This window comes from Notothenia rossii, assembly GCF_949606895.1.
Source record: "Notothenia rossii genome assembly, chromosome: 8".
NCBI classification, from domain to species: Eukaryota; Metazoa; Chordata; class Actinopteri; order Perciformes; family Nototheniidae; genus Notothenia; species Notothenia rossii.
In genome coordinates, this window is record NC_136906.1 from 63411800 (window position 1) to 63483888 (window position 72089).

Below are 72089 nucleotides of genomic sequence, written 5' to 3' on the forward strand. Positions count from 1 at the left end.
ATTTTCGTACCAACGCAGTTTGTGTTGCTTGTTTTTAGTTTACATCTGCCTTTGATTCTACTGCACTCCTCTCTTGGCACACAGGGCACAGAGAGTTTGTAGGTGGCATCAAACTGATCATGTGTCTTTAGCGATGGAAAGCATGACCTAATGTGTTTTAAAAACATTTGTCACATTAGTTTGGACACATACGATAATTATTACAAACAAGTTGGGCTTCCAGTGTTAATTTCGTGTAATTTTAATCAAATGACTTAAAGTTGGGGTAGGTAATTTTGGAGAAACCATCTCGAGTGCGCTGGAATTTGAAAATACACAACCGGCAAAAATCGGCCACTTCCTTACAGAGCCCCTCCTCCAACACACAGGAACGCACACATGACCAATGAGGGCACGAGATAAGTTTGTGCACAGATGGAAGGCTGACAGGCAGGTAGGCCATCCAGTTACTTTACAGTTACTAAAATGATTGGTCGTGCTTTTTACAGTACTACGGCTTCCACAGATGACATTTGTTCATGGATTTTTTTGTCAAAGCACTTAAGATATTCATTGCTATCGGGATGTTAAGAGCATTCCATGGAATATAACAAAAAGTGTATCTCGACCCGGTTTCTCAAACTTACCTACCCCACTTTTAATATATCATCTTAATTTCCATCATCAGTCCCTTTTTTACCTGTCAGACTGGAAAAGACAAATTCCCAAAATAAGAATCTTAAACAGTTGGCGGAGTGGTTATTATTCTCACCGCCTATTCAAAGAAAAATGTGCTGCATCTATTTGCATTATTTTTCTCATGGCTGACTTGGATAAAGCAGCTCAGTTATATATACAAAAATGTAGGTAGGATTTTTTTTCTTTCTTAAAATAATGCCACTAACCGCTCAGATTGCTCGTCCTAACACAAACCAAATAAGACGCAGAAAGTTGAGTAAATGAATTTTATTACATTTTTGGACTGTTCATGTACAGAATAGCAGTGAAATACAGATTTAGCAAATGCATACCCATCTTAAAACTGAAAAAAAAACTATCCCCTTTGTCTCCACTTCATGTTGCAATCTGTCAGGGTATGAAAACAACTTGTGAATTTCAAGGACTTTGTCATGCAGAGAATCCACATTCAACAATAACCCTTTTTTATATTTACTTTGTTGATCTGAGCTGTGAAATATGAGCAAGGGATGCATAAAGCACTCGAGATGATGAGGATTGTGTTCCTCAGTCTGTGTTCATGGAATGCAAACAGCCTTATTATGTACAGTAGATTCACAGTAACGGCACAGAGACACACGGAGAGGGAGGGGCACAGAAATATATCATTCTGGAACTCAAACTCACTCGTAAAACACAAAGTGATTATTTCTTATTATATGGGAACCCACGTTTAGTTGGTCTAATGTTATGATTAACCACAAACAAGTTCCTAATGTTAGTAATTTTACATACATACTGGAATACAGTAAATCCAATTAGATGTATACAATTTGGACATTAAATGAAAAGCCAAATTTCATTTTAAAACATTTAAAGTAGTTTTTTTTTTTTATCATCACAAAAGAACAGCTGTGTGTTTTCTCTCTTTATAATAGTTTACAATGTGAACAATAACATATTCATCCATTTTCAATCAACAATCCACTCACAGCTCAATAACCTGTGAAATGCTTAATACGTTACAAATGATGACAGTGATACATATGGTCATTCAATAGTCACTCAGGATGTGCCCACACAGAACCAAGAACGCCTTCACATTCAACATTCAAAGTCCTTACAATAACATTTTACTGAGTATGTCTGAATACTTGAAACAATACTCATTATATAGATCCATGTTATAGTCACAGTATTCCAAACATGTTCATATTTAGATCTAAAATCATAAAAGAAACAAACTAACGGTTATCCTTAGTTTTTGTCCCCATTGGAAGAAAAAAAAAATCTATGTGCTACAGTAAAATGGTTTACACAAATATCAATATCTGCATATCACATTTAAAATAACAAAACAAATGTTTGTAGGTAATTTTCCCTGCTCTGGACACAATTCATGAGAATTGTGTTATTTTTCCTTGTGTGTGTGTGTGTGTGCTTCTACACATTTTTGTATCTCAAGCAATTGCCAGATATTCCTTGGAGCCTTTTTAATCCGCGCCATGAAATAAAAGCCAGAAAACTCAGCCGCGCCTCAAGACTGAACAATACCATGAGATAAGGGAACTTTGCACTCAAACATGAGATATCTGTATTCATTACCATACATACAATAATAATTTGCATTTTTACATGCCGTGGAATGATCCTTCCAACTCTCTTTTCGTCTTCACATTGTTGCGTATTTCTCCCATTTTCCTCCAGTAGTTTGGATTACCTTACATTAAGTTGTATTCCAGTGTTTCTTACTTTAGACTTTTAATATCCTTTCATATATTTTTCAAACTTTGCTCTCACTCTAACACCTGTCCTGCCTATCAGTTCCAGATATCTCACCCTTAAAAGCCAAATACTTAAATGGGAGAACTCATTACGATCCAGATTTTCTACCATGGTAAAAGCTATTGCAACACTGCAGACATGTAGCATTTGAATTCACATGCTAATAGCTGATTGGCATTCATGTTCATTATTTGAATGTAACTGAATATTTAGCTTTATTATTTGCCTCTTGAAGCTAATGAAAGTCTGCCCATGTGGGGAGGGCAGCAGCAGAGCAACATTGTGAGTTGGAAACGTGGTTTAATTTTGTTAAAACATTTTTGCTATAATGCTACAGGAATATTTCTATTCTACTTTGATACTTTTCTCCGGGTGGAGGGGATGGGTCTACTTACAGGTCATTGGTGCAGGGAATGATGTAATCGTACATTTACTCAGATATTTTCCTCTTGGAGGGCGGCACCAGGTGTGCGGGCAGGTCCGATGGCAGTTCGTGTCCCTCCAGTTTCACTTTGATCAGGTGATTGGCCAACGCAAACTCCTCATCGTCAAGCATCCCGTCCTTATCGATGTCTGCCAGCTTCCAGATCTTTCCCAGCACCGTGTTGGGCAGTTTTGACTTCACCATCTCCCTCTTGGCGTTGGCACCCGTCACCTTTCCGTTGACGGGAGACAACGTGTAGAAGATCTCGTCGTAGGCGGGTTTGTCTCGTACGACCACCCACTCTGCGTCGTCGATGCCTTCGCCGGCTCCTTCTCCGTACCCGTGGCCAAACGGGCCGTCCAAAGTGCCGTCAAACGCTCCACCTTTCACAACGGGTTTGGGACGCTGGTTTTCTTCCTGGCGGACCAGAACCATTAAGCCGGCGATGTCGTGGCTCAGCATGTCGTCAACTGCCTCCAGGAGTTTGGGTTTCAGAGGCTGGAATTTGTTGAGATCCTGAGATTGGAGTAGGTCCTGGCAAAACAAAAGACAAACCACAAGTTTAGATCCAAATCTATCCAAACCAACATTTATAAATCTGCATTCCTTTGTCTCTTTACCTGCATCTTCTTCAGATTAGGGAAATCTCCCGGTGATATCTGATGCTCTCTTTCAATGCGTTTGTAAATATCTCCCAGACTGCCAATCAGTTCCTTCTTCTTGTTCTCCTTTCCGAACACAGCGGGCATGTCTTTCTTCAGAGCGCTGATGATGTAGGCATGGACCTTTATTGTAAAAGGGATAGATGATCATTTACTTAACAACAACAGTTACTAAGACAACAAGTTTGCCTCTTAGATTTAGAATATTTAAAGTTTAAAAACCTCAAGATTTCAGTTACTTTGGCCTGATTAAATAAAACTCTTTAGGATGATAACCAAAGAAAACAAACATAGCAAAATGAATGGAGAAACCCATATGTGTTATGTTGCTGTGGTGACAGGGGTGTGTTTCCTTGAATCCACCTTGTGTCCTTGAAGCAAATCCCAAAAACATGCACGCACCCTATCAGCTGTCAAACAGGAAAGCTGCGCTGCACTGTCAGTTAGATACATCTGTTTCAGTGTGTGTTTCAGTGTGTGCACGCATACATCCTCTGCGTTTTCCTTGAACTACAACAGGCAGCGAACTGTCGCCTCTTATACCTGACTTCCTGTCCGGTGAGGAAACAGGAAACAATTTACTCAGAGAGGAGAGAAGCCAAATAAGTCTGGTTCTGTGACAGCAACACACTTTTTCTGTCAAGGTTAACAGCTGGACTGGGCGGGGACTGAGTGATGGGAAGAAGACGAGGCACACACACACACACACACACACACACACACACACACACACACACACACACACACACACACACACACACACACACACACACACACACACACACACACACACACACACACACACACACACACACACACACACACACACACACACACACACACACACACACACACACACACACACACACACACACACACACACACACACACACACACACACACACACACACACACACTCTTAACTTCTGCCTTACCTTGGCTAGTCTTGCCCTCTTGATCAGATCGTTGAGTTTTCTAAGCGCTGCATTTCTCGGTAAAGACTGAATGTCTTTAAATAAGTCCTGCTCTTCTGCTTCGAACAGCTTCCTGTTGTCCGGGATCAACAGAGGATGGGACCAAAATGACCCGATGTAGACGCGGATCACCTGTTGTTGAGGGAGAAACAAGAGGTAAAAAGGCCCAATCAAACAGATATCACCATATATAGCAACAAAAACACATTGATCTTTAGATAACAAATAGACTTCACCAACTCAAAATAAAACCAGCTAAGCTCATTATGTTTGCCACAAGGGAACTCACGACTGAAACAATATCAGAAGACAAACTTTGATGCTGATATAATGGAGTTTAAGATGATGGGGGTTGTTGTTATTTTTACACAATTTAACGCGGAAATGTTACATATATGCCATTAAAAGGGTTAAACCAGATTTCTCTCTGATGACAACACCAGAAAAGATAACTGAGCACTTTAAACTTCTGGAAAACTTGAAATCCATTGATTCATTTTTACAGTTCCTGCTTTGATTACCTCAGGGGTGTTGACTATTTTCCCCAGTGACCACATTAGGGCTCCATACACTCTCATCAACTGCTGTGTCTCTATCTGGTCGGCCTTGTTCAGCACGACCCTGGCAAAAGAAAAGGTAAGAGAGCACAGTGTTCAAGTTAACCAAACAGTAACATTGCATAGATGACCTATAATGTTGATATTCATTTACAATGAGAGCTGCTATGTGCATATATCTGCACTAGAATGAGATATATCTGTAAGTTAAGCCATCCTTCAGTACCTGATCTTGTCCTCATGGTTCTTCAGGGCCTTTATCACGTCTGAGAACTCGTCAGAGATGTCCAGTTTGTGGGCGTCAAACAGCAAAATGATCCTGTCCACTCGCTCTGCAAACCACTCCAAGACAGCCGCAAAGTCATAGCCTGCAGGGATAAGGAGGATGAGGACCCAAAACAAGGGTTAAATAAAGATTTGGGGGAAAAAAGAATGTGAAAAAGAGAGGTGATTAATGGTGTTTTCTTCTACTTCCTGTTTCTTTGCTCCAATCCCATAACAGTGTCCAAATAGCATTAAGAGAGTCATTTGAATTCATTTTGCGGTACACAAGTTTGTGATGTTGCAATAATAAGTAAACCATTACAATGGCTTCAGGTCATAGAGGAGGCATTACAAAGAACGCCCATATTACAACATGCTGAGAAAAGACTGTTTACAGATGGATGCAGTTCTGCCAAAGATCAACTAAGAGGCTCCTTGAAACCAAACAAAATGAAAGAAGAAACTAAAACAACAATATGTCACGGTCTCTTCTGGCTCTGTTTTTTTAATGGGAAATGTAATAGTGAGAGTAATGAGGGAATGAATAAGTGAATGCCTCCGTTATGCAGGAGTAAATAATGATAATAAATGATTAAGTCTGTCAGCAGGAGTACATCATTTCCTCCTTTAAATGTGTGTCCTACTCAAGGACACAACAGACTTGAACCTGGAGAAATTCCACAGTATATGAGAGGAGAACAAAGAACAAGGGGCAGAACGAAGGATTAGTGAGCTAAAGTTTTCCAACCAAACGCTGAAGGACACGTCAATGTGAACCAGCTGAGGTTATGGGACAGCAACGAAGGCGCATTTGCTGTCCAATGATAGTAGGAAGAAGCTTTATGTTAATACAGGGAATGAGAAATTGGTTTTCTGAAGAACAGGTTCTCCATTTGAAATAACAGACTAAATCTTCAAGCTTTGTGTTTGTTATCGCTTTGAATCTAAATCACCTTCACAAGGAGGCAGTCTCGCTAAACAGAGATGATACAAATCCCACATTATACATACTCTACTGCTGCTATTGCTGCTCCTCCCAGTAAAGGAATCATTTAAACTCCATTTGAATGATTTCTAATGTGTATTTATTCCAGTGTTAAATGGTATTGCTGACATGATGCCTCAAAGGCTCTTTTACCAGTGATCTTTCAGAACAAATTAATGTTGAGTGTTTGATATTTCCTCCCTGGGATGTGAGCAAACATTTGGCAGCTGTAGCAATAAGTATTTAAAACATGTAAATGTGTTTGAGCTGTGTCTTTCTGTCCTGTATAAACACAGCTGAGATTAGATAGAGGACACACTGCTGCTTGAGCAAAGATACGCAGGGTTAAGAATGTGAGATAGTTTCTCGATATTTTGAATTATAGTGGAATTGTTTTTCACAGGAAGCACTTTTCACATGATGTGGGGAACAATATTAGGTTCCACGATTGATCGCAATGTTCGTCACAGTGTGAAAGATAAAGATTGTCCTTCTTAACGCCTTAACAGTGGTGGTAGAGTTATGTACAGGGGATCACAATTAAACAATTTACTTTATTTTTGGGGGGCTTGTGCATACCTACAACACATTTGATCAGTTTGGGATAACTTTTGTACAAAGCTAATATTTGGGCCTGAGGATAGCACTAGAGTCATGGTATGGGAATATCAATTTGATCAAATTGTAAGGACTTACGAGGAACATTTGTCACCAAAAAATGTATTCTTTTGAATGTAAATGTTGTTTTTATTCACAAGGGGCCAGCAACGTAAGGATTCCTCCTGTGCAGTTTACAATTATTCAAAAAAAGTCAAAAAAATAGATTGTTTCGATATTAAGATATTCCAAGAACAAAAAAATAACTATGATTCGTTCTCTGTTGAAAATACCTTACTCTGGGAAAACATTAAGGAAACAGGCACTGGCTGAGCGGGGACATTGGACAAATCTGACTAAAGTATTCAATTTATAACTAACAAGCTAAACATATACGTCATATTTATATATTTTTTTCCCCAAATCATGTGACAAGTTTCTGTTGAAGAACATGTAACAGTCTATTAATTCTTCAAAGTATCACTTTAGCCTATAGCCTTTTTACAGCTGGCTGTTGCCCAGGTTTATCATCTACAATACCTCCATAAGGACATCTATACAGGCAGCTATAGCCTGACTCGTCATCTGGACACACACACACACACACACACACACACACACACACACACACACACACACACACACACACACACACACACACACACACACACACACACACACACACACACACACACACACACACACACACACACACACACACACACACACACACACACACACACACACACACACACACACACACACACACACACACACACACACACACACACACACACACACGAAATAAAAAAACAGGGTGGGAAAGTAATAATAGCATGAAGAAAAATGAGACACAGATAAAACATGAAAACATACACAAGACATGGAATAAACACATGATGGAATTGTATGAAAGGAAAATGAACACACACACACACACACACACACACACACACACACACACACACACACACACACACACACACACACACACACACACACACACACACACACACACACACACACACACACACACACACACACACACACACACACACACACACACACACACAGTGTCACCAGAGATCACACAGCTGTGCTGACTCAGCAGTATTTTTTTTTGTTTATATCCAACGGACAACAGCGGGGTCACACCTCACTGTGCCGTTTATTTAGTTTGACAACACACTCACGGGACGCTTTGACCAAACAAAGAAGAAGTAAATAGAACTGAGCTGATCTGATTCAATGAAACCACTTCAAACTGGAAATATCATCTGAAACCCTTAGTCGTATTTTCTTTCCAGTAGACAAGCCGGAGAACGAAGTGTTCTTGTGATAAACATTAATCCAGACCCCATTGGCCTCAAAGAGCTGTTCATTATTCTTACTTGATTATTGGAACTTTACAAGTATGTTTACATATTTTATCATGTCAACACCCTCTGAGCAAAGTGAAAGTAGGGTTTTTATAGAATCAGAATCTGCTGTAAATGCAAACGGGCCCAACATGGACCGAATACGTTTCTATTGACACTGCTAACAGTATTGTGTATTAACAAAAGCATCATTACAACACGGCTTATTTAGAGCTCAGCGGTAGAATGGAGCATGAAGCACACCTTCATTATGTCTAGTTTGTAAAGTTAAATCTTTCGCTATACAAAGATTCTTTGTTACACTGCCTGCATCAATAATTAATGTACTGTGTTCAAAGCCAATATAAAACAAACATGGGATCTACTTGGCATAGGAGACTTTTTAACAGTGCAAAATTAACAAGGGGAAAGAATAGAAGAACCGGAATTCAAAGATGCCCAGTGCAAGAGTGAATGTGGGTAACAGTAAATTGTAGCTGTGTTTCATTATGCCAGCTCTTTTGTTAATGTTAGCTGTTGGTAGGGCAATGCCTGTATTTAGCTCCAGGAATGCCAGCCAAGCCGGACACTTCTCAAACTGAGAGAAAGCCGGAGGAATTCTTTTGAGCCTTTCACCTCTAAACTTCAATTCACACCGAGGTCCAGTTAAACCTCACGTCTGGGATCTGTCCACTGCTGGTTCACTCGTTTAAAACATAGATACATAATAATATCATTAGGAACGATATAGCTTTATTTGTTTGTTTCATCCTCAAATGTTGTTTTGGCGTGTTGTATTAGAAACTGAGATGGTTTTTGTGTAAATAGATGGAATGGATTAATGACAAAGTGTTATGAAACTAAATGACCAGGTGACACTTTCTTATACTTTGATTTCAATCTCAACACAATAAAACCAAGAAAGGAGTGAAGTGTAAACAAATGATTAGAATGGTTTTATGCTTCTCTAATTGCCTTTTGTGTTCTGCATTAACTTTAAAAATAGTTTCCCGCACATACTGAGTTTTCTTTCTGAGCGAATGCTAGCACATACAGCTCTGGAAAAAAATGAAGACACCTATTTATAGGTATTTGTTCGAGTACAATTATCTTTTATTTATTTTATTCTATAAACTAATGACAACATTTATTTTGGAATTCAACAGACACTGGAATGGAAAGGCTGCCATACATGTAGAGAGGTCTCTTAATGTTTTCCAGAGCGGTGTGTTACTACTTTGAGTAAACTGCAAGTCATCTAAAATGTGCCACTCTGAAATATTTTATGCATTAACAAGCACATAAAAAAAAATGTATTTAGAGTTTAGAGTCACTACTGAGCGGATTGGTGTTATACATCTGCATTTGGTGCGTGCATACATGTGTGTGTGTGTGTTTCCGAGAGTGTGTGTAGAGCAAATTCAAAGCTCATCTTTTTGTCGCCACTTCCTGTTCTTTGAAATGAATGAAGCATAATCCTCATGATAGCTAAAAGCTAAAATAAACACACACGTCCAAAGGAAACGCTGACATTGTAGTCCAGAGTTCAGAAGACTAGAGGGTTGCAGCTGAATGGGTCCAGTGAACACACACACACACACACACACACACACACACACACACACACACACACACACACACACACACACACACACACACACACACACACACACACACACACACACACACACACACACACACACACACACACACACACACACACACACACACACACACACACACACACACACACACACACACACACACACACACACACACACACACACACTAACATAAACTAAGGGGGATAAGAGAGTGTGTGTCTTACCTCGACTGATTCTCTGTTTCTCTCCTGACAAAATCCCTGGGGTGTCAATCACACTGATGCTTTCCAGCACTGGGTTAGGCAGCTGGGCACACACAAACCTAGAAAAGCCAGAGGAGAGGAAAACAAGTTGAGTGGAAAAGAACACGAGAGGAAAAGAGATGAAGAAAGGAATGTGAGGAGCTCATAAGAATGGAAGAAAATCAAATGAGAACAGTGAGTTGAGGAACAGAAGATACGAAGAGGAAATCAAGAAAAGGAGATGAGAAGAAAAGAGAGAAGAAGAGGAAAAAGGGAGGAGGGAAAAATAAATGATGAGAGGAAAGGAAGAGGAGGTGAAAAGAAAAGGCGAGAGAATGACAGGAGATATTAGAGGAACAAAAGAGGAGAGGAAAAGAGGAGAGGAAAAGAGATGGATTAGGAGAGGAAAAGAGAGCAGATGGGAAGAGAAGGAAATGAGAGGAAGGTTTAAACAAAAATGGACAGAAGTGTAAGACGCTTTAAAAACAAACATGGCCCTACACCAGACCTCTACCTCTCCGTCTTCAGCTGTATAAACACTAACAAGTTAGAGGTCGTCCTCACTGGGACCCCCCCCCCCACCTAACACCACCGCAAGACCTGTTGGCATCTTTCCTTTACCTGAAGGATGACTCTGCATCACACACACACACACACACACACACACACACACACACACACACACACACACACACACACACACACACACACACACACACACACACACACACACACACACACACACACACACACACACACACACACACACACACACACACACACACACACACACACACACACACACACACACACACACACACACACAGCCATTAAAGACTTGACCAGTGAGCAGAGAGAAATTCAATCACCCAGGAATGTAGAGCAGTGGTGTGGATTCTCAGCAGGGCTCTCACTCTCCCTTTCTTTTTCTACCCCCCCCCCCCTCCCCACCCCTACAGCCACATACTTCACCTTGGTATACAACTTTGTGTTTCCAGTACACACAAACACACACCCATAGAAATCTGACAGCATGTCATCTTGCACTTTGTGAAAGGGTGTTTACCTGTTGAGGAATGCGTTTCCAAATGCGTTGAGCTTTCTGAAGGGCTTCTTGGGGTCAACCACCAAAGCGTTTCCCGGGATGACTCCTTCGTTGTCGCCGTGCATCACCGCGATGAAGGAATCTGTGGTGGGTTCTGGGCCGATACGCATACCGGGGAAATCCTGCTCCAACAGGTAGCTGTGGGTGAGATATTATATGACATAGCGTTACACAAAACAAGGGAGAGAAGAGATGTTATTTTTTTCTATAAAACCATTTTTACAGAAGATGCCATCTGAGACCATGAGTAGAGGGCATTGTGCAGCTAGCATAGCTTAGCGCCAATCTTCAGGTAATCTCTATACACGGATATCTGTGTATGAATGCTGAATCTGTAGGCAACGGGACGGGATTTTGATAACAGAAGCCTTCTGGTTCTCATTCATAACACTCCGTTCGATGTCTCACTATGGGATGCGCCTCATCGCGGAGCAAACAGAAGCATTAATCTCATTACGCCAATCCTGATTGGCTGGTGATCTTGACGTCAGCGTCAGGGAATCCACCCCCTATAAGTAGCTTGCGCTACGCCGCATGCGTCATTCAAACACCTCTTCTCGCTTCAGAGCACATCTCGAAAAAGATCAGTAGCTAGCTAGCTTAACGGTCCACAGACTGATTTACGAAGCTAACCTTCGGTCGACGGGCGCTCGCCGGCTACTTCTATATATACTTCTGCAAGAAGACTGTTAATACCAACACACCAGTTAGTATTGCAAATCGACCTCGCCGTTTTCTCCTCGGGAATAAAGGTAAGGTTTTGATTTTTTCAAGCTAGCAACACACGTGTTGCTAGCTTGTCTTCCCTCACTACCGACACCACGGTAGCGAGGACGTTTTTTCTTTTTCTCTCTCACACCAGAGGAGGGGAAGATAAAAAGGGTATTAACACACCAGTTAATATTCTTTGAGAATAAAATTCTACACCGTCGTTTTTTCTCCGGATTAACGACAGTTGGGGAAGTATTTTTTCTCAGCAACGTACCTGTTACGAGCGGGTCCTCTCCACGCCGTCACCACGGCGACCGAGATGGACGCTTCTCTCCCTCACACCAGAGGAGTCAGGGACTCGGAGGCTCGGCTCTGTGGCTGCGGGTTGAAGATATCAGGCACAGACTCACACCAGGTCTGCTCGTCCTGTCTCGGGCTGGAACACGCCCAGGAGGCTATCGACAACCCCGGCTCGTGCGGACATTGTGCCCGCTTCACCATCAAGAGCCTCCGCCGACGGCTAGCACGCCAAGCTAGCTTGTCGGGTCAGGACTCCCTCATGTCCTCTGATTTACCGGACGGAAATCAGGACACGGGGGCGTCCACCACAGAGATGGAGCCCCGCACTGTGTCGGTCTGGGGCTCATCAGTAGTGGCAGCTGCAGAACCGGAGTCCCGCGCCGTGTCAGGCTGGGACTCGGTGGCAGCGAGGGACGTGCGAGCGGAGCCCCGCGCTGTGTCAAGCTGGGGCTCCCAACTGGACCTCACCATGGTCTCGCCCGCGGATGATGTCCCGGAGTTGGACTACATGGAGGACGAAGAGGATGAAACCTCTGGATTCCTCCTGTCCGACTCTGATGAGCAAGACGATGATGTCTTCGTGTCATCAGCTCAGGCTGCAAAGCCGGGAGCGATGGCTGCTCTCCCGGGCGATAGCACACCAGCTTTGCCCTGTCTGAGTATAGACCTGCAGGCCGTGTGTCAGCGTGCCGCAGCCAGCCTAGACATCCCATGGCCCGAAATGGCCAAGGAGACCTACAGGTCCCGTTACGAGGGGAAAAATTTGCCCCAAGCAACGAGGACAAAGAGGCAACTCCTGCCGGTCTTCCCGGAGATGTTGGATGAGGTGTCGATCTCGTGGAGAGACCGGCCCTTCAGCAACAAGGCCCCAATCCAGGGTGCCTCCTCCCCTAGACTGCGACGGTATGGAGAGGCTCGGCCTGCTCCGCATACCGCCGATGGAACCGCTGGTGGCAGCTCACCTCCTCCCGAGGATGGCGACTACACCGAGCAGGAACCCCACGCTGCCGGCAAAGGCGGACCGGTTCCAGTCAACCATGACTGAACGGTCCTACAGAGCCGCAGCATTGTCTGCCAGGGCTTTGAACATTTCCTCGCTGCTAACCGCTTACCAAGCGGAGCTCTGCGAGGATCTATCGAGTAATCCTGGACCGGCAGTACTGGACGAGATAGCCGCGATCACGGACATCTGTCTCCGCGTTCAACGCTGCGCCGTCCAGGCCACGGGAAAGGCAATGGGAATTATGGTGGTGCAGGAAAGAGCTAGATGGCTCAACCTCACCAACCTCCCAAAACCGGGAAAGAGAGGATGTGCTGGACATGCCCATCGTTCCCGAGGGGATTTTCGGATCTGCGCTCGCTTCTATGCAGAAGAGATGCGAGTCCAAGAAGAAGGAAGACGAGGCCCTCCACCTCTGTCTTCCTCGATGGGTCGAGCCGCTGCCTTCACAGCGGCAGTCCCTCGCCCAAGCTACCTCAGCTGCTCGGTTTAAAGTACCGAAACAGCAGAGGTCACGGCCCGCCCCGAGTCCCCAGCCCAGGCAGGAGACGAGGGCGAATTGGCCCAGAAAGTCTCCGGTTCCGGCTGCAGCCCAGGCGCAGCCAACCCGGAATTTCGGCCAGCAGGCGAGGAAGAAGAAGCTGGCGGCCTGACAGCCTCCTCTTCTTCCCTCGGTGACGGAGCTGGAAGGTTCCCCAGCTCCAGATGTGTTCCCGCTGCCTCGAGAGATGCCTCAAAGCCATCCTCAAGTGCACCAAAACACATGTCACAATATTGCTCTGTTTTCTCGGATAAAGCATTTTCCGCTGACGCATCCAGGCCTCAGGCTGAGGGCGCAGCTCAGAAAAATGAAAGAGAAAACAATAAAACCAATAAACAGCCCCACATTTGTTCCCCTTTTGAGAGCAGCTACGGCCTCTCTCAAAAGGCGGATGATGAACGGGTCTGTGAAGGCACCGCCGCCACGCGCATGCGCAGTAACGACTGGGGCTGTGAGGCTACCACCGTCACGTGCAGGCACAGTGCCGGCTGGGGTTGTGAAGGCACCTCCGTCACGCGCATGCGCAGTGTCGGTGGGGACTGTCAAATCGGGGTACCACCGTGTTCAGACACTAGAGGGCCCCATAACACAACAAATAGAGACTCAGAGGGCAAAAGACGTGACATCTCCGCTGGCTCTAAGGAGCGAACAGTGGAAGATGCTCACAACGTCTGCTTGGGTGTTCAAGACAGTTACACGGGGTTACAGACTCCAATTCGCTGTCACCCCCCCTTGCTTCTCGGGCGTTCTGTATTCACAGGCCCGAGGGGAGTCAGCCCACATTATAGAAAGAGAGATTCTCTCACTTCTAGAAAAGGAGGCTATATCTATAATACCCGCCGAGCAGAGTCAGAGCGGCTTTTATTCCAAGTATTTCCTCGTTCCCAAACGGGGAGGGAACGGAATTCGGCCAATACTAGATTTGAGGGCTCTGAACAATATCTAAGAAGATACAAATTCAGAATGCTCACTCACACATCTCTGCTGCGTCTCGTGCGACAAAACGACTGGTTTACATCAGTCAACCTGAAAGATGCGTATTTCCACATCCCAGTATATTACCCACACAGGAAATATCTGAGGTTCGCATTTCAGGGGATCTGTTACGAATACAGAGTACTTCCCTTCGGTCTGTCTCTCAGTCCAAGAGTGTTTGTACGATGTACGGAAGCCGCGATAGCCCGTTAAGACAACAGGGTATTCGCCTGGCAACCTACCTAGACGACTGGCTGCTTCTCGCACAGTCGGAACAGGAGACTATTACGCAGACAAATGTCCTCGTAAAGCAACTGCTCAACCTGGGTTTCATAATAAACACAGAAAAGAGCATGTTGTGCCCGGCACAGACTGTACTCTTCCTGGGTTTACACCTGAACTCGGTGCCCAGCCCGCCTGTCAGCGGAAAGAGTGAAAGCTTTCAGAGCTTGCCTCGCTCATTTCCAGCTGCGCAAACATGTTCTTTTCAGATCATGCCTGCGGTTACTGGGGCTCATGGCGTCAGCCATCCTGGTTGTACGGCTGGGACGGTTACACATGAGGGAGTTTCAGCGCTGGGTAGCCGCTCTAAAACTAAACCCCGCGCGTCATGGAGCACGGAGAGTGATGGTTACTGTGAAATGCGTAATGGCACTGCGCCACTGGCTGCACCCGACTTTTCTGGTACGGGGCGTGCCTATGGGTGCTGTCCTTTCACGGAAGGTGGTCACCACAGACGCATGTCTGACAGGCTGGGGAGGTATTTACGAAGGTCGTCCGGTGAGGGGTCTCTGGAGCAGAGACCTCCAGCGGTCGCACATAAATTACCTGGAGCTTTTAGCGGTGTTCCTCACCCTAAAACGCTTTCTGCCTTTTCTCAGAGGACACCATGTCCTTGTGAGGACGGACAATACGACCACAATATCGTATATAAACCGACAAGGGGGTTTGCGCTCTCTCCAGTTACACATGCTGGCACGCAAACTGATCTTGTGGAGCTGCGGCCGTCTCCTCTCTCTGAGAGCGACGCACGTACCGGGTGTGATGAACCTCGGTGCAGACCTGCTGTCCAGAGGTGTACCACTATATGCAGACTGGACTCTACATCCAATGATTGTGAGCCAGCTGTGGGTGCGTTACGGCCGAGCCGCGGTAGATCTGTTCGCATCAAAAGAAAATGCTCACTGTCAGCTTTTCTTTTCAATGCGCGATCAAAACGCACCATTAGGCGTGGACGCGCTCGCGCACATTTGGCCTCCGGTCCTCCTGCTTCCTCCACTAGGTCTCTTTATGACTGTAAGTGGAGGGTGTTTGAGGACTAGTGCCTTCAAAAAGGGCACACCTCTTTTCAATGCCCTGTGGGAGTGATTTTATCATTTCTACAGGACCTAATTGATCAACACAGAGCTTTCTCCACGATCGAAGTCTACCTGGCTGCTATTGCTGCATGCCATGTGGGTTTTGAGGGTAAGACGGCTGGCCAGCATCCTCTGGTCTGCCGTTTTATGAAGGGAGCTTGCAGGCTCCTTCCTGTTTCCAGGTCACTGGTGCCCTTATGGGACTTGACAGTGGTTTTAGATGGGCTCACTCGAGCCCCATTTGAACCCCTGGAAGAAGCTGACATGAAGCACCTGTCACTCAAGACAGTGCTGTTACTGACCCTGGCATCCGCCAAGCGAGTCAGTGACATTCATGCGCTATCTGTACATCCTTCATGCACTCAGTTCGCCCGAGGGTTAACGAGAGTGTTGCTGAAGCCCAACCCTGCCTTTATACCTAAGGTGGTTGGTTCATGTACCCCCTTTGACATTGAGGTATTTCCTCCGCCGCTGTGTCCCTCCGGGGAACAGCAGCCGAATTTGCTATGTCCAGTCCGTGCTTTACGCACTTATATGGACAGATCAAAAGAGTTTCGTCATAATGACCAACTCTTTGTGTCCTGGGCTAACCCTCAGAAGGGCAAGCCTGTTACTAAGCAACGGCTCTCTCACTGGATTGTGGAGGCAATTGCTTTGGCTTACACGAGTCAGGGTCTGCAGGCACCTTCGGGTTTGCGTGCTCATTCGACTCGTGGTCTGGCTACATCCTGGGCTTTGTTCAAGGGTGTTTCCATCCAAGACATTTGTGCAGCAGCGAGCTGGTCCTCGCCGCTCACTTTTGTCCGCTTTTACAGATTAGACGTCTTTGCTCCCAGTGTGGCCCATGCAGTGCTGGGCCCCCTGCTGAGTTAGAGCTCTAACTGTTAAGTTCTGGTTGGTCTTGGTGACTTTTGAGATTAGCTCGTCTGGCAATTCGGGAGCTACAATATCCCATAGTGAGACATCGAACGGAGTGTTATGAATGAGAACTATAGGTTACTTACGTAACCCCAGTTCTCAGAGTAACATGAAGTGAGATGTCTCACCAGACGGCCCTCCTTGCTATGGTGAAGCGAGAAGAGGTGCTTATTTTGAATGACGCATGCGGCGTAGCGCAAGCTACTTATAGGGGGTGGATTCCCTGACGCTGACGTCAAGATCACCAGCCAATCAGGATTGGCGTAATGAGATTAATGCTTCTGTTTGCTCCGCGATGAGGCGCATCCCATAGTGAGACATCTCACTTCATGTTACTCTGAGAACTGGGGTTACGTAAGTAACCTATAGTTTTTGTTTGTAGTCCAAATAGTATTGACCAATCATGAACGCATTTGGCTAAAAAGGCAGTCTCTAAACCAGGGTTGTCCAAACTACGGCCCGGGGGCCAAATGCGGCCCACGGGCCATTTTGAATCGGCCCTCAGCAAATCCAAAAAGTACAATGGAATATGGTCCACAAATGAAACTTGTGTTTGTCTTATATTGCACTTCTTAAATATAAATGTAAAAATATATATTCATGTGCTAATAAGCCCACTTTTAAAATAAATTCAGTTAATTAAAGTTGGAAAATGTTCTAACATATCTTAGTTGATAAGAAAAAAGCCCAATGACTTATTTACATAACAAGCTTGAAATACACCTTTCCTATTTCTCCTTATTATAATCAATCTGAGGCTTCTGTTTTAAGGGATGAGCTACCAACATGATAAATGAAACCCTATAGAGAGCTGTGATGGAGGCTGTTTTTTTCTTAAAGCATATTCATGTATCGAGCCTAATTTACCTACATTTTGCTAACTTATAACTTCACTTACGAGGCAATATACCTCACCGCTATAAGTTGCCCAGCCCTTCGTATATTTTTCTGTATGTGGCCCTTGTGAAAAAAGTTTGGACACCCCTGCTCTAAACCAATCAGCTATTGTCTGACAATAATTAAGCTTTTTGTCAGCTACAAAAAAAGATTGCATACATGTAATAAAGTGATGTCCTAGGTGCCCACTCTCAACTCTTTTGTCTTAAAGTTGCTAATCGGACTGTTAACAAAGACAGACGAAGAGGAAGTCTTGCCCAGGATATATTAGCCGTTGCCCCAGAAACTAAATCTTCGTTAGACCAATAACCGATTCTGAGAATGAGTTACAAGAGATTGATACCACTTCATAAGACATTACTGTCAACGGGTTTCTCCAACCAAGGGGTAGTTTTCCACTTCCACCATTTTTAACTGGCCTTACAGTGAACTGTAGGCAGCTGATGTGTGATAGACAATAGATAATTTGAAAGAAGTTCTGCAAGGCTTTTTAGTCTGTATGGTCAAAGAAAAAACTCAAAATTCACCAGGACACAGGTCTGCCTTGAATTAGAATCTGCTGGAACAAGCATTAGGGGAATTTTACATCATTATGAGCTGGAAAGCTGCGGAGCACGAAAGGAGACACTGCTCGAACTCAGCAGCATGACGTTTGATCTGAGTTTGTTGCTATTTAGTTCATTGAGACACAGATAGAAGGTATTGGGCCAAAAATAGATAAGTACATTTGCAGGTGAGCATGAGGACTACTCTCATCACACGTTGGGACAGACATACTGCTAACAGATCAAAGTTGACATAATAATGAAGAAACAAGCATAGCCATCAGGCAGAGCTGTACATCTTGGACTCATTTAAAGATTTCCTAAAAGGACGATTACCTTGAAAATGTCAAACTAGTTTTGCAGTTGCTAAATAATGCAAGTTCTAGAACATTAAGACTGGTGTAGGAAGACACATCTGAACAAGAATTTGGTTGCGCATTACCAGGCACTTAGCAAAACAGCTGACTTAGGTCAAAAGGGTAAGGGACAGACAATTAAACATAGAGTTTATGTATGTATGATTTTGACCAGACACATTTTTCAGGAGACCATTACAACAACAACAACAAAAACTCAAAATTGTGAATATGTTTATGTTGCAAACAAGGTTTATGTTCAACTGTTTGAAAACTGCTGCAAACTTTTGACCTCATCTGTAAGTGTTCCTATGGCACAGCTTACTTGCATCTCATGTGTTTTAGGTGTGAAAGGTTGCATGCTCATCTGTTAATTCAGTGTCATCACACATGTTACAAATGAAGATTAGTGTGTTTTCTGCTGAGTTTCACAACCCCAACATTGTGAGCAAACGCCATAAAGAGATTTAGGAAAAAGATTTATGGCTAAAAACAGACTATACATTTAAAGTGCGAGTGTGGGATGTGTGTGCATCTTAACAGCTACCAGATGTAAGGATGGTTCCCCTTACACATCTCATTCTCCACAAATACACTCACACACACCTTGTCAGAGCAGTCGGCACAGTGCCTGGTAGAGCCATCTCTCTGCACTCTTGTCTGTTTAATGTGTCTGTGGGGAGGCTGTGCAGTTGGATGTTCCATTTCATGTATACAGTACGTACTGTGTGTGCATTACATTTCTCACATTCATTGCAGCAAGCTGTCAGTGAGATAAAACTGAAGATTCACAGGTGCTGGTTTCACAACCCTAATGTATTAGACTATGAGGTTAAAAAAGCATTGATGCACTTTGGAAATCAGCTTAAAGGAAAACTTGGAATCCTCGAAAGACTCAAAGTAACATTTGGGAAACAAGTGGAAAATCAATAAATCTCATTCCTAAAATTAAGACAGGCTCAGATTAATGGCCTCTGAATTACCACAGAAGAAGAGAGACTATATTCTCTCTTGTCCCTCCATCCATTCACATTTATTAACTACATCAAGCTGTAACTGACATAACTAAACATTATTCTAAACGTTACGGTTCAAAGACCTGCAGTGCTCCAACATCCAGAGTGTGACACCCGGAGATGCTGCTGAGCGAGGGTTACTCAACAGCTTTACATTCTGCATGTTACTGTTACAATGGCGGGGGCGTGGGGTTAGGCTGCTGACTGTTGGCGGTTGTAATTGGTGAAAAGAGGGAGAGAGACATCAGTGAGAGACAGGAGAGGAAGAAGAGAGAGCAGCCTGCACTGTCTTATAACAGGAAGTCACTAAAAGCATCCTCTTTCTGGCGTTCAAAGGCTAACCCCACTAATTACCCACTATGCTCTGCAAGAGAGAGAGAATGTGTGTGTGTGTGTGTGTGTGTGTGTGTGTGCGTGTGTGTGTGTGTCAAGTCATTAGTAGCGGTCCTGCAGTTCAAAAAGAGGCCCAACACCCAGCTGCTAACATCTCCTGCTGTCACACATAAACCAACACCGGACTATTTAAGTCATGAGTTCTCACACAACTCTGAATATATAACATTATTTTAAAGAAGAGTATACTTCATCTGAATTTAAGTTAAATTAGGCTTGTATTTGATGGGGCAGTGTACTAGCGTGAATCTTGCAATTGTATACAGGGTGTAAAATCACATTTTAGAGAAACTGTCCTGGAGAAAACATACAATCTGAACATTGGTATTTAGATTTGCATTTCTTAACGTCCCTGTAACATTCAACATCACAGCACTAATTTGACAGGGCACGTACGATAAGAGGGTGGATATAATTACAAATGAAATAATGTATTAAATGATTTCATCTTTGCATGTAAACTAAAAAGAAATGTCAAAATCATACATTTCTTGAAAAAATCAATACAGTATCACAAGTCATATTACAACACAATAGTGTGTCAATATATATTACCCCTAGTCTTTGAAATCCTTCTTGAAATGACTGACAATGACATGTTGTCGTACATCAGTTAGTAATAACCAAGAAAACATCTGCTTATAGCTTGATTCTTGACTAAGCAACAAGCTTTATTTGGCTACAGGGCTTTTAATGTCCACCAGATGATGTTTTTTTGAGAAACCATGTACAAGGAATACACCGTGATGTGATAGATGTCCTTGTGTGGTGTAATCATACACATATAACACATATATATACACACACCTCATGAGAGAGGCTCCAGTGCCAGGCAGCGCTGCCTCCATATGTATTAGCTGTCATATCAAAGTTATGGTTTCAATTACTCTTGCAGAGGTGTGGCTCTTTAGGCTGTTAGAGCGTTTGTGTGTGAGGACTGATCTTTTCTATTGTTCCTTGTGTTTTTGATTATTTTTTTCCTTCCCCTTCTTTCTCACTTTTTGACAAACTGACAGAAAAAAGTCAGTTAGGGTGTGTCAACCTCTATCTTTCTGGTGACCTTATGTGTTTTGTGTGATTCCTGTATGGGTGTTTGTGCTGTTTATCTCACCGTATGAAGCTTGTCTTGCCGGTGGAGTACTGTCCCACCAGTAGGACCATAGGCTTGTTGTCAAAGTCTGCATCCTCCAGGGCCGGGGAGTGGAACTCGTGAAACTTGTAAGCCTCCTCCAGCGGCAGGAGTTTGGTTCTGTAGAGCTTCTTCAGTCCATCACCCACGGTCTGAAAGACTTCTGGATCCTTCTTCCTCCTGTCGTCGCTCCCAAGCCAGCTGAACATGGCTGCTGAACTGGTCAAAGATGCTGTTGGTCACTCGTGTCAGATTATTTTCTTGTTGACTGACAGGTTATAGGTTTAACCTGACAGATCTACAAATGTCCTTGAGGGATCAAACACTCTTCTTAAGAGCGGGTAGAGATTTCCTTACAAATAACACAAAAAGAAAGTGAAGCTAAGATCTAACCTAGTTGAGAGTCAAAAAATAAACAAAAATAATTAATCGTGACATAAACACAAAAAATTATTTATTTACTTTTTTTCCTGGTTATATTCAACAGGAAATGTCCCCAAAAAGAAGAAAAATAAATGTATAGATGAAATAATGGGTGGTGACTGTTGTTATTGATAATATTGAGCCACCCCAGTTGAAGGTTATTTATTTCAGGCCTGTATTTTCTACGGGTAAATGTCTTCAACTGATAAGAAAATATCCAAATTGTAGGATATTTTTCAGAATTTAAACCTTAATCATCAAATGCACTCTCATCATCAGGTCCATGGGTCATCCAAGTCCAAGCCACTTTTGCTCCTGGGCCAAAAAAAAACACTGCATTCAATAACTTTGTTTACCAATCTCTTTTAGAAAACAAACACTGCTCAAAAAAGCCTAAATAATTCCGCTCAAGCATAGCATCCCGTTACCGCTATTCAATTTCGTCCAACAGCTAGCAAAGGAATCCCAAAAATGATGCACCGAGCTGCTGTCAGAGCACAGCCTCCGTTATTGTTTAACCTCTCCCGCTCTTCTTCACACAAAACACCCCAAACCTCCTCAGACCATCAGGTATTTCTGTCTATTTCGTGTAAAAAAATAAGAGTAGCCTGTTTTGCTACTGCTGCGGATTATTTTCTGTCACAGCACGGCGCTGAATGTAGCCGCAGCTGATGTCCTGCAGCTCAATTTAAATGCCGAGTCGAAGGAAACCCGAGCCCGGCGGAAGTGCCCAACGCCTGGCAGTCCGACCCTCCATGGCCCCGCCCAGTGATGCAGAGCTGAAGCCGGGCATGGAGACGCCATGACAGATGAGGAGAGATGGAGGAGCCGTAGTTTAACAACAGCGCGCCACCTAAAGGTACATCTATATACTGTTAATACATTTATATTTTTTTTTATGTGATATCTTTTTTGTTTCATATATCTTACAGATAAGAACATTATTAAGTGACCACAAGACACTTTACTTTAGTGTTGACCATCTCCCAAAACTACATCAAGTTTGAACCAAAACTAGCAGCAGTGCTGGAATAAATAAAAGTACATTTTAGAAAAATATTATTCTAAAAGTATGCATACTTTTATTTTCAAAACTGCAGTGATTGAATAAATAAAAGTACATTTTAGAAAAGTATTATTCTAAAAGGTATGCTAAGGTTTTTTTCTTTTTTTTCTTGATGCCAATACGTGATTTTTTACACCTCTGCATTTGCAGATTTAGATTAATATAAAATACAGTATATCTAAACAGTTTAAGATTTGACTAGCAGATGTCTCTATTCATTCTCTTGTTGAATCTTATAAAAGGCAGGTGTCAGGAATATACTGTAATATAAAAGAGGCATTTCATGCTAAAAACAAAGCAGAGCAGAACTTGTTCACTTTAATATAATTTATTTTAATATACAATAATTCTGTCTGGCGACATACAATTCTATGAAAAACATTGTACGTATACAATTCATGCACAGCATCAAACTTGTCATCACATTGCAGAAAAACCTGAGTTGTGAAACTAAATGTAGGGTTTTAAAATTCCTGCTTACTGTGGCTTTGAAAACATGCAGGTTTGTAGAGATGACCAACCCAAAGCTTCCTTAATTTAACATCTTGAGTAAAAACAGTTACAACAATTAGGAGAAAGAGGAACAACATTATAAAAGGAGCGTAAGGTTACCCACACTATGACAAGGGAAACAAGCAATGTAGCATTCTTCTGGTTATCAAAGTGAAAGTATGCACCGTGCTTTAATCATAGCTTGTTGATGGAATGCAGAAGAGCCAGTAGTGTAAGGAAATATGATCACTTGCAGGCAAGACAGCATAACATATTCCACAAAGCTTCTTAAAACCTCAGCTCCAAACAAACATACAAATTGTTGCATATAAAAAAAACAAGATGACAAAGTGATACCGCTGTAATATTGCACAGCAGACAGTATGTTGTTTAAAGACATAAAGACACTGATGATTTCAAAATTATGTTGACTTCTTTTACAAATAATATTGGCACATACTCTAGTTCAGGTAGAGACTCTTTCTTAAATGAAACCATCTCTACATTCGAAAACAAAACATCAGGAGTAAAGTGCTCTCTTTGACTTCATCATAAACGATATGAACACATTATTCATAGAGGTAGATAATGTCTTCTTCCTCTGAACATCAGTATTTCCTTCATATAACATTATTCAGTACTAGTGGATTTATATTAAAAGGAATACCGCAATCCCAGACAGAGAAAATTAGAAATTAATCACATTATGATTCGGCCCAATTGAGCAGAAATTAACAGTACAAACAACTACTGTTCCAAAGTGTCTAGTTTAAGTGCTGCTCCAGGAACTTAAAAAGGTACATACCTGAAACATGAAACTAAACACACCTACTACTGCTAGACAGCGATGATAAGTAAACAAGGATATGTATAATCATGGATTATCCGCAGTAAACTGTGTCACAGTATCCAAACATCCAACATCTACTTGTGAAGCATGTAGTCTCACAAAGAATTTGCGATCTGTTCACAAAAACATCTGAAATGTGGTCGTTCTGCAAAATCTTGTAATATTTGTATTACAAGAAGACCTCGACTTTGTACATGCATCAAGCCCAAGTGTAATTCTTTCATAAGTATTCACATTGATCAGTATCATTCGTTAATCTGATAAAGTTCAAATCATGAAGTAAATTTAATAAAGCAACATTAACGTTAACAGGTATACAAGTAACACGACTACAGTACTAAGTGTTCCTAAGAATTCGATTTTGTAGTTTTCTTAATAAAACCCATAGGTTATGCTATTTAAGTGCACATAATAGGTGCAGAAGAAAAACATATATTTCTTTATAGTAATGGAGTAAATCAATTGATGAATATCATCTACTCGTCCATCGAGATGACCAAACCCCATTCGGTCAGAAAATCATCCCCGCCTGCCTCCAACACCCTCTGTGCCTCGGCCTTTTCCTCAGACCCTTGTCTCACAAACACATTTTCCAACCTCAGCTCGCCATTACTAAAATTCAGAGTCTCCACCTCTCCCTCTCCTCCAATCATGTTCTCCCTCACTTTTTCTCCCTGCATCATTCCATCCCACACTCCCTCTTTGTTAAACTCCATCGCTATCTCGGGCAACACAAGTTTCCTGGTATGGGGATCCCAATCAATACAAAGATGTCCCTCCTCCTCCTCCTCCTCCTCTTCTTCTATATTGTGTGCTGTATTCATCATCAGAACACCATAGTCATCTGGTAAGTCATCTGATTGGTCAGATTGGGAGATCTGCATAGATTTCTGAGAGGCATAAGCAGAAAGAAGGGGTAATACCTCACTTTCATCCATCTCTCCATCCGTTCCCACTCTCATATTTCCATTAATCTCCTCCCCCATCCCTCCCTCCTTCTTTGCCAATAGATTCAAAGGAATATGGAAGAAGCCTATTCGTGGGATTGTGCTTATTAATAAACCTGGGAACTCTCTTTCCTCCTCCTTTCCCTTCACCTCTCCCATAGACGCTCCCTGACCAGACACTAATGGTGTTAACACTGGCAGTGACCATGCATGCGCTTGTATTAGTGGGCTCATCTCTGTCTGGGCATTAGTCAGAGGGTGGTCATCTTCAACGTCGCACTCTTTCTTCTCATAACTGCCTCTTACTGGGCAGTTCAGATCATTCCAATCCCCTCCTCTGATCTCAATTTTAGGAGCTGCGGCAAGAAACCCATAGTCGACAGACAAATCGTCCCAGGGTTCCTCGGGTGCCGGTGGTGTTTGGGGCCTCTGGGAGGCGTATCCTGGTGTCGGCTTCTTTGGGCATGCAGAGTGTGGTGTGCCGCTCTCTGGTTGTTGATCTTTGATGATGGTGATGATGGTGATGATGATGGGTTTGGGATTCTCAGGGGGGAACGTCAGAGGGGGCTGATGAAAGGTAGGCAGGTTCTGGAGGTTGAATGATAATGTCATCTCATTGCCACCCAATTGTCACAACTGTATATTTAAAACCAATAACAGACTCAAATGAGTTTGGTAATCACATTTCAAAACATCATGGCGCTACCTTAAAAGTGTCGCCAAAGCCAAGCTGATCTTTTTTAAGACTAAACAAAGCCATACAAGACTTTATATAGTATAGCTGTAATCATGACAAGTAAACTTGTCATCATGTGTAAAATCAATGTTCCCTTTTACCCTTTAACAAATCACATTTTAAATCGCCAATAAGTGTAAAAGTGTGAATGTGTGTGTTTTCATTACCAGTATATACGGGCTCTGCTGTCCTTTCCCCGACAGGTAGTTATAGAGAAGGTAGCCAACCACAACCAGCATACCCATGCACAAAAATGGAACAACAATACCCACAACTACCCTCTGCAGATGGCCAATCACTGGGTCTGGAGTGAGATGGGAAACAGAAACGTGTCACAATAATACACACACACTAAAAACTACATATAGGTAATATTATATCAACACCATGCAATATTAAAACATATTGTATACAATGTAAAACTCATTATTACCAAGCAAAAGCAAGACTAATCATATCAGACTATAATCAAAAAGGCTTTTCAGGCACACACAATGATTTCTGCTTCACTTGTGTATCATGTTTAGTCACATTCCTTTCTACCTGTCAAATAGGGCGTAAAATATTATCTCACACACACACACACAGGCTGTCGTACCTTTAGGTGTGGTAATGCAGTACCGTGCTGAGAGCAGACATCGGGCTGGCATGGAAGATAAACTTGCCCTGGCTGAAAAGCAGTACTTTGTGTCGTACTCCATCTTGCGAAATGTGTACGAACTTGAGACCACTTGAGAATGGTGCTAAAAACAAACAGAAAAAGACAATTCAGTGCAATACAATTTAAGGTGTGCTTGATTTAACAAGCTGTCGGTGCCAGAAAGGCGGGGAAAGCTGTATATTTTAACTCACTATCTGTACGTGATGGTTATCTTCGATGAAGAGTTCGTAAGTCATGTCGGGGTAGACTGATGCCATGGAAACCATTGGGGCGTTGGGCTGATATCTCATGGGTCCCTTCAAATTGATGGTGGCATTGTTGTCCTTGATTTCCACAGAAACCATAGGGGGGCCAAAAGTAGCTAAACAGATAGAGCAACATATTACCTTTTGGGAAGATGTAGAAATATCAGCTAAGTTATCAGCCCTTCACTTTTTAGTTTTAAGTATTTATGTCTTGCTTTTTTTTTTAACATGTTGACACTTAAACTTACTGTCCGACCATGGATCAAATCTCCTCGTTGTCCGGACCCATGTTGAGGATGCTCTCCGGCTCACAGCACGAACTCTGGCATAGTATCCCTGCTCCAGATCCCCCGTCTCATTGCTCAGGTCACACCGCCTCCGCAGCACGATGCCCGTACACCGCGGCACCGCCCTCCAGTGAGCCCGTCCACTGCCCTCAACACTGTCCCCATAGCTGGGAAACACAGAGGAGACCCTCACAGTTAGAGGATATCCCGCACAAACTGGGTCAATAAGAATGGCGGAAAGAGCTAAAAAAAGAAATCTCACTCAAGCAAGAAACTTAAGCTTACACAAGCTGTTTGTTGGATACAGTTACATGTTTCTTATCTCTCCGTCTTATAATAATAAAGCTTTATTTATATAAAGCACTTTTCATACAACTCATGCAGCTCAAAGTGCTATACAAAATGACACATCACAAGTTAAAAACAAACAACAAGAAATCCCCCTCAGATTATTTGTTAAGAACTTAAAAAAGGTAAATGCAGCAAAATATAACATTTAATCAGATAGACACAAGGAGGTAAAATGTATGATAATACAAATATAATAAAATAAAATAAATAATGGTTTCTCTCTGACAGATAGGAGACAAGACAACTGAGTCGATGCAGCAATATAAAATATAAAACCCCATAAAACAAAGTGAACGTATAGGTACAACAGAAATGAAAAATACCTATAAAATAGATAAAACAATATTAAGGATAGATAAATAATACAAACTAAAAGAACATTTAAAGTGTTGGGTTGTTAATAAAAAGCTAATCTAAAAAGATGTGTTTTTAACTGGTAGGGTGTTCCACAGTTTGGGTGCGTAGTGGATAAAAGTGGCCTCACCCATTTTATTTTGGGGTACTTGGGGATATTTAAAAAGCCAGCTTTTTACCTCTTTTGAAACGTTAAATAATACATTAACTTCAGCTTAAACCAGGTAAAGTCCAACATTGATACATTATGACCAATGTCCCAAAAAGGAAAGAAATTATGCAACCTAAATACAATATATATGCAACTAAAATACAATTACTGCTGTCATATAAATGCGTTTTTAAATTTAATCTCTAAATTCTTTACTCACATGGCATACTGCACTGTAAACTGTGTGTCATCCAGTGTGCCACTTCCTGGGAGCCATTCCAGCACATTTCTCAGATCGACTGAGGAGAAGGTCACATTGATAGGGCTGGGGGGAGAGGAGGAGACTGAGGAGAAAGAGATTAGGAATTATAAGAGATACAATTAACATGAGCTCCTGCCCCCCCTCCCTCCCTGTGAGCCCAGTGTGCTCTGATTGGTCGGGACGTTGCGAGGCTCGTTGCTGCGAGGAGCGGACAGGTTTCTGGGTCGGCGACACAGCGAGAACAAGCTAAACTCATCCTGAGCACACACAAACACTCACAGCCGAAGTAAAAACAATAAGTGTGGCTTGATATTGAGTAAGAAAAAGGTTTATAACGCTTTGAGAATGGGTCTGCGGAGATTATTTCTCCGCGATCACAACTCGCCTACTACTAGCGTTCAGGGAGCTCTATATGCAAGTCAATGGGGACTCCCTGTTAGTTAGCCAAGGGATCCTGGTGTGTGAGGTGCTCCGCGGATTGGACCAATCCGGTCATTTGTTGTTGATTTGGGTATTCACATGTCACAGAACCCAGGAAGCAAACAATAGAAAATGAGAAATCTCCAACGAGGCGTTTTGGGGCAGCATAGACAGGTCTTTTCTTTGTTAGAGTTTTACTCGCTACAGGGTGTACTTTGAGGGTTTTTGACTCTGCAGACCGTTTACATGCAGAAAAACCTTCATAACACACCCCTTGTGTGCTATGAAGGTTTTTATAACTTACGGGTAATAACCGGAAAAGCATGACCTGGGCCCTTTAAATATAGCTGAGGTGTTAGAATTGAACCAATTTAACTTGTTGTGTACTTCACATATTATGAAAAAAAAGAAGGAAAACCCAAATTCATAAAACTATCTGTGCATTTGCAACAGATTGTTGTAAATTAGTTTCTGATGACAGTTAATCCGTTCCCAGATTTGTAGGTTACAGACACCTGAACCTATGAACCATTAATCTTTAACTACACACATTACTCATTTGTATGCCATGTACAGGCCTTATTTCACTGAGGCACATAATCACACAAACAACAAGCCGTGTACAGGAGGAGTAAGTTAATCAAACCTGTGTGCATATTATCAGTTTCTATTTTAATACTTGATATTTCCTAATATGAATGAATGATTGTGTCATTCATCAAACTATACCCATGCTGCTGGGCATATAAAATATAGATTTAATTTGGGCAAACATCATAAAACTACCTGGACTTCTGACACATAACAGAGCCATATCAAATCAAATCTGCTCCACAGTAACTCAGGTCAGTCAATGATTAAATGCATCTGCACATTTCACCTAATGCCATATATCCAAAGCCTAACAGTAGCCAAATAACAGTTTCATGAATAATTAGCAGAGGTGGAAAAAGTAGTAAAGAAGAAAAACTGATTATGCAGATTGGCCCATTTTAGAATAATATATGTTATATGTTTTGATTATAATTATTAATGCACTAAAGTGTTTATAAAGCTGATAAAGGTGCAGCTAGTTTGAATTACTTTGTATACTGCAGGAGCTTACTTTTACTCCAGTTGAAACTAAAGTCTGATTTAAGTTTTGATTATATTTCACATCATTAATCCAAATCTGTAAAGCAACTAAAGGTATTAAATAATTGTAGTGGAGTAAAAGTAGCCTAAATGGTTTACCTCTGAATTGTAGTGGAGTAGAAGTGCAGTGCAAAGTAGCAAACAATTGAAATACTAAAGTAAAGTACAAGTCTCTCAAAATGGTACTTAAGTACAGTACTCGTCTCGAGTACATCTACTTAATTACTTTACAAGACTGATAATTAGTATGTTATGTGGAATACGTAAAGACAGAAAAACAAACAAAAAAGAGCTAGTAATCGTAATGTGGTTATTTTCAAGTCTTACCTGTGAAGTGCAGAGCTCCCAGGAGGTTCAGAAAAAATACCACTGTCCACATATCTGTATGCAGCGATCATGTTTTACAAATTCACAAGAAACACCAACATTTTTGTCCGGAAGGTGCTCAGACCCTCCGCCGGCTTGTGGGCTCCGTAGGCTGCGTTACCTGCTCCGAATGAACACCTGTGGTTCGATATGTTTCCACTCAATTAAAATAAATCACTTAAAAACATGTCCGAGGAAGAATGACCTTAGAGCCGCTTTAGTCGGAATGGAATGGATATACTTGAGCGACTACCGATACCTTAACGATTTACAAACAACCCCAGGTTTCCGTGTAGGAGGAAGGAATGCGATCTAACTTGTTTGTTCACATTACACCTGTGCAAGTGTCCGTGTGTTTGTGTGCGCACGCGTGTGTTTGTGAATGAGTAATCTGATGCGTAAGCAAAAGCAAACTAAACATGTATAACTCCTGCAAAAGTAAAAAATACTTGTTATTCAAAATGGGCCATGCGTAATTTAATTTTTTCATTGATGAATCAACACGTCAGCATGTTAGTTACATCGTTACATTGAGACATTGCTATAGTCTGTTTTATATTGGCTTAGAGAGTGTTGTTTAAATATAAAACTATGCGATACGATTGAGAAGCTCATCATATGATTGGTTTATTGGTTTTAATTTATGTAACATATTGTATTGGCTTTTATAATGCCTTCAGCTTTTAGAATAAGTATTAAGCTTAAACCTTCTACCACTCGTGCACTTATTAAGCTTAAACCTTCTACCACTCGTGCACTTAAAGTACTTTGTTTACTTTAAGTTTATGTAGGCCTATATCTGTGTAAATATAGATACAATGGCTTGCGAATCTATGTGAAAGCCTTTGTATAAATATAGATCATATTTTTAACAATTGTAAACTAGAACTACATTAGATTAAATAGGCGAGACTGAACTAAATATTGTTTTATAAAAATACGTTCCCAGTGTAAGCGGTACATATTTATGAAAACTGCCAATAAAATATTAAATGTATTTTATAATTCCAAATAAGAGTTACACACTTGTATATGCAGTTTATTCTACACATAATGAAGACAAAGTGAAGCGGAACTATGCAGCTCGTGTCGCTGATGTGTCTCCGGATTGTTTTTGAAGTTGCACGTCGCGCGGCGCATTCATCCCAGTGCCTCTTTGCATTTAGCTCGCAGATAGCATTGTCTGCGACTAACCTTATTCATTAGTGTGATGGTTCGTTAAAGAAAATAAACTGTTGGATGCAAACATGGCGCTTTCGATGGAAACGCAGCTCCAGAGCATCTTTGAGGATGTTGTGGTAATTTGCATCTTTATTTACTGCTTTTACAGCTAAAACACATGTTAGCATTTCAGACAACGTTAGCTTCTTCCATGATATGTTCACTCATGAAGCTGCTGCAAATGAATCATTCAAACTATAAAGCTAACGCTAGATATAATTTGCCTTTCAATACAGTTACGTTTTTACTAGCCGTAAATATATGAACTAACAGCTAAGATTGATACATACAGTTAACATAATTGGATGTCAAAGACGTTTTGAATACAAGTACCTAAGTGTACTTTCATGTTTACCTTTACAATTGACCTGCCAGTGACTGGTGACCGCATTGAAAAGTAGATTTTAATGTCAAAACACATGCAAAATGTGTTGTGATATAATTAGCAACATTGCTTTAACATATGTTGTTTCTGGGGGGTTTATTTCCAGTGGACGTTGATACAAAGCATTTAGAGGGTCATTGCACTAATGTAAGATGAAGGAAGTGGGATTTACCTGTAGCTTTAATTCAGTAACATATACTTTAATCTCTACCAACATCTCAATTGTACTGTAGAAAATATGACACATGACTTTCCTGTTAACTAAGGCACCAGAGCAGACGGTTATTATTATGACTACTATTATTAAGAGAGATGTGAATAGCATAAGAGAGATCAAAATGGTTTATATAAAATGTCCTTCTACATAATATGTTCTCAATGTCTTCTTTCACAGAAAACTGAGATGATAGAAGAGGCCTTTGCTGGGTAAGATACCTCCAAACACAATAGCACACATTATGTCTAGAAGAAACAACAACAAAAAAGAACATCTTAAAATAAACAGTGTGAAAATCAATGATGTTGTGTTTTAGGATGTTTATGGTCACTCCAGAGGACGAGAGGACTAAACTGACCAGTTGTCTTGGAGCCTTCAGGCAATACTGGGGGACCCTACCACAGGTGTCTGAACACACAGACACACACACTTACACACAGAATAATGAATGAATAATTAGCTGGATTTTCTCAATGCCCTCCATGTCTTTCTGCAGGAGTCTCATGATCAGTGTGTGCAGTGGATTGTGCGCTTTATACACAGCCAGCACAGTCCCAAAAGGATCTCCTTCCTCCACGACTGTCTAGCAATGGCTGTGGAGACGAGTCTGTTACCGCCAAAGTAAATATACACACTTATAAAGGCCTGAAGCATGCTGGGGGTTGAAAGTTTTTTGGTTACTCTTTTTTTTGTTGCTTAATTGATTAGGCTTTATATCACTGTAAGCAAGGACTGATCTTCATGGTTTATAATGCCACTATAATTCAAGAATTGTATTTTAAGCAATGTCATCATGCTTAAAATGTCATTAACAACATGTATCCTGCAGTTGATCTGTTTAAAGACTGGATATAACACAAACATAATGTGCCCCCTTATCTTATGTGCTTGTTATTTTTGTGTTAACCGTGCTTCTAAGGAGTCTCTTTGTGTCTCTGAAGGATGGTGTGTGGAGCTCTGATCAGCTCGGACAGTTTGGAGTGGGAGAGGACTCAGCTGTGGGCGTTAACTTTCAAACTGATCCGCAAGATCATTGGAGGGGTGGACTACAAGGTCTCACACACATGAAACAATGATGTTGTGATCTATTGAATGCAGACTTATTGAGACCTGTGTTTTAAGATGCTACAAGTTGATCTCAAAGTTCACTAATGTAAACTCTAGATTAAGTTATCGAGCATCTCTCGGCTTCTCATCTCTTCTTAACAGACTCAATTTGAAAACCTTCCGTCATCGGCCATATTTATAACCTGTGGTTTTTTCAGGGAGTTCGAGACCTGTTGAAAGCGGTACTGGATAAAATTCAAACCATTCCTACCACTGTCAGCTCAGCTATAGTCCAACAGCTTCTGGCCGCCAGAGAGGTATCCTTCTTTCATTTATTGGATACAATGATTTATGATATCTTTTTTTGAATAATTATCTGTAAGCATATCACATCCTTCACCTAAATTGCTTTCTCTTTCTTTACTCCAGGTGGTAGAGTACATCCTAGACAGAAATGCTTGCCTCCTGCCAGCCTACTTTGCCGTCACAGAAATCCGAAAACTGTATCCAGAGGGACAGCTGTCTCACTGGGTAAGAGTCCGTTTCTGGTGTGCATGTTTGCAGCAACGTCATATTTTTCTAACAAATACTTTTGTTTTATTATCATTCTGTCTCTGTGTGTAGCTCCTAGGCAGTTTGATATCAGACTTTGTGGACAGTTTCAGACCCACAGCCAGAATCAACTCTATCTGTGGTAAGAGAGACAAAAACACACTGACGCTGGACGCTTTCAGAATATTGTATTTAGAGTTTGATTGTTTATATATTTTAGTTTGCTCAAGGGTTCTTGGTTTTGGCAATACTCTTTTTCATGCTTTGCCAGAGCTCTAATGAATTCCATTCCATTTTGAAACAAAAATATAAACAATAATGGAAATCTGAACTAAAGGGGTGCAAAGCTGAAAAAGCTGCACAAATATAAATCTTATCTGTAGCTAACTCGTCACTCATGTATGCCAAAAATATATGCCTTAAAGCTATGAGAAAAGAACATAATGCAACTTGTATATTGAACAATCAGTGTGCCTGTTTAGTCATTCTGTGTGAATCTCCCCTCAGGTCGGTGCAGCTTGTTACCGGTGGTGAATAACAGCGGGGCCATCTGTAACTCCTGGAAATTAGACCCCACTACTCTCCGCTTCCCCCTGAGGGGCATGCTCCCGTTTGACAAGGTAATATATTCTCATGTACAGAAAAACGAGCATTAACACCAATGAACAAATCCCTAATACATGGTATGTTTTTCTGTGTGTGTGTAGGACCTGTTTGAGCCACAGACGGGCTTGCTGCGCTATGTGTTAGAACAGCCATACTCACGAGAAATGGTGTGCAACATGTTAGGACTCAACAAGCAGGTATGACAACCTTTTTGTTATACCAGGCCCCTCCACCTGCCCTCACTTTTCCTGTCCCTTTAAATCTATTAGAATGTGTTCCCACCCATCTCTCCTTCCCTCTACCTGCTCCTGAATTTTCCCCCCCGTTCCTCTTCATATTCAGCTCTTTTTTTTGTTTGTTTTTATCTGGTTCTTTTCTTATATTTCTTGTTTCACCTCCCCACCCTTTTTTCCGTTTGACACTTCCCTTGTTGCCACAGCTATATAATATGTAGAGCAATCCAATGCTGTGCGCTTGACCCATAATGCACTGGTGTTAGTTTTCCCTGTTGGGTTCATGCAGTTTCAACTCAGCCAAGCTCACTGAGCACCATAAACACAGTTGGACCAGCTTTGATGATCAACACTGGCCAGAGCTCTGATTTCAATTTTTTTCTCCCATTTCAAATACGAACAAATAACCCAGAATGCAGTTTTTCTCTTTGAACTGGCTGAGATAATGCTAACTGTGCTGAACGGACAGTGAACGGCCTAGCTCCTTAGTCACCACTTTTTCTGTCTCTCCTTTTCCCCCCTCTCCGTTTCTTTCTCCTTCTTTCTTTGTTTCTCTCTCTATTGTCCTCTGGTTGTGTGTTGTGTTTTGTCTGTCTCTCCGCCATGCGCTCTCTAGACTCTGAACATTGCCCAGGTATGTCGTTGTTCCTCCTCCTGGTCACCCGACCTACTAACTAACCAGCCCATTGGACGCATAGCTTTCTGTTTTTTTTACCACATTGATGTCATAGAAATGGGAAACTGGACAATAAAAAAAAGAAAGAGAACTTGAGATGGAGTGAAGACAAATGCCACAGGGCTTGAAATGGTCTCATCAGGGATTTAAAGAGAAATACCGAGTAGAAAAACACAGATGTGTCCAAACACTTGGTAAATAAATACACAGACTGACAAGCACGGACATAAAATAGGATAAGACATGCGGCAGCTGGTTGATCGATGTTTACGGATCATTAACCATGCATGGTGTGTTAACCTTAATGGGCTGAGTGTAAATTAAATAGTTTTCGATGACATCGATTATTCCGTCATGTGATACCTTATCTTTGCTTTTAATATAGCAGCGGCGAGACAATCAAATGTATTGATTGCATCCAAAGATGGCCAGATGAATCAGTATCTATTTATTGGAGATAATACAACACCTAATCTCTCTATAAACAGAATTCCTGTCTTATACTCCAGAGTTTTATAAAGGAAAACAAACCATTTCTAATTGGTGACCACACATACTCGTAGAGAGTACTAAGTCTGCTCCGTTGAGTTTTACTGCTTACTTTTATAGTTATGTCTTTGCCAGATTTGAATAGCTTGTTATGTAAATGTTAAATCTTCTCTAAACTCTCTTCTATTATTTGAATATACACTCTGGACAGTAGTTTTGTTTAATGTTTTAGACCCAGCCATGTTTGGTTTTATATAAGAAGCTACCATAATCATCCTGATTTAAACCCTGCTGGTGACATTTCAAGTCCTGCTGCACTGCATGTTTGAATGTAGTCTGGTCCTTGCTTGTTGTTAGCGAGGTCTTCTCGTTTCTGACCCCGCTGCTTTTCCTTTGTGCTGACCTGGGCAAAACTACTCTAATCAGGACTGAATGGTGCTCTTGATTTAAACTGCAATACGGTTTGATATGCTTTACAACTCAAGTACACTGCAATAGTTAGGCAGTAATCACAGGAAGACCCTCCCTCCTTCTATATCATTAAGTCTACAAGAACATTGTACGGTATTTGTTGTTAGGTAGGCGTTGGCGTGAATGACTGGATCCCATAGATTTTGAGAATTAATGATTTTCTGATTGTCATGTCTTCTACTTCAAGTTCTGTTTCTGCTACAATACCTGCATTTCCCTATGGGGATCACTAAAGGTCCATCTTATCTTAAACTAGCTCTCAATGAACTGGCTTTAACTTCTTTATACGTGTATCATTCTCCTAGGAGTCCCTCTTTCCAGCTTAGTGATGCAGTAACATTTATGTAACTTCAGAAATGTACTGCATGTGTATGGGCAAATTCCAAAATATAAGATATGGCAAAGCGTGGACAACTAAGCCAAATGCTCCTTACCGTTATTTCTAGTGTTTTGAACTGTGTTTTTGCCCAGATCGGCATTGTCAGAGTGAACTCTGACCCGTGTCGTGTGATGTTCATTGGTTGACGTGTGGTGAACTTTTTTACTTTCAGTTTGTAACTATTGCATTGTAGATCATTGTGATCTCATTGTGAAATATAAGTTACAAACTACCTGCCCCATTTATAAAAAAATATATATATATGTCGATGACTGAATGATTATGATTGGGCGGGCCTAAATGTAGAAAAAAATGTTAGTAGAAGGATTTAAGAAGTTAAAATAACATTATAATTTAACTCCAGTTTTATTCATTTTCAGTTTGATATTTCCTTAAAGGGACCCAATAATGCTCTTTGGGGTGTTCCCTTTCTTGTAGTTCATTATATCGGTTTTGGTGCATGTAAAGGTTAAACTCCAAAATGTCCCTCCCATAGGGAGTTTCTCTCCGACACACCCGCCCTGCCTGAAAGCCTTGATTGGATTAGTTTGTTTACTTTAGTAGCATATTGACATCACTATGTAACACCAGCGCTTCAACACATTGTACCTGAAAGGCTCAGGGGTGGGACATCTCTAAGCCAGCTAACCAATCAGAGCAGACAGATCAGATTAAAGCATGATAACACGCCACAATAGGGGCACAAAATACTAATATGAAGCCAAAAATTAGCATAATAGGGCCCCTTAAAAGCATTATACGGTTCTAATCGCCCAAAACAATTGGGTTTCATTATTTTGTCAAAATCTACCGAATTGTTACAGAGAGAGGCATTTCAAGCCGCACTAGTCAGTCATCCCTTTAGCAAACAGTATGAGACTTTGTTCTGTCACTTACATTTTATGTTGCACTTCACTGACTAATTTGCGGAAGTAATGCAGATTAAGTTTCAGCTTCCCTAAAATGTGTTTGATTTAAATACACATCCGTTGGAATGTTTGTAGAGGAGGTGGATTATAAACCGGCTTCTGGTATGGTTTCACTGTTGCTAGGATACCTGTTTTGGGTTGTAACTTGGTAAGCCATGGGCTGATTTCTTTAGATGGCAGAGGGAAGAAATGCTCATGGATCCTTCTCTTTTTCTCTCACCTTTTCTTTATTTTTTCCTGCCCTCTCTTTTTCTGTGTGTGTTTGGAGGCGGAGGAAGAGGAGTGACGGTCAGTCTCGTAGCTCCTCTTCCTTTTCTCTCCGTTCACATCACCTGACTGCCTTCCCGCATGCAGAAACGTGTTGCACTCTTTGGTTTGGTGTTGTGTGCTGTGCTGTGTCATTTGGTGATGCTCTGTGGTGTGCTGTTAAATTCTGTGCTGTGTTGTTTTTATGAAAAGTGTTCCACACTCCTTCTGTCTGAAGTTACGTTTCCCACCCTGGGTTAATAGCAAAATGTCAATATTGGAATTTTATATTCTTCCATGGAAGATTTAAAAGAAGGTCAGGGTTAAAAAAAAAAAAAACAGCTAAGCTTACCCTTAATTTAGGGGCTTCAAGATTTGGTTAACCTGCCTTCTGTCAATATTCACCTCCCTGTCTCCCCCTTTTCTCCCAGTCTTTTTTCAAATGTTCTCTTGATTCCCTTCCCTCCTTCCCTCTCTTCTCCCCTCTCTCATTGAAAGTCCCCTCACATATGGAAGTCTTAACTTGTTGCTTACGAAAATGAAATAACCATTTCAGAAAAATAGTTAGTACTTGCATAAGACTTATTTCTAGCTCAGCATTGTTGAATCAATGTTATATATGGCGTTAACAGTATTAACTTTTTTTTTTTTATATGGGCAATGCACTTTAAGCAACATGTAATTGTGGTGGTGTTAGCAAACAGGCTAATTATAAACTGCAGTCTTTGGGTAGGAAGCTCCAAAACCACTTATCTTGTAGTAATCATGTCCATTTGAATTTACTTTCTAGAATTTGCTTGCGAGTAAACTGCTTATTAGCCGTCTCATGTTTTTTCCCAAATACCATAAACACCCCCTACCACATCAACTTTCTTTTTGGATTTGTTCACTTTCCCCAAAACCTAAGTACTGTCACCTTTCTCGCGTAGTGAAGCTGCAGCACAACATTTGACATAAATCTTACTACAGTGAGTTTACTAACGCTTTGTGACGCACCTACATAACAATAATCACTGGGAAATAACCAGGAACTATTCGTATGAATGTAAATGTGAAAAAGGGGCCACAGAAAGGTTTACTCAGCTGACAGAGGCAGGATGGAGATGCCGTACTGCATGCAAGGGATGGGAACATAGCTACAAGTGTTACAGCATCAATATCATTAAAATGTGTATGTGAAGTCAATTTAACAAATGGTTTCTTCCACATTCTCTCCCTCCCTCTGTCTGTCTTTCCACTCCCTTCCATCTCTCCTGTCTTTCAATGTTTCCCTCACCCCCTCTTCTTCCTGTCTCTTTCTGTCCTCGGGCGTCTTTCCCTCCCTATTTAACTTCCTCTCTCCTGCCCACTATTCCCTTTCTCCTGTAACTCCCCCGTCCTCCCCCGTCAGCACAAGCAGCGCTGCCCGGTGCTGGAGGAGCAGCTGGTGGACCTGGTGGTGTACGCCATGGAGCGCTCGGAGACCGAGGAGCACTTTGACGCCGACATCGGGGGGACCAGCCAGCTGCTGTGGCAGCACCTCTCCTCCCAGCTCATCTTCTTTGTGTTGTTTCAGTTTGCCAGCTTCCCTCACATGGTGCTGTCGTTACATCAGAAGGTGAGAGGAGGGGGATAGCAGAGGGAGAGAGGCCTAAACTATCCATAATGGGAAACAGACTTCAGCTTGATTTGGTTTCTTGGCAATTTTCTTAATAATGTTCATAAAAATCAACAATTTCTTTTGTCAGAAAACAAACAAGATAAATCATAGGAACCTAAAAGGGACATCATAGAAGACTCCAATATCAAATGTATTGTTGGACAGGGAAGTGTGTCTTGCTGTTAGAAGTTTATTATACATTTTAAAAACTGTTAATAGCTAGATGTATTTATTTTTATATATAAATAATTATAAACTGCATTTTATGTTTCTTTAAATAAATATAGAATAGTAAAAAATGTATATATTTATACAAATAATTACTTATATGTTATTTATTATCTTGAGTGTAGTTCATTGCCAAAAAACAAACAACAAGGTGCATTTGATGGACTGATCCATTCTATAGAACATTTATCTGTAGGCCATACAAGGGTGTTTAAATGATAAAGCCTAGAATCAACCGGTGATGCTTGTGTTGTTAAGTGTGTCTCTCTCTACAGCTTGCAGGTAGAGGTCTCATTAAAGGCAGAGACCACCTGATGTGGGTCTTGCTGCAGTTCATTTCAGGAAGCATTCAGAAGAACGCCTTGGCTGACTTCCTGCCCGTCATGAAGCTCTTTGACCTGCTTTACCCAGAAAAAGAGGTACACAAATCTGCCAAGAAATTAGTATGGTTTACAACAATCTACGTTTGACTGTTCTTATTGGCTGTAGTGTGGTAGTACGTTTGTGTAGGAATAGCATTGGTAGAAGTGGCGGTGCTAGTGATTGCAAGTATCAACTCTATAGGTTACTATCAGATTTATCCGTGTTTTCTTTCCCCCTCCAGTGTATTCCAGTTTCGGACATTAACAAGCCGCAGTCCACTCATTCCTTTGCCATGACCTGCATCTGGATCCACCTGAACCGCAAGGCTCAGAACGACAACTCCAAACTACAGATACCCATACCTCACTCTCTGAAACTACACCATGAGTACGTATCTTTAAAATACTGGAGCCTGATATATGTACTTTCGTTAAATACCCTAGTGTGCACCAAAATACGCTAACCAGTTACTTGTTTAAAACATCCCAAACAAACAGTCAACGTTCTGTTCCCCCCCCCACCTGTACGATAGGTTCCTCCAGCAGTCGCTTCGTAACAAGAACCTGGGCATGTCCGACTACAAGATCGCCCTGCTGTGTAACGCCTACAGCACCAACTCTGAGTGCTTCACCCTGCCCATGGGCGTCCTGGTGGAGACCATCTACGGGAACGGATCTATGAGGATCAACCTCCCCGGAACCAACTGTATGGCGTCAGGGTCCGTCACCCCGCTGCCCATGAACCTGCTGGATTCACTCACAGTGCACGCCAAGATGAGGTGAGGAAAAGCAAGTGATGTAAAGAAGAACTAACGCTAAGACAAGGCTCCTCCCGCTGGAGATCATTGTTTGCATGATCCTTCAAATCTAAATAGAAACCGTACATAAAGCATACATTATTTTCAGTGGAAAGCGAAGGCTTCTGTCTTTCATGTCATAATGCTGTTTTTTCATGATGACATCATCATCTCGAGTGCGGTCCTAAACTGTGAACACGCCTGAGACGGCTCATAAAAAAGATTTCAAAAACAAAGAAAATCAACATAGTTTAAATAACTTACTGCTTTGTTTGTGGATTTTTGTATTTATTTAAAACGTTTATGAGACAATTGCAAAACGTAATCAATTAATATGGTTTATTGAGTTGCATATCCTAGCTTAGGCTGTACAGATTTATGGGATGTGAAGCGTTTGAAGATATTCTTGCAACATAACTATTAAGTTCGAAGAGGTAAAAAAACTCATTTATGGATGAATTTGATGAAGTATTGACAATGTATTACAGATACAAATAAAGAGAGCAACTCAGATAACGGCAAAGCATCTAACTGTGTCATCGGCCCTCTCTGCCTCTCCTGTCTGCAGTCTGATCCACAGTATTGCCACGAGGGTGATAAAGTTGGCCCACGCCAAATCCAGCATCGCCCTGGCCCCCGCACTGGTAGAAACCTACAGCAGACTGTTGGTCTACATGGAGATCGAGTCACTGGGCATCAAGGGATTCATCAGTGAGTTACAGAAACATTTGAATTCCCCGCTGTGTTAAAACATTCTGATACAGATTGAACAGATGTAATAATGTAACTCTGTCTGATCAGGCCAGCTGCTGCCTAACGTGTTTAAGTCTCACGCGTGGGGAATCCTCCACACGCTGCTGGAGATGTTCAGCTACAGGATGCACCACATCCAGCCGCACTACAGAGTCCAGCTGCTCAGTCATCTGCACAGTCTGGCTGCTGTGCCCCAGACCAACCAGAACCAGCTGCATCTGTGGTAAGGCACACTCATTGTACTTACTTTACTGAACGTCATTGAACCAGACCAAGCCAGCACAATGATGCCCCTGTTAGGATCTTTAGATGTAACACAAGAGTGTAGGCGCCTGATGTGTGAGTGTAGCAGCAGAGCAACTATGCTCCAATTATTCCATTTCCGTATCTTTTATACAGAACACCAAAGCTAGTCGTGAACATGCTCTGTAAAAGTGGGTTTAGAGACATAACTCTCAACTCCGGTGGAGCAGCTCAAACAGAAGTTGTCCCAATTGTTCATGTAATTTGATCCCCTCTTCTGATTTGACCCACAAATCAAACTATTTGCCCACTGATCTGAGTGCCCTGAATACCCTAAATACAATGTGCAGTATAAGGTGGTACATGACTGAACCTTGAAGTAACACCTGACCCAAAATCTGACTCAAAACATTATTTCATTTATGCAATGCTAATATAAAACATTGTGCATTTGTTTTTTGATGGTGCCGACCTCTACTGAAGTCCTTTAGGGTGTTAATGGTTTCTCTTTGTCTGTATCGACGTCGCTGTGTCTCTGTCCCCAGTGTTGAGAGCACGGCTCTGCGGCTGATCACAGCCTTGGGGAGTTCGGAGGTTCAGCCCCAGTTCACTCGCTTCCTCAACGACCCAAAGACGGTTCTGTCACAGGAGTCTGAAGAGCTGAACCGAGCCTTGATCCTCACCCTGGCCCGAGCCACGCACGTTACAGGTAGACTGTTACTCCTTAAGATTTGTCTTTTCTTTTGCTCTTTATTCTCCTCTTGTCTTTTTCTTTTGCTATTTTCTGCCATGTTTGTCATTTTCTTCCTTCAGCCTTTTTTCTGTTAATTTGATGGGAGATACATTTGATTACCCTTACAGTCCTGTTTCCCATATGCTCTCAATATGTTTTGAAGTTGCCTGCTTTGTGTCTGTGTGCAGATTTCTTCACAGGGTCCGACTCCATCCAAGGGACTTGGTGTAAAGACATCCTGCAGACCATCATGAACTTCACGCCTCACAACTGGGCCTCACACACACTGTCCTGCTTCCCTGCGCCACTTCAGGTGCGGTATAGTCAATTGGGAATAATTCATTTAATCTCAAATGCATTTCTCCATTGTAATGACCTCTCCCTTTTTCTCTCAGGCGTTCTTCAAACAGAACAACGTTCCTCAGGAGTCTCGGTTCAACCTGAAGAAGAACGTGGAAGAGGAGTACAGGAAGTGGAAGTCCATGGCCAACGAGAATGACATCATCACCCACTTCTCCATGCAGGGCTCGCCCCCCCTCTTCCTCTGTCTGCTGTGGAAGATGCTGCTGGAGACGGACCACATCAACCAGACAGGCTTCAGGTCGGTACCACCATTTTGTGTCTCTACAGAACAGATGCAATCCATGCAGAACTGTTTTAATTGTATACAGTCAGTGTAAGTGGGAGGCTGTGGCACAGTGAACTAGTGCGTTGGTGTTCGGATCAGGGGAGCACAGGTTCAAACCCCACTGCAGTCAGCATGTCGTTGTGTCCCTGGGTAAGACACTTCACCCCAAATTGCTCCTGTGGGGATTGTCCACAGTATTGAGTATGTAAGTCGCTTTGGATAAAAGCGTGTAACAAGTAACATGTGATGTCATGTGGAAAGACAGTTATATATTTTCCCTCCTTGATCCATTTTCAAAATCTGATACAAATAGTTTAGAAAACATGAAAACAAAGCTTGTTCCTCAATGACCGATTTAGGTTCCTTCAAATAAAAACTGTGCGGAGAAAAATATGTTTTACCATGTTTTATATTTTATCTAATATTTTCCTATATTTATTTTATTGGTGTTGTACCTTGTGTTTAGAGTGCATGAAGAAATTAAAGCACACGTGGAGGAAAAGTTTAATCATTTTAGTTAATTTGATAACATGAGTAGTGATGCGCTCTTGTGGCCAAAATGACATTTACAGTAAAACATTTATAAGAGGTTCCTATAGACAAGTTTACGCGCCAAAACACGGGTAGCGCCATGACACTACACAAATGCACTTCATTTCCGCCGGAAGTCTTTTGCACAGCGTCTGTCGGTGTAAACCGATGTAAACAGTCAGACGGGCACTGGTGTAAACACAGCGATTTCGATGCTAACAGTGATGCTAGCTTGGGAACACGATTCTACTTCTTTGACTGGAGATGGCGTTACTCTCCCCCACCCGAATTCAGTGCAAAACTGGGAGGATAACATGACGACGTGGCCCAGCATAAAACCAAAATAAACTGCCTTATTTAGGTCATGCCCACAGGAGCCAACAGTTGTCTGTTGTTTACATAATGCACAATTTACATGATCTCTTTATGCTGTGCAATATATCATATGTGCCTGTACTGTTTGAGTGAAAATAAAGTTTAATGTAATTTCATTTCATTATTGCACTGTTATTGCATTATTGCATTTCATATGTTCCTTAGAGTGCTACAATTTCTTTTAACACAGTTCATCATTCATATTAAGCTCATACTGTACATAAATAACACTGAATGAATTAATTGTTGAGAGGAAACTAAAGAAATGGCTTCAACAAGAAAGATCACATGTTTAATCCTAACAGGTATTACAAATTAAAATATAAAAGCAGCCCAAACAATTACATCACTATGAAAATATTCATATATAATATTAAAAAATACAATGCATGCAGTATTTGTTGTGTTTATCTGTATTTAATGAACAACATGGCTGGGTGCTGGGTGCTGGTTTGTGGTCGTAGCACTCTCTATCTAACCACTCGTTCAGGTGCTTTCTCGAGTGATTGCAACCAACTACCGCACACGTAGTTCCCGAACCACTTTTCTTCATGTTGTAATTGTTATATCCTCTTTGTCTCTGCGATATCAGTGCTTTGTCGGCACAACGGAGCTAGCTAGCAAAACAAACCCAGTCCGCCAAAACGGAAGTGCATTGCATCGAAGGGAGGAGTTCAGGATGTAGAGCGGAAACGGCTCAATAACTTGTGTATGGAAGCCTGTTTAAAAATGAAAAAATAAATAAAATCACCTACCAAAACTTTATTTATTTTCACCTTGTAAATCTTGTTTCCAGCTTTTTAGATGAAAACAAATAAAGAATTCAAAAAGATTTTGTCGGTAAAAAAAAAACAGAACACAGAAGTGAAATCTATTTCACACTAACCATTTATTTTCTCACTTGCCTCTCAGGGCTTTCATTCAAATATCAGTTTTTACAAATCTCTCTCTAATTGACTTTAAATAATTACAAATGTTAGCAAAGTCTCAGTTCCCACCACTTGAGTTTTTCATGTGTTACCATTCATTCAAAGGAGTGTGTTTTAATGAAGCATGTGGTAATGAAGCATCTCACCACTGATGTTATGGCATTTTGTACACTAATTGGCCCAAAGGGTGGGTGGGGGGGTGTTCCCAAGTCTCTTCAAAAAACATCTGTGACTAATTGGTCCAGTGGGAGGATACAGAGTTGTGTTGACATGAGGCGCAAACTGCTTTGCTGATTCTGTGTCCCCCAGGGTCTTGGAGCGTATCGGGGCTCGTGCGCTGGTGGCTCACGTGCGAACGTTTGCAGACTTCCTTGTCTACGAGTTCTCGACATCCGCCGGCGGACAGCAGCTCAACAAATGCATCGAAATACTCAACGACATGGTGTGGAAGTACAACATCGTCACGCTGGACAGACTCATCCTGTGTCTGGTGAGAAGGAACTTGCACATAGAGAAATCTAAATACTAGGGATGTAACGATATATCAAATATTGCGATATCGCGGTAAATAAAAGTCTCAATACCGTCGTGAGACTGACAAAATCTACTGCGATTTTTTAATTAATTTTTTTAAATAATTATTAATAGAGAGACAATACACAGTTTTACCCACTGCTGTCACCCATGGCCAAAGCATATCTCTCTGTCCCAGCAACATCAGTACCAAGCAAGAGAGTTTTTTCCACAGCAGGGGATATTGTAAACGCCCAAACATCCCAGCTTCTACCTGGAAATGTGGACATGCTCATATTCCTAAAAGATAACCTTGATGATGCTGAGTGAGTTAGAGTTGAGTTACTTGAAAAACTAAAGTGAAACTTGATTTATTCTATTGCACGGTCTGATTATTATATTGTTGACACTTTAAAATACTACTATCCTACTAAAATGCTGTACAAATCAGATTTATTATTTAATAAAGAAAAAAAAATTCAAGTAAAAAAAAAAGAAAATTCACTTTATTTTTCTTTATTTTTCAATATCGCGATAAATATCGTACCGTGGACTTTTTATCGCGATATTATCGTACCGTGAGTTTTCCGGTATCGTGACATCCCTACTAAATACTATATGATAAGTTCTTTGTGTCTGACCTCTCTTCTTCTCTGCCTCCAGGCCATGCGTAGCCACGAAGGCAACGAGGCTCAGGTTTGCTACTTCATAATCCAGCTGCTGCTGCTGAAGCCCAACGACTTCAGGAACCGCGTCAACGACTTTGTCAAGGAGAACGCTCCGGAGCACTGGCTGCAGAGCGACTGGCACAACAAGCACATGAGCTACCACAAGGTATGCAAAACTCACTCTTTTCAGTTGAGGGATAGTTCAAGTCTTTTGAAATGGGGTTGTAAGAGGTACACATCCATAGTGAGTATATAACCGACAGTAGATAGTGTTCTGGAAGCCCCCTTTTGACAGGGGTACCAGCACAGCAACAAATCAACATGCTGAATGTGAATGGGAGTAAATGCAGAAGGTATTTTAGCAACCTAAGAAATCAATATTAGTTTCAATGTATGCTATATTTAGAAGGTGTTCCCAGTTTATCAGGCAGTTATCTTTGCTCTCTTCTAATCCACCTTACTCCCTTTAACAAATACATTTGACCTCACAGAACAAAGGAGTTTCTTGTCTACCACTTGCCTATGTGTTTGTGTTATTTGGCAAATAGGGTGAATCCCAAATAAGTCACAACACACACCAATAAACCTTTAAAGAAATGTGTAACTTACATCCTTACCATAATAAACTCATCTGATTGAGACTCCTTAGAAAAAAATGCAGTGTGAAACCCAGATCGGAAGTCAGCAATGTTCGTTCCTTTCACCAGAAATACCCGGAGAAGCTGTACTTCGAGGGTCTTGCGGACCAGGTCAGCCCCCCCATGCCACTCCAGCCCCAGTACCTGCCCATCTACTTTGGCAACGTGTGCCTGCGCTTCCTGCCCGTCTTCGACATCGTCATCCATCGCTTCCTGGAGCTCCTTCCTGTCTCCAAGTCTCTGGAAACACTGCTGGACCATCTGGGGGGGCTGTACAAGTTCCATGGTGAGTTAGGTTGCTTAGAAGAGGATGAAAAGGGGACAGAAAAAAAATCTTCTGCTCTGAGAATGATTCAATGTCATTGATGATGCACACTAATGTATATTTGTGTGTGCAGACCGCCCCGTCACCTACCTGTACAACACACTTCACTACTACGAGCGCCATCTGAGAGACAGAACCAACCTCAAGAGAAAACTGGTGCACGCCATCATGTCTTCACTGAAGGTAGGAAGAGGAAGAAGGAAAGAAACACACATACCAGAAATTGTGATTTGTTATTATTCATTAAAAATGCATTTACACTGTTTGTGTTTTTGTAGGACAACCGTACCCCAGGATGGTGCCTGAGTGAAACCTATCTGAAGTTTGGCATGAACCCCAGAGAGGACAACGTGTGGATCCCTGATGACACCTACTACTGCAAGCTGATTGGACGCCTGGTGGACAATATCCTTCAATGATCACCCCCTGTTGGTAGACGGATCGATCCCTCTCATTCTGGCTAATAAGAACTTCTAGGCCTTTGGGGAATATGTACCTGAATAATACACTTACCTAATGCCTCGTTGCTTAGAAGACAGATCGATAGTATTTGTATATCTGTACGTAATTAAATCTTGGGTCATTTTATTGCATCCGATGTAGTTGCAGAAAAGATAGAAGTAGCTGTAATGGTGTGTTGTAGATTGGTAGACATACCAGCCAGGAAATAAGCTTGTGTTTTCCCCCAAGTTATTTCTATCCTCCCTAACTCTCTCTCACCGATGGCTGGCAAGTCCCCCGGCCCCTTCCCCAACTGCGACTGGAGGTTCAACGAGTTCCCCAACCCCGCGGCCCACGCCCTGCACGTCACCTGCGTGGAGCTGATGGCTTTGGCCGTGCCGGGAAAAGATGTCGGCAACGCTCTGCTCAATGTTGTTCTGACGAGGTACAACGGACTTTAGGGCTCGATCAAACGTACAAAACAAAGATATATAAGATAAATTATTGAAGGTTCAAACCATGTTTCTTTTCAATCTTTCAGCCAACCGCTAGTTCCCAGAGAGAACGTCACAGCTTGGATGAATGCCATTGGACTCGTGATAACCGCACTTCCTGTAAGAAGAACTGTCATTAAAGACCACCACAATGAGTAGAACTGCAGTTAAAAGCAATGTGTAGACTCGTACAAAAACCAGCTCTCAATCACGACTTATTTACTAGAAGTGAGTGTCGGTGTTTATGTATGCAGTGACATTAGAAACACCGGGGTTTTTTGTGCATCAACCTTTATAAGGCAACCAGTTCTTAACCATAAGCATGCATCCAAGAGGAAGCTAAAACAATGGCAGACACAGCAACAACACGCAACTGACAATTCCTACTATTTTCTCTTATGACTATTTGATACATTTACACCGAGTTTCCTCACCATGACCACCTCCCTCTCCCCTCTCCCCCCCCAGGAGCCCTACTGGATCGTCCTCCACGACCGCATCGTGTCAGTGATCAGCTCTCCGGCGCTGACCTCAGAGACGGCCTGGGCAGGTTACCCCTTCGCCCTGCTGGACTTCACAGCCTGCCACCAGAGCTACAGTGAGATGAACTGCAGCTACGTGTTAGCGTTAGCGCACGCCGTGTGGCATCACTCCTCCATCGGACAGCTGTCTCTGATTCCCAAGTAAGGAAGCCTTCCTGACTCTGTTGCTCCCCTCTTCAACCAACATATAATTTATGGTCATAATGATCAGGCCACCAAACACAGATTAAAACTAAAGTAACAAACCTGTTTGGAAAATATTAGAAGTAGAAAATACAGGTATTTTTGTTAAAAATGTAAGAAGTAAAAGTAAAAAGTCGACAGAAAAATAATTAAGTAGTGGAGTAAAGTACTGGGGGAAATAATGGACTTAAGTACAGTAACGAAGTATTTGTACTCCACTACTTCCCACCTCTGTTGTCATGTCATCATAAATGTGTGTGTGTGTAGGTTCCTGTCAGAGACCCTGAAGCCCGTCGTCCTGACAGAGTTCCAGCTGCTCTACGTGTATCACCTGGTGGGGCCGTTCCTGCAGCGCTTCCAGCAGGAGAGGACTCGATGCATGTTGGAGGTACACATTGTTTAGGATTAAAACCCTTTAGATTATCCACAATAATGTCTCCATTACGTCAGTACATTTTGTGGATATGTCCACAAAATATATATCTTTGTTTTGTGTGTTTCAGATTGGCGTGGCCTTCTACGAGATGCTGCAGGCGGTGGACCAACACTGCTCACATCTCAGCTACATGGACCCAATCTGTGACTTCCTCTATCACATCAAGTACATGTACACTGGAGACAGCGTGAAGGAGCAGGTGAGAAATCACATCACATGGGAAAATGTAACTATTAGAAATAAACCAACTCCAACTAAAATTGGAGAACTTGAGAGGACATCTGTGACCTTGCAGGGCCTGGGGACATAGTTTGTGGGTGTCTATTTTTAGCTTGCATGTGTCACCTCAAGCTCCCCAGCAGTGCCCAGACCTGACACCAGAGTTAATTAGAGGAGATTACACTGTAGCTCCATTTGTGCTTCAGGCTCAGACAAATGTGATTAAATGGACTTTTCAAGTAATTAAATTAATAAAAAAAGCCATCATTTACCAACTAGGGCAGTCTCAACGCCATCTATATGTGTTTTAATTGTATCTTTCTCTAGGTGGAGAAAATCATCATGACTCTGCGTCCGGCCATGAAGCTGCGCCTGCGCTTCATCACACACAGCAGCAAGATAGAGACCGCATCATCAGCGGCTGCCGCCGCTGCCGCTGCTGCCTCCTCCACCCCTCAGCCTCCCGTCCCCCAAATGTCATCGTCCTCTGCCGCCGCATCCCCCTCCTCCTCACAGCACACACACACACACACACCCATGTAGGCACATACACACAGACACACACACACACACACACAGTAGCAATCATGACATTTGACCTTCACACATGAGGGCTAAACATTTTGGGATTTTTGAGTAAGGTCTAGTAATGTTTCCTGTACTTTTATGCACAAGAAACCTGGAGAGAATCTTGTTATTAAGTGCTTTAAAAAAACATCCTGTTTCTCAACTTGTACCTAAGTGAAAAACCCAGAATGGTCTCATGATGAATTCATTAAGGAAGTGGAAGGAAGTGAATCATGAAAACTGCAAAATAATCCGCAGATCACGATGACTAAACATTTCTTGTTAATATCATGGCATCTTTTTTATATTTCTGTTTGTATTCAATTTTTATATTGTACATGTTTATTCTTAGTCCATTAAAAAAAATGTTTGGTAATCTGGGTTCTGCTTTTTATTGATACTATTTATACCTCTACTGTGTATTCTTATGCATGAATACGTATTTAATTTACAGCATCCCCAACCCCCTCGAACACAGGTAAGAAAGACAATTAAGCACAAAACAAAAATAATGATAAGGGAAAACTGTAAGCAAAAATATTCTTACAATAAGAATAATAATATGATTTTTTTTAAAACATGGTTGTCTCTTATTGCTTTTCAAAAGGCTACTTTAGTCTGTGTTCGCAGGGATATTACTTTATCTCCAGATAATTTCAGATTACCCTAATTGCTCAAACCCTGCAGAAACACCTTTTCTAACGCTACTCTTCCACACACATTACAACGGAATAACATACTTTACACCAGTAGGGGGAGTAAGACATTTGCACTTTTAATCTATCTTTTATGTCCGGAGCACTGAGAGGGAGACATGAGAGACACTGTTGTGGCCCCTTACTGCCAGAGGGATATCTTTAAAACATCTCATCCGTTAAACTTGGTGGAAAGTACAGCTTTGAGCCAAGAACACACAGGATTTGGGCGATGAGTTGGATCTGGGATTTTTGCCATTTCACAATTGGCAATGAAACTAATGGCGAGAAAAAGACCTCACTCTGAATCCGTGGGGGTATATTTGGTCAGTAAATCAAACAAAGTGGTGCCTTTGTGTGTTACAGGAAGCTGAAAAATGAAGCCATTGATGCTTTTCAGTTTGATTCTGGCATGTACAGTACATCAACTGCTGCTTTTTTATCATTGGCTGATAAAGATTGTATAGTTAAAGCAATATTTTTATGGGAATGTTTAACGATGTGTATTGGCAAGAATCTATGGGGTAAAGAACACATGCCAGTATAAATTCTGAATAGGATTGTATATATTATTAAATCCCGTTAACAGTACAGAAAGGGAAAAGATCCTTTGACAGGACTTTTATTTTTTGTTATTCTCTTTATCTTCTTGTAAAGTATTTGAGCACTGTAAAAAGTGCAATATAAACGTCATGTATTATTATAACATCATTACATAAGAAACTGAGCTCTTAGTCATCCCACAATAAAAGGTTTTCTTATTTCCCTTCTGCAGAGTATTTGAATCGTGATAAAATATGTTGGAAGACAAAAGACGAGTTTGAGGCCTATAATCAATCATTGCTGCTTACCCACTCTCAATTACATTACGTCTTTATCGAGTCAGCTGTAACTGAATTAAATGAGCATTATGCAAGCTGTTACTTCAGTACATGATAGACCAGAGGTCATCGCTTGTGATTTCCAACGTGATGACTGTGTTAACCCTTAGTCTTCGTTTCTGAGCTTTAGATGAGATGAGTTCATGTAAAGCAGGGGTGTCCAAACTACGCCCCGGGGGCCAAATATCGCCCGCGGACCATTTTGAATCGGCCTTCAGCTAATTAAAAAAGTATAATGGAATATGGCCCACAAATGAAACTTGTGCTTGTCTTATTGTACTTTTGCGTTAATGAAAAAAAAAATTAACGCCACTAATCATTTTAACGCGTTTAATGCATTTTTTGTACTCGGCCGCCCTGTAGTTTCAGAGCGCATAGAGTTTAAAATACCATCTACAAGCTGATGCTGACAGCCCCGCTCCTGCCGCCCGCTTGCGGCAGACCACACTTCCACGCTCAGCGGCAGGCACCGGCTGGCCATTTAGAACAGACAAAACATTTGCGATTATTTTGCGATTAATCGAGATTAAATATTTTAATCGACTGACTAGTAAAAATATATTACACAGTAGTATGCATGTATTAATAAGACCACTTTTCAAATAAATTCAGTCAATTCAAGTTGGAAAAATGTTCTAACATCTCTTAGTTGATAAGAAAAAAGCCCAATGACTTATTAACATAACAAGCTTGAAATACACCCTTTCCTATTTCTCCTTACTTTAATCAATCTGAGGCTTCTGTTTTAAGGGATGAGCTGCCAACACTCACAAGCATAGTTTACCTACATTTGATTGATTTTGCTAACTTATAACTGAATTTATGAGGCAGGCAATATACCTCTCGGGAGTGGCCCAGCCCTTCGTATATCTTTCTATATTTGGCCCTCGGTGAAAGAAGTTTGAACACCCCTGAAGTAAAGATACTTTTATTTTAGTATTCAGAACAGGAAGCTTATTATTATTATTATTTGTCTTCCTTAAGGTTCATTTATACCAGGTCAACCTTGACTTAATCACATCACAACTAATGCCAAGTACTCTGGGCGTTTAGTCCCATTCTTCTTTCTGTGAGTGAGTCATGATATCTCAATAAGGCCCCAGATCTAGGTCAGCTAACGTGCTGCTGGCCCCTCGGCTCACCCATTAAACTCTGGCCCCAAATGCAATGTGGCAACATGTAGGCCTGTGAGATGCAGAAGCACAGGGAGTCTTCAAATCACAGCATGCTGGAGTAGAGCCGTCGTTCCATATGTGTGTTTCTGCTCTCCAGTGTTGCGTGGGAAGCTCAGCTTTATATATAGCATTGCAGTATATAAGGCTCAGCTGTAAATGGACTGGTGCATGGATGTATCCTCTAGTATTGATTATAGACTGAACTGCTTTTAATTTTCAGTTTTTTCCATTATTTTTATTTGGAAACAACACATTTGGTTGCACATATCAATCAATTTTGGCACAGACTCTTTTGTATACTCAATGTTGCCCATCAAGTTGGAATCAAATATTTTTGACCTCTTCTCATGAAATGATTGTGTGTTTAAATAGGATTAAAAGGAGGAATGTGTCTGAAAACAAACTGGTTCCAACTGTATGGGCTACAGTGTACTACTATACAATACAACATGTGCAAGAATACACAAAACAGACAAAAACTCACTAACCCGGCCGTCATGCAGTGAATAAGCTCCATCCTTTCCAGTAACTGTTTATTGCTTCCTACTCACAACTAAAATACATTCAAGGAAACACTCATATGGCTCATATCTGTTCCTTGCCACACAGTCATCATATGACTAGTACTTCCACTCATACCTCCAAAACTACAAGCTTTCCCCATCAGCTATACTGTACCTGTTAAACAGACGGTAGTTATGGGTACTTTTTACTTAAGTACATTTTTGAAGCCTATACTTTTTTTACTTTCACTTGAGTAAATAAGTTTAGTCAGTGCTTCTACTTTTACCAGAGTATTTTTAAACACGAGTATCTGTACTTCTACTTGCCATCTCTGTAAATATGGTACTTATTACATTCAAAAAATGTTAGCAAGCTGATGTTAGCTTTTAGCTGCTATAAATACCACTTTAAAATGGCAAACTAACACACTATTTAAGCTAAGATTGATATAAAAAGTGTTCGTAATGCATTCCAGTATGTGGATTTTATGTATTCAAGTGGCATTTTATTTGTGCATCAGTCAATCCTCACAGTTAATACAGAGCTAAATCCCAGATCCAATGCACGCTGAAGGCTCTTTGAGCATGTTTTCTCTCACTGATTGTGCTGTTATGTTAAATGTTTGTTGTTTGTGTTTCATGTATTGTGTCTGGATACTTGTCTGTTGATGTTGGACATGGAGCTGCTGTGACGCAAGTCAAATGTCAGACTTGATCTGACAAATAAAGTATTATCGTATCATAAGTCCAATAACAATTTAAATGACAAGAAATGGACAAAAAAAACATAATTTTGCAATTTATTGACATGACCAAATTGAATATGCTGTTTTTGCAACACATTGCAGTAGGTACAACATAATTATTGTAAGGAGGTGTCACACACACACACACACACACACACACACACACACACACACACACACACACACACACACACACACACACACACACACACACACACTAAACACTGCAACAGCATGCACTCTCGAGTCTTCCTTCCTTTACATTTAATTATGTTAAATGGAAATCTCTGGGCTAAACACAAACAGAGCATATTATTTTGTCATCTAGGGTTTCCACGGTAACCGGCTGCATCTGTCTCGACAGTGTTCCCCTGCCTCTCTGACTAGAAGTCTGTCAGTGTGTGTGAGAGTGTGTGTGATCCTCTAACCCCCCTGAGTCTCGCCTGGCCATCTCATGTCTGTGACAAGGATCAGAGAGACGGAGGGAGCGGATGTGAGGGAGATGAGGGAAGAGGGAGGCGAGAAGGGAAGGGGGGAGAAACTGAGAGGAGTGATAGACTGACCACGGGGACAGAGGAAGGTGTTGTCCTTGGTGATTATTGTCATCCTTCCTGGTACACAATTGAAACTTCACACCTGAAGACACACTCGAATCAGAGCAGAAATCAGGTTCAGATGCCATTTATTTCAAAAATCAAGAAGAGACACATCATTGTGTGTGTGTGTGTGTGTGTGTGGATAATGATGCCAGAGAGGAAGCAATTAAGATAATTATAATGAACTCAACAGTAATTAGCATTACTGTTGAGGACAGAGACGGACAAAAGAGAGCAGCACCCAGTCGTTGGAGTTGTTTATAAATACATATACATTCTCCTTATAGACAGAACAATCAGAAACATCGTAAAGATCATAAATGCTTCTTTACGGCGTGGGGCATCTGGCTACACATCACACACACTATATGCATTAAAGCCCTATCAGATTAAATATCCATTTCCCCCAAAAAACATCTATAATCTATGAGAATTTAAGACTCAAATACTCTTATACTGTATGTGACAGTGGTAGTAACATATGCAAACAACCTATCAACTGGTGCTAAATCCTTATTGGTGCATAGACAAACATGTATTACTCTGACAGAAAGGACTCTCTCACGTGAAACACTTTAAAACGTTGGCAGAATAATAATCCACATTCTCAAATATGCTGTTTTAGAAAAACAGTTTTCAGAGCCTTTCATGTTTCACAAAAGACTTCTGCATTTGAAATAGAAATTTGGCAGCAGTTTTACAGATTCTCTTTGACTGTTTGTGTGTGTGTTCGTCACTCAATATTCAAAGCAGCGCAGCGACAGAAATGACCTTTGCCGCTGTTCCATTTAAAACTGCTCAGTCTGCTGTGTTTCCTGCCTATTATAGACGCTTCTTCCTAATATAATGTAAACCCATCATACAGAAAAGATTGGTTTAGCACACACACACACACACACACACACACACACACACACACACACACACACACACACACACACACACACACACACACACACACACACACACACACACACACACTCACTCTCTCTCTACTTCTTCAATCAGTGGATTAAAAGTGTTTTTCTTTCAGTTATTAGTCAGGGCTCACTCAAGTGCTGGTGATTAATTTCTATGATTGTAAACCATTAACAATTCTCTTTGAAGGAGTACCACCTGCTTAGTAGCATGTTAGTGTGTGTGTGGCTGTGTGTGGCCGTGTGTGTGTGTGGACGGGCAGGCAGGATCGGCATACAATCTGTCTGCCGTCACATTTTAGGAGCAAAATGTCCTAATAGATCACTCCTTCATTAGGGTGAACACCCGTTTAAGGTAGAGCTGTCAGGCAGGTAGAGCTGGACTAAGTCGCAATGAATTGAATGTAAGTCAATATAATCAAAAGTGATCCAAACACATGCATGTGTGTTTTGAGTCTGCATATCTGTGGCCATATGGTCTGTAAAGATACAATTAACATCCTCCTCTTTAGTCATCTGTTGCTAGGTGAATGTTTACGACGAATGCTGCCCAAGGACAAATAGAAAGAAGGAGGAAATTATAGCTGCAAGAAGCGATAAACGGGTCTCTTGTTTGATGAGGGGGCCGGCCTGATGACATCGACAGGCCAGTAAGGTCATATGTTTTTCAGATTTTTCCTCCACGTAACATATACCTACCTCAACACATGAAGGACAAACCAGAGCCAGCATTCTAGGAAGTGCTTTTTAGCAGTATTACAAACATTTGACCATGAATTTCGTGCCATGTTTAATTCAGTTTTGCATGTTCTGATGTGACATCTTCTCTTATCTTCTGAATGTACTCAGGCCACAACAAAGCTGCAACATATTGCACAGCCTGTTAGTCTGCGAAGAAGAGGTTAGGGTCTGTTGGAGCCTCAGTGTGTGTGAAGCAGTTCAGAGTCTGGTAAACACTTCTTTGTGGATGAACTCTGCCCATTTGTGGCTCCGGTAGTTTCTCCACCATTTGATATTTGCTGATACTTTATGTGCCTGTGCTGCGTGGGTGGGAAGGTTTTGGTACTTCTGCAAGTGCGTGTCTCATTAGTAGAGACAACATATTCTGGTTGCTTTGAATACATCTGTGACTTATAGCCTAATTAAGGAAAAGCAGAGCAGGGAAGGATTATTATTTTAAATCCAATCTTTCATGCTTGCATCATAAAGGGAAGTTAATGTAGTGTGTGCTCTTAACAGGATGAAACAATACATTGTACGGCTTCCCAGTATTTGTTTTTACTGCTCATTCAACCACAGACATGCCACAGACATGCCACACACACACACACACACACACACACACACACACACACACACACACACACACACACACACACACACACACACACACACACACACACACACACACACACACACACACACACACACACACACACACACACACACACACACACACACACACACACACACAGGATCTTCAGAGCAATTGCTGCTGACCTTTTCCTGCAGGGTAAATTGCAGAGGTTATTTACAGAGTCCACGTAAATCTTAGTTTGAGGCTGTCAGATATAGAATATCAAAAAGACAGGAAAGCAATAAATATATTCTCTGCTTCCTCTTAATACATCTACCTGTTTTCAATCAAAATGCAAAATTGGTGGCATATCTCATCAGAACAAAGCTGTAATGTCTAAATTATAAATTACTCAATCTTAAATTTACTTTCCAAAGCAAAGCGCAGATTTGTGTATGCTTCTGAATGTTTTGTGAGTGTTACATTATCATGATCTGTTGCTGTGGCTTTGGTGATATACTGTATTCAGAATAAGCACCTGAACACGCCAACAAAGAGCCAAGGCTGTCCTGAAGGTAGAGAATTCATTAAATGATGTTAAGGATACTCGATTTGTGTTTAATGGGCTAAAACAAAACCTCCATTATGGCCCTTTGTTCGATTATAGCGGCTCATTAAGAAACAACATTGAGTCTTTTTGTTCTCACTGTGTTTACATGCAAAACTAATTAACCAAACTTTACTGAGTAAACAAATTCATTAGAAAAAGGAGATTTATTGTAGTTTTTGTATAACGATGTCAAGTGTTGATTATTCTCTTATATAACCTTCAGCAGCTATAAAACTTCATTAAAGCATCTTCTGCTTTTAACAATGCAAACAATAACATAAATAAATATGCATTTCAATCATAATCCTTCAGATTGTTAGTGCTTGTTGAGTCTGTTAGGGTTAGGCTAATCAGATGGCTTAATCCAATGACCAAATTGGCCAATCAGATGACTCGACCCAATGAGCCTGTCAGATAACTCCATCCAATACAACAATACATTGACTTGATTCTATTGGGCAATCCTAATTTCCCCATGACTGAATTTTGCAAAGGTGAATTCAATTTAAAAGCAACTTTATATTTAGGTTTCTTTAATTGTGATGGCGATTGAAACCCCGATCACCTCTTTTTTTCGTAGGATCACATTACAGTTTAATAATATATACAATCAGGGAATTCAGATTGTCAGACCTATGATTAATACCCAGTGATATTCTTTTATTAAAGCATTTATTATAAACCATAAATCAGTGTGTGTGTTTCAGATCCAGCTAAAAGCAGACTTGTCTATCACAGCAAATGAACAGAAAAGGGATTTTGAGGTTACATAAAGAGTGTTGTTGCAGTTTGTCAAACAGGCTGCAGTGAGGTGACAGTTTATCACTGCTGCAGGCTGTGAGGCTAATTATTTTAACACCGTATCTGTAGCAGGAGAGGATTAGCTAAATGTACATAAAGATAGAGCAGCAGCGTTAGCATTCAGACTGGAAATGAGGATCAGTTTAATTCTGTCCGAGGCAACACAATCTATATACAAGCACCCTGTTATTTTGTTTTAAATTACATTTCTAAGTTAAAGAAAAAATAAATAAATAGGGGTACTGGGAAAACGTTTTAGAAATAAACGTTTAACTGTTTAGGCCAGGGGTCTGCAACCTTTTTGACCAAAAGAGCCATTTTGCTCCTTTTTCCCAAAACATTTTTTGTCTGGAGCCGCAAAACATATTTCATAGCTTGATAGCTAATAAAGTTATATTTATTGTTATATCAGACAAAAACTACAGTTTTTTGTGCATGTATTAGGCTATTTATTACATTATATAAACCTGTTAACCTCTAATAAGAAACAAAGAACTCCTATAAGGAGAATTACAAATAATACACAGGCCTACCTTAAAATAAATTAAACACATCACTTGGGGAGTCCTCTGCACATTTGAAGGGGAAAAAAATATTATTAAAATGTGCCCACTTTGAAATAAATAAAACATATAGCTGCATCCTAAAAAGAGTTAAAGGTGGGGTAGGTAAGAATGGACAAACCAGTTTCAGTGCGCTAGAATTTGAAAATACACAACCGCAAAAAATAGGCCTCTTCCTTCAGACTTCCCTCCTCCTCCAACACACACGAACGCGCATATAACCAATGAGGGCACGAGATAAGTTTGTGCACAGATGGAAGGCTGACAGGCAGGTAGGCCATCCAGTTACTTTAGCCGGGCCGGCTAAAATGATTGGTCGTGCTTTTTACAGCGCTACGGCTTCCAGAGATTAATTTTTGTATGTATTTATTGTCAAAGCATTTAATATATTCATTGCTATCGGGACGTTAAGAGCATTCCATGGAATATAACAAAAAGTGTTTTCTGAAATAAATTACATACCCCATTGAATTATGACTGAAGATTGTCAGCTGTCTTCCTCTCCCGTGTTGTTCCTCGATACGTAAAGGCTGCAGCACCGTTGACAACTTCTCTCTACATATCAAACATACCGGTAAACCAGCATCGTTTGCTGTGAAAGCATATAACTCTGTCCACACAGAATTACATCCTGTGTTCCTCCGGTACTTTTCTTTGATTTATCCATAGTTCGCTCATCGAGCCGGGGGTCCCCGCGCGAGCGTCTCCAAGAAAAGGCGCTTGCGCGGGACCGTAGCAGGATGTGACGCATATTTTAGTTGACCTAATTAAAACCGTTTTGTTTTTTATTTATGTGTCAGAGTATCACCTCAAAATACGAAACATTTTCAACCGTGCAACAAAATATAAATAGTCCTACAAATACTTTTATTTGATTTCCTTCTTATTTTTGTCTAAGCTCAAGGGAGCCAGAGCAGAGGGCTTAAAGGGCCGCGGGTTGCCAACCCCTGGTTTAGGCGATGCTTGGTCGACTACTATGTAATAGGTGTATATAATTCAAATGTACAGTCATCTGTTGGGAAAATGTAAAGTTACAATAATATACATTTGTATATTAACAAAAAAACTATAAAATAAACACTGCAAATAATCTTCACAAGCGCCCCTCAAGTAACATCTGGTAACATAGGCTAGCCAAAGTATTGCAACGATAAATAATCTATGCAAGTGTATTAGGGAGGGAATCCGAAAAAGTAGTCAGTCAGCTTTTGAAAGTTTTCTTAATTTTCTGTTAAAATCCACATTAAAAAACATTAGTTCGATAACTGTCCTTAGGTAAAAATCAAGCATGATTGTATTAGGCCTGTCATACAGACATTTGTTCAATTGAAAATAGGAGAGCTGAGTAACAAAGAGAGCATCATTCTTCTTAATAGATTCTGTGTATCAATCAATCAATCAATCAATCAATCAATCAATCAATCAATCAATGTTTATTTATATAGCCCAATATCACAAATGTTACATTTGTCTCAGTGGACTCACAGTTTGTACAGAATATCAGTATGACAATACGACACCCTCTGTCCTTAGACCCTCACATCGTACAAGGAAAAACTTCCAGAGAAAACCCAGAGTTTAAAGGGAAAAATGGGAGAAACCTCAGGGAGAGCAACAGAGGAGGGATCCCTCTCCCAGGACGGACAGACGTGCAATAGATGCCGTGTGTAAATTGAAAAGATAATACATTTGCAACATAGGTAGTCCAAATGTTTGGAAATGCATGTGTGTATAATAGGAAGATGAATCCACGAGGATATCCATCCAGGACTTATGATCCAGGACCACAGCCACGACTCAAGATCCAGGACTTGCGATCCATGACACAGGACCGCAGGATCATCCATCACTCCGGATCCCGGCGTATATAGACACCAAAAAGAAAGAAATTTGGGGAAGCTGGGTTAATCGGAACATGAGAGTACACAGCTATAGACAGAGAGAAGGAAGAAGTACGATGTCCCCCAACAAACTAAGCCTATATCAGCAAAACTAGGGGCTGAATCTAATCAGCCCTAACTATAAGCTTTATCGAAAAGGAAGGTCTTAAGCGCACTCTTAAAAACGGATAGGGTGTCTGCCGCCCGAACACAAACTGGAAGCTGATTCCACAAAAGTGGAGCTTGATAAGAAAAGGCTCTGGCTCCCATTGTACTTTTAGAGACTCTAGGAACAACCAACAACCCTGCATTCTTGGAACGCAATGCCCTAGTAGGACAGTAGTGTATAATGAGTTTTTTAAGGTAAGATGGCGCCTGCCCATTAAGGGCTTTGTAGGCGAGAAGAAGAATTTTAAATTCTATCCTATGTTCTATAGGGAGCCAGTGTAAGGCAGCCAGAACAGGAGTAATGTGGTCCCTTTTCCTAACTCTGGTTAGTACACGAGCTGCAGCATTTTGAATCAACTGAAGCGACTTGACTGACTTCTTTGTACAGAAGTCAGCTTTTTAAGAAGCGGTTTTTAAGAAGCGGTTTTATCACTGCTACTTTGAATGATTGTGGAACATAGCCTGATAATAAAGACATATTCATAATATTTAATAAAGAAGTGCTAATTAATGGAAAAACTTCTTTTAACAGCTTAGTTGGAATCGGGTCTAAGATACACGTTGATGGTTTAGAAGAGAGAATCATTGAATTTAATTGTTCAAGGTTTATGACTGAAAAGCATTCTAGTTTACTCTCTAGCGTAATATTAGAACTTACGTTTCCGGGAGCTGTTGATAACACTATACTGGTCAAAGGCAAGAGGTCATTGATTTTGTTTCTAAGAGTAACAATTTTATCGTTAAAAAAGCACATAAAATCATTACTACTGAGTGCTATGGGAATAGAAGGCTCAGTCGAGCTGTGGCTCTCTGTCAGCCTGGCTACAGTGCTGAAAAGAAATCTTGCATTATTCTTATTCTCATCTATTAATGAAGAGTAGTAGGCTGCTCTCGCTTTACGCAGTGCTTTCTTATATTCATTGAGAGTAATATGCCAAATTAAACGAGATTCTTCAAGTTTAGTGAAACGCCATATCCTTTCAAGTTGTCTCGACTTTTGCTTTATTTTGCGGGTTTCGGCATTATGCCATGGAGCTAATCTATGTTGTTTTATTTTCTTCTTTTTCAAAGGAGCAACAGAGTCTAATTTTATTCGCAGCGCATCTGTAGCACTATCAACAACATGATCAATTTGGGGTGGTGTACATTTTGTATAAGTTTCCTCCCTTACATTCAGACATGCTATCGAGTTAAGTATTGGTGGAATCTCTTCCTTAAATTTGGCTATAGCACTAACAGATAGGTTTCTGCTGCAGGAGCTTGTGGCTAATGCTTTGTAGTCTATTAACAGTACTTCAAAAGTTACTAAGAAATGGTCGGATAAAGCAGGATTATGCGGTTCGACTAATAGTTGCTCAATTTCAATACCATAGGTCAGAACAAGGTCGAGAGTGTGATTATAGCAGTGGGTTGGTTTATTTACACTCTGACAGAAACCAACAGAATCTAATATAGAGTTAAATGCAACAGTAAGGCTATTTTTATCATCGTCAACATGAATATTAAAGTCACCTACGATAATTACTTTATCTGTTTTAAGAACCAAAACTGATAAAAAAGAATAAGGACCTGGTGCACGGTACACTGTAACAAATAAGATTGGCTGCACAGTTTTCCAGGTCGGATGCGTAAGACTAAAAACGAGGCTTTCAAAGGAGGTATAATCTTTTTTTTTTTTAGTATTGATAAGTAAACTTGAGTCAAAGATTGCTGCAACTCCACCTCCTCGGCCCGTGCCTCGGGCAATATGAGTATTGATATGGCTGGGTGTATCTGCATGTACTTGAGCGGAGGGGGTATTTGTTATTCCAGTCATATTTGAGTCACTTTGCAGCCGAGGCTCTTCATCACAGAGCATGGCTCTCCCTCCGCCTCCCTCTTCCAGCCTTTCAATTTCTTAAAATTGTTGCTGTGGTAATTGACAGCTTTCAGCCAGCAGCCTCAGTGAGATGATGCTCATGTTTTATTGTAATGACAGTATGTGTATTGTGCAGACTTAGCACTGAAAGGTTAAAAGAAAGTGAGATCCATTATGTGCTAAGTGTGATAAACTGTCCAGCCACACGTATGCAGAATATAAAACCTACATACTAACGGTGTTTGTAAAGGCCCGGACACACCAAGCCGATTTTGGTCGTCGATGAGCGTCAGGCCGACGATGACTCAGATTGGTGTGTCCCGCACCATCGTTTCAGTTTTTTTTTCAGTTTTTGTTTTCACCGTCTTTTCAGTCGTGCCGACGCCTTTTCGGCCTAAATGTTGAATCGGTTCACTCTGATTGGCTGTTCAGCGAGCGAATCAGTGCATGAGAAGCGAAATGGAAGTGAGGGACCCAAACAAACGATTACGAAGGCAAATCTGAGATTTCATTTAGCTCCAGCTCTCGACACAGGTTCGGGAAAGCCCCATGAGCTTCTCGCTGTAGAGTGAAAATGGAACGCACACGCTATTTGTTGTTTGTTTATATCACGCAGTCTGTTCTTCTTCTCTCGATGTATCACGCATTCTGTCTTCCGGTGTTGCCTCTTTTAAATGACGAATACACACTACCGCAGCGGCTGTGGCTCAGCAACACTTTCTCACTCCCTACCCGTCACATGTTGACGGTCGGCCAGGGCCCCTCCCTGTCACTCTATTACGGACAGGGTAGCTTACCCCTTGAGAGTCAGTTTTCAACGGGCAGGGCGTCCCATAGACCTCCCATAGCGTTGATAATAGACGCCACGAGAACGCTCCCCGACGATCAATATTAATATAATATAGGCCTATATATTTTTTTTTAATAGTCACACTCGATTTCGCCGATTTTCTTGTTCCCCCAGCTGGTTGACACCTCTTTTAGCAGAAACAAAGGCTACATTAATGTATTAAATCGATGTTAATCCATGTGTGTGGTTGTGGAATTAATGGACGTGCCGCTGTGCGATTGCGTTGCCGGGCAACTACAACCCTAATGATGATCAATGGCTACTGCCATATTTGCAAAATTTGCCTCTGAACCTTGACAAGTGCATGTTTCAGGCTTATCAATTAACAACAGGAGGGGTCACAAACATAAGACCAGCTGTTAAATAAAGCTCTTCTGACCTTAGCTGTCATGTATAATGCTGCCCATTATGGGGTGGACCCGTTCAAATCCAGTTTTGGAAAGTCTGCCGTGGTTCCATCCCATTTCAAAGTGCTGTTCGACGCTCTGCGTAACCCTCGGCGCACACTCAAATATCCAAATCACAGAGCTTGAGGACTATCACGGGGTTTGTCAATCGAAGCGGAGAGAATACTTACTTCCGGGTATAACATACTCTAAAAGCAACTACTATGAGGACTCCAACTTGTGTTTATTAATCAAACAAATAAATAAACACAAGAATAATTATGTGTTATTGTTGAGTAAATAACAGTGTGTGGTTTAGAAAAGAATACAAAATTAGAAGGAAAAAACGATGAAACAATACAGATTTCAGTATTCTGAGCTTCTACTCTCCCCATAACTGACGGTAACAAAAGTCCTACATTATTCAATTAAAAGAAAGAAGTAAAAACAATAAGTGTGGCTTGATATTGAGTAAGAAAAAGGTTGATAAACGCTGTGAGAATGGATCTGCGGAGAACATTTTGCTGTGATCCCAACTCGTCTATTACCAACGTTCAGGGAGCTCTATGCAAGTCAATGGGACGCCCTGCCCGTTGAAAACTGACTCTCAAGGGGTACCCTGTCCGCAATAGAGTGACGGGGAGGGGCCCTGACCGACCGTCAACATGTGACGGGTTGGGAGTGAGAACGTGTTGTGGATAGAGTGCTGGACTTCGAATCAGGGAGTAGCAAGTTTGAGTCCCACTGCAGTCAGCATGTCATTGTGTCCCTGGGCAAGACACTTCACCCCAAATTGCTCCTGTGGCTGTGGGGATTGTCCACAGTACTGAATGTATGTAAGTCGCTTTGGATAAAAGCGTCTAACAAATGACATGTAATGCTGGTAAGGAGAGTTATTGCCCATCACGCATGCGCAGTGCGCAAGTGCTACTTGGCCATCGGCTGAAGTTTTTGCGGTGTGTTCCAGTGCGAGTGTTGGCCAAGACGCAGGAGGCGTGAGGCGACACAACAATCGTGTTCTTCGGTCAGTTTGGTGTGTCTGGGCCTTTAAACTCACACACACACACACACACACACACACACACACACACACACACACACACACACACACACACACACACACACACACACACACACACACACACACACACACACACACACACACACACACACAGACACACACACACACACACACACACACACACACACACACACACACACACACACAAAGGCAGATGGTGACAGATGGAAACAAAAAAGTAGCGCAAGAAAAAGACGGCTGTTATTTTGTCCTTTAGAGAAAAAGCAGAGAACAACCCTGTGGGCTCCACCGAGCACACACATACACACAAACAAACACAAGAACACACAGACACACACACAGAACAACACATCAGTGGCATGAGGTTGTATGATGACTTTATCTTTCCTGCTTTTGCTCTTAAGTTGCCAAAAGGTTAAGTCACATTAGTTGGTCTGAATTTTGACATATAGCCACAACTGGAATCAACGTGCCTCCTTTATAAAAAACAACTTAAATGTAGTATATGTTACACCCCCGTACACTACCCACACTGGAACTCAAAAGGGTCTTCCTGCTTGGTAAATGAACACAGATGGCCATACTGAAGGTTATTTTCTCAGAATTTAAATAAGACCCTCCAGATGGCATGACACAGCAGTTTTGAGCACAGCAGTGAACTGACCTTTACGTGTAAATCAAAGGAGTGCTATAATCCTAACCTGTACCTCATATTTCTATCGTTTTTTCAAACTAATCACTGTGACGTTTTAAGTTTTAGGTGACATTCTCTGCCTGCCAACGGTCATACTGTAGTTTGAAACAGAGCAAGCTCTTATAATAAAAACAAAAAACAACAAACATGTGTGGTTATATAATGCTCTTATAATTATTCAGCAAAAGTTACATTACTCACCCAGACCCAGACTCCTTAGTCACCCGTTGATGCAATGCGATTTTTTTTTAAATATGCTATTTAGAAGAAACAATGCACAGCACACTGATTAAAGAGGCCCTATAAACTTTTTGGGGTTTCCTGTAGTGTGTTATATAGACTTTTGTGCATGTAAATGGTCTGCAAACGCTAAAATCCTAAAGTTTCTCTCCCACCCCTGCCTGAAACGCCCCCATTGGACTCCTTTGTTTACTTCTGTAGCATAGTGACATCACCATGTAACACTCGCTCTTCTTTTGTACGTGATAGGCTAAGGGGCGGGACATCTCTAAGCGGTTGACCAATCACAACAAAGCCAGCCATTTAACCAATCAGAGCAGACTGGGCTCTTTTTTCAGACAGTATGAAAAGAGGTTCTGTAGCACAGGCAGTATGAGAAAAAACAAAGACCTTTTTGAACAATAAAGCCTAACCCTAACATGTCACAGTAGAGGCACAAAACAAATATGAACCTGAACATGAGGAGAATAGGGCCCCTTCAAAACAAATCCTGTTCAAAAAGTGCTCAATCTTTATTCGACTCTCACAAGCTGGGAGGTAATTCCAGAAGATTAATTCCCAAGAGACGTTTTATCTTACATATTTAATCTGACGTATTTTTTGTCGTTGAAATCTATCTGCCAACTCCACCATGTGACACAAACTCAGCAGAACAAACCTCCACATTACTGAGAGATGTGACTCAAATTCCAAAGAGGAAAAGGATCAAGACAATGCTATCTATGCTCAGATTGCTCCGATCATATCAGACAGGTGATCTCAAACATCAGTCCAGGCTCCAGTTACATCATGATGCGTTTGACAGTCACCTTTGGAAAGCTGTTAGTTCTGCATAGCATGAATCACTCTGATCTGCACCCATTTCTCATACGGGTGATGACTAAATGCAGCATTACTCTACGTGATTCAACAGATTCTCACATTAGGAGGGAAGCAGTGAAGAAAAAGATCTGGCATGGTGTCATGTTGGCAACACCCTTATGACCCTTTTTTCACACTAGGAGGTTTTAGCATTTAATTAAACTCTTGACACAGGAAAGACATCGAAACAAATCTATAGGTGCTGTAAAACAAAGAGGTGCTGTATGTTTGCAACAGGTACTTCGATGCCACCTTCAACACTTCTGCTTTAGACCTGCTAAATGTCACCAGATGGAAAAGAGGGTCATTATTGTTTGCCAAATGTCTCAGCATCTGCTTCACTGAAACTCTGCATCATTTCTGTCGACTTGACTGTTGTATGTTATGGTTTTGGTTGTTAAATGTGAAACAGGTCATGGATAAGAAACAGAAAAGATATATAATGAATCACTCACTGTCCACTTATCTGTGTCCAGCTGGCCATTAAGGGCCATGACATCGCCTATAGACACATAAACATGTCATAAAAATGTTGTAAAAAGGTCATCGTATAGTATGCCATAGGAATATTGTTGAAATGTCATAAAGATGTGTGTCTGTTACGAGAATAGTATGTCAGAAAAAGGTCACAATATTACAATTATATTTGCTGCTGTTTTATATTATATGAAAACATTGAAATGTGCTGATTTTTGTAAAGTGCTTCGAATAGCGTTTTTGCTTTAATGTGCTATAATATTAAATGCCTCGTCTTGCCTATGTTTTGTGATAAAAATATCATTCAATCAAATGTCAACATTTTCGGCAAAAACCACTGTGGAACATTTAAGAAAAAAGGGCATAGTTAGTATAGTATGTTTAAAATATCATAAAAACGACTTTGTGTATCACAAATATCGGTTAAAAAGGATATAGTATACTGCATGTCATAGTATCTAAAAAAAGAATGTATGTCAAAATTATTTAAAAAAATACAAAGTATAGTTTGTAGAGAAAAAATTAGAAAACAAGACATTGCAAAGTATGTGTAAAAAAAAGTCATATCATAGTTTGTTGAAATATAAAACAACCAAATATAATGTTTCACAATATGAGAAAATGTCCAAATAAAAAAAACAACATCTTAGTACAGCATGTTAAAAATGTCGGATAAAAGGTCATAGTTAGGAATAGAAGTCATGTCCAAAGTGTGAAAACCATCAGAAAAAACTTCAAAGTACAGTACAGTACAGAAGACAGAGTATTAGGACAGTACCCCCCCCCCACACACACACACACACACACACACGATAACTGACCCTGACATATAAATAATTCTACATTTACTCATTACATAAGCTACATCTTTTGAGAATCATTTGTTTTTCTGTAATACTGCCTGGTTCATATATCCACTGCTATATTCCAAAAAAACAACGCTTCCATAAAAATACATCATGACAATTCTTCCAAACCTAAGACCTATTGGGGCAATGTAACCCTAAATCATCTCTGCCTTGGCTTCACTACACACATACACAAGAACTACACAGACTGAAATAAGGAGACAGAGAGAGGGATATTGGTTTTGAATCTCATATCCTGTTTTATTGTTCAAATATGGCAGGACAAGATGTACGACACAGTTCAACCAGCACGCTCACACCATCAGACGTACACACGGACAAATGAGAGGATAAACAGAGGAGACGTTCACACGCACACAGCTGAGCCGCCATGATTGATAGAGACATTTCTCTAGGGAACCACTGATCAGTGAACACACACACACACACACACACACACACACACACACACACACACACACACACACACACACACACACACACACACACACACACACACACACACACACACACACACACACACACACACACACACACACACACACACACACACACACACACACACACACACACACACACACAGGATTACTTGTGTGTTAAAGGGGATTTTAAGGAGATTAAGGATCCGGTGACAGAAACAAGATAAAAACAAAAACGTTTAAAATCCACCTTTAGAATTGAGGTTTCAATGACCCCACAGCAGGATGACGAATAGATGAGAGCACATTTTACAGCTCCACCTGTTTGCACCCCAGGGAAATAAACCTCTTGTGGCTGAACATCTGAGCTGGCAAACTCCCTGTGTCTCGGATATCGATTTTTCTGAGAGTGGAAATGACAGGAATTGCACTTCATGGTGGACGATTTCTTCCAATTAACTCAATAATCCAACTCTTTAGCCACAGTCTAACATCGACTTTGGCAAATCTCACAACAAAAAGAGCGACCGTTACCTTAAAATGCTAGCTATGGGTCGTCACCTTAAGAACTTGCAGAACAATGGGACTTGAGGCCCTCTTTAAACATTAGTGATTTGATTGAACAGCATGTATATATATTTAACTGTTCATTAAAAAGCGAAACAAAAAGACAATTAAAAACATAATTTTGTGCTTTTTCCATCTTTGAATGCAAACTGAACGCTCCATTTCTCATTTCAAAATCATACATCTTTTCACATAGTAATATTTCTCTAACGGTGACAGCATAGCATTATAAATTATAGTTAGAAAGCATAAAACAACATATTTAATGTAAGAGAGTTAACAAATCGTTTTTCTAACAGTATCACAGGGAAACCCAGTTTAAAGAAAAATCTGAAAATCCCTCCTTAAAATTTCTCAATGGATTTCATGAGCTATGGGGTCATATGGAGTGAGTGGAAAAGGCCAATTTCATTTTCAAGTTGAAGCAAAAATAAAAGGATGGAAGAAAGTGAAAAGAAGAGCCGGAGGGTTTTCAGCTGACAGCAGATTGTCTGAGTTAAACTCCCCGACATCAGCATCACCATCTTAATCTGCTGTAAATGTGTTCTGTCGAGTAAAAGCTCCTCGGATTAGAATGCAAATGTCCAATAAAGCCTGAGCCTTCAACAGCCAGGCTTCAGACACTTTTAGAAATGATTAAATAATTGATTTATCACAAAGAAATCAACATTGTGTGTGAACAAAAAGATAATGTCATGTATATGGTCAGGCAGGTAGCGTGTGTTAGCTTGTCGCATTCTTTTCATTAAAGAAGCAGGTCATTAATGAAGGATAAATGCTTTCTTGTAGTTTCTTGTTGGAGTGTTATTTTCTCTTCTTCGTCTACTATACGCATCTCCATCAGCCTGCTGTAAAGTAAGTTGTATTAGTGAAGATAAATGAATGTGAGGAAGGTATAGCAGTCTGCCTGCTCCCACAGCGGTGGGGTTTTAACAAGAGTGTATCACTTTGTTTCTGTTAGGAAATCTGAATTCAGAGCTTATGACTGATCTTTAGTTGATGATTGTCTCAGTGCTACCCTGGCAGGAAACACTCTATAACAATAATATATAATACTTAAAGCGTAGCCGGGGGCCAGATACATTTCTCTAAACAACTTAGAAGACAACAATGCAGTGTGGCATGCACAGACAGACATGTCGAGTATAAAGTAAATGCTGGAAGTTTACATTTTTCAGCAGTTGAAAGTGCTTTTAACCGAGAATCGCTGCAAAATACAACAAAAACTTGGTCCAACATCTCAAAGTTTGAAGAATCCTGTCACAGCGAAGTCAAACCTGCTCTTTTTTTGACATTTCCCCTCGAGCCACAAAGATGAACAAGTAACCTTTTGACAATGAAGACAGCATAAAAAGCTAAATGGAGGAGAAATATATATTTTTTCATCGGAAAATTATGGATATTGAGTTCCATTTTAAGTGTAGGTGTTTACGAAACATGACTATTCGGAATGGGCAGTTTTGTGAGTGGCAGGTTCAATGTGAACCTTACATGTGCATGTGAGTCTCTACAGGAGTGCTTTTCTAAGTCTGACGTTCAAACGCAGACCCAAAGCGTAGTGAGGATCGTGGTCGAGGCCCCTGCTGTTTGATGTAGTGAGTTAATAACGCCTGTTTGGACGGTCACTTAGCACTGAACACAAGCTACATTATCTATTTAACCAGACAGGTCAGTTGGGCGGGTAGCTAGCATGCCTGGCTAGCCGTTGTGGTGGGCTAGCTGGGTTAGCTTGTCAGCTAGTTGGCGTGTTCAGGCTATGTGCCTAGGGCTCACTGACTCTTCTCCTGTTGAGCCCGGGCCTGGCTGATGTTGTCTGGGCAGTTACTCAGTCTCTGTACCTCACTGAGGTCCAATGATGTCACTTCCTGTAGTCAGCGGTGGAGTTAGCTGTAGTGTCCGTCTTTGTTTCGTCAGTGTTTCCAGGGGGCTGCGGTGCCGTGGCATTCGGCCCTCCCCCATTTTGAAGTGTTTCTTGTTTGTACTGTAGCAAGGCGCGATTGACAGCATCCTCGACCAACCGCCGGCTCACCCTCAGTAGCTCTGCCTCGTCTGGCTCAGACCGGCGACGCCCACCTGAGATAAACAAGCACAGAATAACAATATTAACACAACATTCACAAAAGCATTTAATAAAATCGAGTCGTGTTTCTTGCCAACTGATAGGGTTTGGGTAAATCATTAGAAATACAATTGTACCTCAATGTTTTGCATGGAATTATTGTATCAATACACAGACGCCGATTATCAATATAAAGCATAACAGATCTGATTGTGACTACAGCATTGTGAAAGTATTGTGGGGCCTCTGTTGATTCCAAACCCTACTACCTGATAAATATAAGTCCACATTTTACTCTATTTTACCTCTGTTTTTGGTCTCCTCCAACTCAGGGGGATATATCAGGCTCTTCAGCTGCTAAATGTTCACCTATTTTATCATTCTCTGTCTGCTGTTTGGATCTGAACAGGTATCGTACACTTCTCCTCTTGATTGTGCACCAAAACAGTACAAGTAAATTAAGTAATATGCCCCTGGAGAAGTACTCTGGGATATGGTTGATAAATATGTCTATCTAAGTTCTGAACGAAGCTCTATTTGCCTTAAAGGTCACCCATTATACAAAATCCACTTTTTCATGTCAGTTACACATAAACATGTGTCCCCTCTGTGTTAAGAGATTCTGAAAGTTTCAGGAAAAAAGATTCTCTCTATTTGTCCTGATCCATTCATATAAAAACCTGTCTGAAAATGAGCTGATCAGATTTTGGCCACTTTATGATGTCATAACGATATTTTGGCTTGTGTAACCATTAGCCAATAACAAACCAAGGTAACTCCCCCCCCCCCCACCTTATCATCTGAATCTCCTCCTAGAGCACCATTGTGTTCTTTTTAGCCAAATATCTCTCAGAGGGGCGTGGGGAGGGACTCCTTATTTTCATCTAAAGTAACAGACAGAGAATCAGCACTTTTGAAACAGGGATGAAACAGAGGGGATTGTGGGATGCTACAATGCATGATCTGTTTGGTATTTGGAGCCAAACACTTCAGAGACATGTTTTGTATAAAACTGATACCTAATAATATATTGACGAAAAACAGTATAATAGGGGACCTTTAATACGTTTTTAGGGTTAAGAGCCATATTGAATTAAGAAGTTGAACCAAAAATACATTTTTGTAGTACTACCGTGTTAGAA

General features: G+C 41.2%; 4 protein-coding genes across 7 annotated transcripts in view; 1 reads left to right on the top strand and 3 right to left on the bottom strand.

Annotated features, from left to right (window-relative positions):
* Nucleotides 1-930: 930 nt before the first annotated feature.
* ehd3 (EH-domain containing 3) lies at nt 931-22508 on the bottom strand. Its single transcript, XM_079643466.1, has 8 exons — nt 21336-22508; nt 11176-11352; nt 10092-10189; nt 5286-5427; nt 5024-5123; nt 4464-4634; nt 3487-3651; nt 931-3400 (listed from the first exon to the last, which is right to left on the bottom strand). The coding sequence occupies exons 1-8, from the start codon at nt 21560-21562 to the stop codon at nt 2873-2875; spliced, it is 1608 nt and encodes a 535-aa protein (XP_079499592.1). The 5' UTR covers nt 21563-22508; the 3' UTR covers nt 931-2872.
* Nucleotides 22509-23151: 643 nt separating this feature from the next.
* On the bottom strand, nt 23152-30441 carry il20ra (interleukin 20 receptor, alpha). Its single transcript, XM_079645598.1, has 7 exons — nt 30060-30441; nt 28137-28260; nt 27022-27227; nt 26720-26889; nt 26466-26610; nt 26035-26171; nt 23152-25719 (listed from the first exon to the last, which is right to left on the bottom strand). The coding sequence occupies exons 1-7, from the start codon at nt 30109-30111 to the stop codon at nt 24661-24663; spliced, it is 1893 nt and encodes a 630-aa protein (XP_079501724.1). The 5' UTR covers nt 30112-30441; the 3' UTR covers nt 23152-24660.
* Nucleotides 30442-31225: 784 nt separating this feature from the next.
* med23 (mediator complex subunit 23) lies at nt 31226-50169 on the top strand. 2 transcript variants are annotated; one of them, XM_079643464.1, is made up of 31 exons: nt 31226-31396; nt 32099-32130; nt 32238-32325; nt 32418-32542; nt 32863-32974; nt 33187-33285; nt 33398-33499; nt 33593-33662; nt 34028-34140; nt 34228-34323; nt 34976-34993; nt 38940-39146; nt 39692-39835; nt 40021-40166; nt 40312-40557; nt 41144-41286; nt 41377-41551; nt 42117-42280; nt 42493-42617; nt 42700-42905; nt 45077-45257; nt 45944-46114; nt 46656-46872; nt 46985-47094; nt 47190-47316; nt 47632-47797; nt 47894-47966; nt 48315-48529; nt 48839-48959; nt 49075-49206; nt 49554-50169. In XM_079643464.1, the coding sequence occupies exons 1-31, from the start codon at nt 31346-31348 to the stop codon at nt 49767-49769; spliced, it is 4191 nt and encodes a 1396-aa protein (XP_079499590.1). In that variant the 5' UTR covers nt 31226-31345; the 3' UTR covers nt 49770-50169. The 2 variants fall into 2 exon arrangements, with proteins under 2 accessions (XP_079499590.1, XP_079499591.1); XM_079643465.1 differs by lacking the exon at nt 34976-34993.
* Nucleotides 50170-68117: 17948 nt separating this feature from the next.
* The window catches only part of akap7 (A-kinase anchoring protein 7), a 51337-nt gene continuing 47365 nt past the window's right edge, over nt 68118-72089 (bottom strand). For all 3 annotated transcript variants that reach the window (XM_079643468.1, XM_079643469.1, XM_079643467.1), the window contains one exon: nt 68118-70961. In XM_079643468.1, coding sequence (XP_079499594.1) covers nt 70747-70961 — 215 coding nt within the window. In that variant the 3' untranslated portion in view covers nt 68118-70746. The remainder of the gene's footprint in view (nt 70962-72089) is intronic.

Bases quoted from the DNA above. Each gene is read 5' to 3' on its own strand.
- ehd3 (XM_079643466.1), bottom strand. From the start codon at position 21,562: ATGTTCAGCTGGCTTGGGAGCGACGACAGGAGGAAGAAGGATCCAGAA. The intron at 4,635-5,023 runs GTAATCAAAGCA...CCTCAACAACAG, and splicing joins AAATAGTCAACACCCCTGAG to GTGATCCGCGTCTACATCGG. The intron at 3,401-3,486 runs GTAAAGAGACAA...TTGTTTTGCCAG, and splicing joins CTAATCTGAAGAAGATGCAG to GACCTACTCCAATCTCAGGA.
- il20ra (XM_079645598.1), bottom strand. From the start codon at position 30,111: ATGTGGACAGTGGTATTTTTTCTGAACCTCCTGGGAGCTCTGCACTTC. The intron at 28,261-30,059 runs GTAAGACTTGAA...CTTTCTCCTCAG, and splicing joins GGGAGCTCTGCACTTCACAG to TCTCCTCCTCTCCCCCCAGC. The intron at 26,611-26,719 runs GTGAGTTAAAAT...GTTTGTTTTTAG, and splicing joins ATAACCATCACGTACAGATA to CACCATTCTCAAGTGGTCTC.
- med23 (XM_079643464.1), top strand. From the start codon at position 31,346: ATGGCGCTTTCGATGGAAACGCAGCTCCAGAGCATCTTTGAGGATGTT. The intron at 39,147-39,691 runs GTGAGAGGAGGG...CTCTCTCTACAG, and splicing joins TGCTGTCGTTACATCAGAAG to CTTGCAGGTAGAGGTCTCAT. The intron at 41,287-41,376 runs GTGAGTTACAGA...CTGTCTGATCAG, and splicing joins GGGCATCAAGGGATTCATCA to GCCAGCTGCTGCCTAACGTG.